General features: G+C 43.1%; 2 protein-coding genes across 9 annotated transcripts; both read left to right on the plus strand.

The window, feature by feature from the left end:
• The first annotated feature begins 8,125 nt into the window (after positions 1-8,125).
• On the plus strand, positions 8,126-20,745 carry SLC35G1 (solute carrier family 35 member G1). 3 transcript variants are annotated; one of them, XM_077350287.1, is made up of 5 exons: positions 8,126-8,357; positions 14,954-15,134; positions 16,634-16,648; positions 18,900-19,272; positions 19,528-20,745. In XM_077350287.1, the coding sequence occupies exons 1-5, from the start codon at positions 8,180-8,182 to the stop codon at positions 19,657-19,659; spliced, it is 879 nt and encodes a 292-aa protein (XP_077206402.1). In that variant the 5' UTR covers positions 8,126-8,179; the 3' UTR covers positions 19,660-20,745. The 3 variants fall into 3 exon arrangements, with proteins under 3 accessions (XP_077206402.1, XP_077206399.1, XP_077206401.1); XM_077350284.1 differs by having other exon boundaries at positions 18,900-20,745; XM_077350286.1 differs by lacking the exon at positions 16,634-16,648 and having other exon boundaries at positions 18,900-20,745.
• A 5,310-nt stretch (positions 20,746-26,055) lies between these two features.
• LOC143843734 (solute carrier family 35 member G1-like) lies at positions 26,056-52,564 on the plus strand. 6 transcript variants are annotated; one of them, XM_077350293.1, is made up of 4 exons: positions 26,062-26,593; positions 31,342-31,522; positions 34,495-34,867; positions 39,044-41,926. In XM_077350293.1, exons 1-4 carry the CDS (start codon positions 26,350-26,352, stop codon positions 39,233-39,235), a joined length of 990 nt encoding a protein of 329 aa, XP_077206408.1. In that variant the 5' UTR covers positions 26,062-26,349; the 3' UTR covers positions 39,236-41,926. The 6 variants fall into 6 exon arrangements, with proteins under 6 accessions (XP_077206407.1, XP_077206406.1, XP_077206408.1 ...); XM_077350292.1 differs by having other exon boundaries at positions 26,056-26,593; positions 34,633-41,926; XM_077350291.1 differs by having other exon boundaries at positions 26,060-26,593; positions 34,630-41,926.
• The last annotated feature ends 3,611 nt before the right edge of the window (positions 52,565-56,175 follow it).

The following is a 56,175-nucleotide window of genomic DNA, read 5'->3' on the forward strand; positions in this document are numbered from 1 at the left end:
AATATTATACTACCATGTAATATATATCCATATATCTAATAGTGAACTGGCTGATTTCTGCAAGGATGTTGAAAGCCAGACTGCCCAAAGCAAAGCCAGACGGCCCAAAGACAAGGTAGGGGTCTGACTCTACCTATTTGGGTGGAGTTGCTGACTCCATGTTGGGAAATATCTGAAGATTGTGGAGGTGGAGCCTGAGGGTTTGGGCAGCGGAGGGGCTCCAATGAGGCATAATACCACAGAGTCCACCTTCCAAAGTAGCCATTTTCTCCAGGTGAACTGATCTCAGTCACCTAGAGATCAACTGGAATACCATGAGAGCACCAGCTACCACCTGGATGTTGGGAACGCTATATTTTGGGGGAAATTCCCCTGTTGTGCAGAAACATAAGGCTTTATCCATTAACCAAAAGTCTCAATACCTGTTTAATTTGTAGATATGCTGTAGAAGGGCAGAATATGCCTCTAGTCTAAATGGTGAGAAAAGGGAGGAAATGAAGAGCTCACTGAAGCTCCTGGGAATTTAGAATCCGGGGGGGGGGGGATTTTTAGAGGTGAGTTTGGGATTTCCAGACATTTCCACTTCTCCTCTGATTCCTCGCAGGACCCCAGCCTAAAGCTTTCTGTTTCCCTGCCTAAGCAGTATGCTAACTAACTGTACACTACCTTGTTTAAAAATACTCTTTTATTTGTCCTCTTGGGCAGTCTTCCCAATGTGCATTGACTGATATCGAATGCCTGGATGTCCTATAGTCCAGATTTAAACAACCATGTCGTTTCCTTCCTGGCTTATCAAGGAAACAGCCACTGTGCGGGAAAACATGAAGAAGTGTTTTGTAAAGTTTTGCATTTTGGTTTAAAAAGTCAACCAGGGACACACATCAATGGGGACTTGAAGAATCTGCTGTTATTGGTCAAACTCAACTGTTGATCCAGACAAATCAACTTATCAGTTAAAGTGGAAGGTTGCAAGACTGGCTGATTTCCCTGGGGCGTTTCCAGAGGTCCCCTGTTTGTTTGTTTTAATAATCCTCGGTCTGACCACAATGGATTATATTCAGAGGTAAACGTCACTGACAATAAAATCAGATTCCAGTACAATGCAATCCTACACAGAGATCCATCTTTCTAAATTCGTTGACTTTGTGAGATTTAGAAAGGTCCTCTGTTTCAGGATTGCAAACTTAATATGTCAGACAACACAAAACGATGGCTTATTTTAGTTTGTGAAAGCAGGATTCAAATCACTCAGTTTGCCTCAACAAATAGTTTTCCTCAACAAATGTTGATTTATTTGCCCCCACTCTACACCCTGGGAGAGCACCACCAGAGAACAAGTAAGATTTAAATGAGGATATCTGCATCTCAGCATCATGCAAAACCATCATGGAGGCTACGGAAAGTGGCAGGATAAAAATCCCCAAAATATATATTTTTTAATGTAGTTAATCAAACAACTTCAGATCCTGTGTTGACTGTTCAAACTGTCAGCAGAGTGGCCTGCATCTGGAAAATTACACTGTGCAGTCATGCTCCTCCCCCCTCACCTGAGTGTGTCATCACAATTGCTTGGGTGGGTGAGGGCTCAGGCACAGGGAGAAACATGGTTGCGCTCTGCTGTCCAACCCAGCAGGCGGATAAGTCTGCATGGCCAATGGGGGTGTAGTCAGTGATATAGTGAGCTTAAAGGAGGGCCCACTTGGCGAACTCCTTCCTTGATCACCCACCGCTGGGAATGATCATTCATTGCGTCCACATCCCTTTCACCAGAGAGTAGATGGCCACTTCCTGCAATAACTTACAATCTGCCATGGCCATGCCACAGGAGGTCCACTCAAAACTGGAAAAAGAGTTTGCAGCTGGCAGGGTTATGCTCCCCTTCCCATGTCCTCCCATCCTGGGTCTACAGGTGTCCCCTTTGAGGGTGGTTCCCAAGAAAGTAAGGTGACCAGATTTCAGTATTGGTAAAGTGGGACACCATTGACCGGAAGGGTTCTTGATTAAAAATTTGGTCTATATGGAGCAACAAAAAGTTTCATAGAACTCAAAGAATGCAAAAATAGTATTATAATATATATTTTTTACTTTCAACGTAAGTACAATTTGCCAGGTGCCCCAGATGTCCCTCCAAAAGTGGGACAATCTGGTCACCTTACAAGAAAGTGCTGGAGGAGTTCCGCTTGATTCACCACTTGTCATACACCAAGGGCAATTCTGTGAACAATTTTATAGCTCCCAAACCTTGTGCTGTTAAGTATGTCTCCTTCGATCAGGCAGTGGAGCTGGTAAGCCCTGTGACCCAGGGGCCCTTATGGCAAAGTGTGACATCAGGTTGGCTTTTTGCTTGCTGCCAGTCCACACTGCCTGCTAGAGTTCAAGTTCGAGGGCTTGTGGTATGTTGACAAGGCCATGCCCATGGGCTGCTCAGTAGCTTGTACCACCTTTGAAAGCTTTAATTCCTTCCTTGAATGAGCAGTAAAAGACCAGGCAAGTAGCCTGTTCGTCACCCAATATCTAGATTTCCTTTTTGTGAGGCTGGCCACCTCCACGGCCTGTGTGGAGCTCTTTCAGGACCTGGCAGCCCAGCTGCAAGTCCTGCTGGCTCAGGAGAAGACAGAGGGTCCCGCTTCTTCCATCACCTACCTGGGTACTGAGATAGATTCAGGTATGGGATGCTTCTGCCTTCGCTCAAGCCAACTTTGGGCCCTGCAGTGCCGCATCAGCTTTATGTTGGCCAAGGGAAAGTGCACTTTGCGTGACATGCAGGTGCTGCTGGGTCACTACAAAGCGGTCATGCCTGGCTGGGCTTTTTGTAGTACACTTTATTGAGGTTTTGATTCTCTGGTTTATTCTGGAAAAGGGTGGAGCCCAACCTGCAACATGAATTGGCTTTTTATTGCCATTCTTCAGGCATTTATTTCATTTAAAAAATTCTGCCCCCACCTCTCAGTCAAATTTATTAATGCGGTTGCTCCTGAAAAATCTGAAATACAAACACAGTTAAAACACAATAAATTAGACAATTGAAATAAACCAGCAATTGTAATAAAACACAGCAGGCAAAATATCCAGTGTGATATTGTCAGTCTAGAGGTGACCAAACTGTGGTTCTCCAGATGTCCATGGACCACAATTAACATGAGCCCTGCCGTTTGGCCATCCCTGGTCTAGAAGCTGGGAGAGCCAGGTTCATATCCCCCCTGTGCCATGAAGCTTTCTGAGTGACTTTGTATCATCAAATCTCAACATGCCTACCTCACATAGTTGTTATGAGGGAAAAATGCAAAAATCTTTGAATGATGCGATTAAGATATGCCAGATAGATAACACTGAAACATCAAATTTTTGAGTGTGGTAAAGGTTTGTGCTGCTGTTGATTATCTCAAAGGAAGTAAGTTCAAGTCTATGACCTATAAGTGCTTTTCTCCAGGGGAGTTCAGCAGTATTAATGTCATGTACTCCACACCGATGTTGACAGTATATTTATAACAAGTTCACTGAGGACATACTAGAGAGTCCAATGATATGCTACTAGTGCATTATTTTGTTTCACATTTCATTTACCCGTCATAAGAAGTGAATGTACCTGATATTCCATAACATACTACCTCTGAACCTGTAATGGTTCCTTGAGCAATGTATTTAATCCCCTTTTAAAGCCATATAACCAGCATGGTGTAATGATCGGAGTGTTGAAATAGGAGCAGACAGATGAAGCAGACAGACAAATCACATCCCCATTCCGCCCTGGAAGCTTGCTGAAGGACCTTGGGCTGGCCATGCACACTCTACATCATGAGGTTGTTGTGAGGAGAAAATGGAGAAAATGGAGGAAACAGTGTAAGTTGCTTTGGGTCCCCACTGGAGAGAAAGACAGGGTATAAAATATATAAGTAAATAATCAACCTCAGCGGTATATAAATGTAAAATAAATAAATAAAACAATCCCCTGTGACAGAGAAAACCATATATTAAATATGCCCTGTATTAAGCAATTTCTGGTGTTATGAAACAAGGAGAACAAATTGATTCTATCCACTTTCTCTCTAAATTTTTTTAAATGGGCTTTGATACTAATGCAAATAATAAACAGATTAAGTAAGTAAATGTGAAAGCAACCAAGAGAAGATTCTAGAAAAAGTGCTAACTGGACTCCAATAAAAATTATTTTCAAGAAGTTTTCCACCCTTGTTTGTATTTATCAAGAATATACCAATATCAATTACATAACCTAATGTTGTGGGTAAGTAAAAAAGATAACCAGGTCACTAACACATTCTAAATGCTTGTTTTCTTTGTTTCTTTTTAACCAAATTAGTGATCTGGGTTGCCAAAAGAGGACTCAGGGCTGGAGTAGGGGCTAAGTGAATGTTGTTTTCCTCTGAATAAGAAGCTCACATCTGCTCCACTTATGTCTATATTAGTTAAGTATGCACCCATTACACAAGCTCCCATAAGCAGTTAAAAGTTTTAAAACATATACCCAGAGGAGTCTGGGAGACGCTAGAGACTTTTTAAAGGAGTGCCAACAAGTGGAACATTTTGGCAGCTATGCAGAAACATTCTGCAAACCAAGTAAAACAAGGGCTTTAGATGGATTTGGTTGCAAAAATCATCACAGACAAGCAAAGCCACAGAAAGAAATAAGCATAATTTAACTGAGAATTGTTCTCAGCTGTTTGGAAGTGTACTATAAAAAATGTTATTTTCAGGTTTGGATATACTGAACCTCAAAAATATTGGTATTTCTAAATATTCCCTAATCCCAGTACAGGTATGGTATTTATATTTGGTTAATATTTGGGAATGCCAATTTATTTTTACTCTGTTGTTAGTTGTGAAGCCATGTCTGACCCATCACGACCCCATGGACAATGAGCCTCCAGGTTCTATTATAGCTTTTTATCTATTATAGCTTAATGGTCTCCATAGGCTATAATGAAGAACGGTTCTAGGATGTCTGGATGCTTTTTGAGCTGCTGGTGCGTCTCCTCAAAAAACCCTAATCAAATTTGAAACACTTGGATCAGGGGGTCCTATTCTGTGGGGCCCCCAAAGGTGCCCCCATCCTCCATTGTTTCCCATGGAGGAAAATACATTTAAACTTTAAAGGGAACACAGTTACTTTAAAATGTAAGCCACCGCAGCATATGAAAGCATTAAAAGGACTCACAGTCCCTTTTAAATGCCTTCTTCAAACTAACTCTGAAGGCATTTACAGGGATAGAGAGGCCTTTAAATGCACTTCCAACTGCAGCTATCCAGTGGTCCCAAATCCCCCACCCCCCAAAATAACTTGGGTCATTTCAGTGGCCAAAAAGTATCAAAATTGGTATCCAGCTGAATTAATTCCTGAAAAATACTGATAAGCAGAGACAGTTTCCTCCTAACGTACAGGACAGGAACCAATAAAACAAAAACCAGTCACCTGACCATATGGTTGGGAGTCAACTCCAATAATTTCCTCACATCTGAATGGATCTATGATCAACCAATGTATACTCTCCAATGCATACTGATTGACCAATGTATACTGAAAGGGAAATGGATAGAATTTCCCTCTCCTCCCACATAGCTTCTGTGCTCCCCCACTTCTCAAGACAAGACTGACTCCTTTCTTCTTTCACGACCTATTCAACATTTAATACACATAGGGCCCATAGTACAGCATTTCCATGGGATTTCAATTACTACTGGAATAAACATTCCAGTTTAAACTAGGTCTAGATTTTCCTATGGTCTGTTTTGTTCAAAAATACAATGGTGATATAAGAAGAATGTACTTGAACCTTTTGACATGACAGATGTTTGGCAACGCTACAGGCAACCTGACCTGCAGGGGAAAGGATGCTTTGTCTAGCTTGGCAAAAGCAAGCATGGCCTGAAACTTATCAATGCTACTCAGACCAGCCTAGGATTAATAAACAGATACTTGTCTCCTAGAGTGCAGTATCTGTTGTCAACTATAGCAGTTTTAATAATTCTTTTACATAACCAGTTCATTAAAACATTATAAAGAAAATACAACGTATTTTTAATTGCCCCCCAAAATTAAACACACTCCAGACTCTGGCAAACAAAATGTAATCAACTGAGGAATAATTTGATAAAATAATACAAAGTTAATCAAAGGTCAGGAAGGAGTTGGACCATTAAAGGACAAAAACCTGAAAGGATTGCTGAAGAGGAATGAGGCTGTTGAAAGGAGAGCTCTCTCTCTTTCTTGGAGGATTATATTGTAACCCTTTATCTAACAGAATAGCTTCGTTTTATCATCAAGTCAAACTTAATTCATGGACTAAACTAAATTATAGTTTAGACTGACAGTATCCCTTAACCATAAAAATATTACATCTAGCTGAGAGTGAAAGTGCTGAAGCTTTTTCCAGATAAGAAGTGATGCTGTTTGGTAAAGGGGATTACATTGCCAGCATGACATGCAGTGAATGCTTATCTAAACGACTGAGTGGAACATAGTGTTCTGGTCGGCCTATACTAGTTAGGAAAAATATGTGAATGCAGCCCCTAACTGCATTTTTTTCAGTTGCATTTAGCAATGAAATCAGCTTCTGGAACTAGTTGACCTACCCATGCTGATCCATACGACAGTAACCTCAATATAGACTACAATAATGCACTGTATATGGGCTGCCCTTGAAGACTACTTGGAAACCTCAAATGGTTCAAAATGCAGCAGATCATCTTCTAAAAAGGAGAAATTGTTTTGTTTTCCTAACATTTATTTTAAAGGTACAGCATCAGCTATTCACCTCTCTATTATTCAATTTAAAGTACTAGTCTCCTTTAAAGGCTGCATATGTGACGGATTGCCTCTGCCCAGATGAACTCATGCAGCAGGGTCTTCTGGTTGTCCCTTATATTGTGCAGTGCAATCTGCTGATGCTTCTCACAGGCTTTGTTAGGGACTGTCCAGGTTTATGGTACCATTTGCCAGGCCTGTTAGGCAAGCTGCTACTTTCCTGGCTTTTATAAAATTCCGGAAGGTCAAAGAGAGCTTTGAAGGGCATTCATTCATTCATTCATTATTCCTTAGATTTTTAGACTGCCCTCCCAGCCGGCTAGCTCAGGGCGGTGTACAAGTTGTGGGTAAAATACAATAGTTAAATAAAAATGTGGATCTAAAATTAATTTAAATAGATAACAAATTCAAATTCAAGATTAAAATTAGAACCAACAATTTCTCCACAGAACGTATGTTCCCATTATCATGAATAAATCAGGCTGGTTAGGGGGGGGGGGCATTACAGATGGATACAATATATATATGGACAATAAAATGGAATAGAATAGGTGGAGGCATGAATGGGTAGTTGAGTAGGTGTTCATTTCAGGGTTTTGATATTTAGCTGGTTGAAAGAACAGGGTATGTTGTTTAGAGAGTGTTCCCTTTAATGACCTGCAACTCTTCCTATATGGCAAATTTCAGACTACAGTTTTCCCATCATACCCTAAGCTTGAAACATTGTTTTCTGTCCCAACCATTTTTATAATGAACACCAAACTTAAGAGTTCCAGAGAATTTGCAATCTTAACATAGTGTTTAGTCATATTTTGTTTGTTCTTAATACTTTATTTGAATTTTGTTTTTCAACCTCTTACAGTATCTTCCTCTCTTTGCCCCTTCATTTTCTCACGATTGCAGGTGGGGAACTGGGACGGAGTCTTTTGCCCGAGGCCGCCCTCTATACTGGTGACTTTTGAACTGGTGTCAGAAGCAAACATGAACAGGGTCCAATGCACACACATTGGGCAATGCATTTTCAATGTGCTATTGCGGCCGGATTTCCCTGTGCAGAATGGGCCCCGATCCCGTGTGCTCCAACAGGGCTTACTCGCAAGAAAATGTCCTTTGATTACCCATCCTAGCTTACTCATCTTAGTGACAACTTTGGCAGGACCCATCCAACGATCATAGTTCGTTGTGGTTCTCTCACCCTCAAACACGGCGGCGTCCCCCAGAGCGCACGGGAAAGCGGGGAGAGCCGCGCGCCTAATTGCAGATCGCTTGGGGAGCGCTTATGAAACGACTGCACGTGAACATGCCTTGAGAAACTCGCCCGGGCGGCGCCAGGGCCGGAGGGCCGCATGCGCAGGGAAGTCGGCGGCTCCACGCCGGCCGGGAGTTGCAAGCGAGGGAGCGGCGCGGGCGGGAGCGCTCATGGGGCAGCCTGAGAGCGGGGACGAGGCGGCCGCCGACCCCGCCAGGGCCGGGCAAGGCGTGTGGATTGAGGCGGCCCCGGAGCTCTGCGGCGGCGGCGAAGAAGAAGATGCCGGCCTGCCTGGCCACTGCTCCCACTGCCCCGGCGGAAGGGCGCCCGGGAGAGGCGGCATGGCCGGTGGGTGAGGACGGAAGGCAGGCAGGCAGGCAAGCAAGCGCGGGCTGCTCCCGGCCGGCTTCCTCCCTTTGCTCGGGGAGGAGTAGAGAGGGCTTAGTCCGGGGTGCTCCGGGTCATGCAAAAGGCAGGGGGAGCCCGCTCGGTCTCGCTCACCACAAATGCGCCTGATCTCGCTGGACTTCGAGGAAACCTTCGACTCCGCTTTAAATCCCCCCCCCCCCCCCTTGTTGCTTTAATATTGTTCCTTCTGCTCCTGCCATTCCCAGGCTTCGCTCTTTTATACAGTTTCAGGAGTCGACACATTCTTCCCTAGTCTTCCGTTGACAACTTGAAAAAGCTTACATGAGACGACGCTCACACGTGCCCGCCCCTTGGCTAGTTTTGAGCCTCTCGGATTTCAGTATGGCTTGACGCTGCGCGGCCAACAGAAAGCGGCCTAGTGCGGAGCTCCCCCTCCAGACACACACGGACCCCCGCACCCTTTCCATTTTTGCTGGAGGGCGAAATGGGGAATCGAAGGCCTTGCATGCCCCTTCCTTAGCCATTAAATCTGTCTTCCCGAGAGTTCAGCGTGGCATGCACAGCTCTTGCTCCAGTGTGTCAGAACCGCGGTGCGGAGTAGGTCGAGCCGGCTGAATGTGTGTGAAGGGTCACCCAGTGAGCTTCCTAACTGAGTGGGAATCTGAAGAGGCATCTCCCAAAACCCTCAGTGACCATATAGCAGTTCTAATCTAATTGTGGAAACCAGTAGCAAATGGGTTTAGGGGAGACTGTGTAATTGGGATGCACTTGGGAATTAAGGGAGGCCCACATAAGTAATCCTTCGGGTTTTAGAGAGGTTGTTTTTTGCCTAACCTGTGTTCAGCAGAAGTATTTCCAGTGCACATAATTCCTTGTCCTTACATTCTTTTGCATATGTGTGGTACTAGTTGTTTGAGCCAGTGTTACATATCAGGGTGCTATCAGGGTGGTTACACTGGAGCATTCTTTTTACTGTTTCTGTACATTACATGCGTGCCTTGTGCGTGCCTTTGAAGAGATTCCATAGTTGCTTCATGATTTAGTACCTAGCTTTCACTTAGGTGGTTGAATTGTGTCTGGGGTGTACTGTTTTATGGCCAGGTGGGGTTCAATCCCCCGCCCCAACAGAAGGGGGAAAAATCCCAGTATGTAGAAGCCTAGAATGGGAGAAGTCTAGTTCTGGAGGGGATTGCTTAGATATTACTGGATTTGAAGTGCAGCATCCCATTCACATGTCTACTCCATTCACATGTCTACTGTTGTAGTGAGAACAACAGCTGTTGTAGCCTCTGTTCCTCAGTGCTCAACCAGATTGAGCAAAGACCTAATTTACTATTTCAATAAAGGATATAGAGTGATCAATGCCTTTAGCTTGCTGGCATATACTCTCCTCTGTTTTCATATGGGAGAATGTTATGCCAGTCTCTCTATGGATTTGGAATGAAGGGGTTTGTGCATGAAGTGCTGTGAACTGGTTCATATTCAACATTTTGGGGAGTTTACTTTCCCAGGTCTGAAGTACTGTGTTTGGTTCAGAGCCTGAACAATTGCAAGCATATTGGGGGCGGAGGAAGTCTGGCACTGTAATACTCCAGGTGAAAACATTATATTTTTAAAAGTGCAATGTGAATTGGGATGATTGCTTGACGTTTGTTAGGTTTTTTTTGTTTACAAAAAGTATTTTTTTAATCTGTGGTATTTGAGTAGCAATTGTAATGTTTTGTTTTGGAATTTGGTACAAGGGCAGAAACACTAATCTGGGAATGGTGGTTGTGTAAAATGGCCTGTCCTACATAGAAAAGTCTCTTCTTGATCATGAATTCTATTTCCCTTTAGTCTTTGTTGCTCAAATGCAATGGTATGGGTCTCGAAACCTGAAGTCTGTGTCACCGGTTTGCTAAGGATGAGGATTGCTTAATATTTTCAGATGAATTGAGCTCTAAATAATGTACCTGCAGGGTGGCTGAAGAATAAATATTATTTCTCCACTGTATTACAATGTTAAGTTACCTGGATGTGGAAATTTCTCTATGGCTTTTGGAAGGTATGCTGCTTTTCTCTAACCGAGGAAGTCTCAGTGGCTTACATTCGCCTTCCCTTTCCTCTTCCCACAACAGACACCCTGTGAGGTGGGTGAGGCTGAGAGAGCCCTGATATCACTGCTCAGTGAGAACAGTTTTATCAGCGCCGTGGCGAGCCCAAGGTCACCCAGCTGGCTGCATGTGGGGGAGCGCAGAATCAAACCCAGATCACCAGATTAGAAGTCTGTACTCCTAACCACTACACCAAACTGAGCAACTACTCTAAGATTTATCTGGACATGGATGGTTAATAATGTACATACATTTATACTTTGCGTGTTTGCTGTAAGAAACACCAGTGTTTCCTGCAATGACTGCAATGAGTAGAGTTACCAGCCAATATTGTAATGCCCATGTATAGATCCATGGAGCAGCCTTATTTGGAATAGTTACAGTTCTAGTCACCTTATCCCAAAAAGCACACTGGAGAACTGCAGAGGTCGAGAGGTCATGCAAAATTTGTCTTTCTCTCCCAAAATACTAGAACTCGAGAGCACCCATTGAAGCTAATGGGCAGTAGTAGGTTCAGGATGGCCAAAAGGAAACACTACTTTACACAGAGAGTGGTTAATATGTGGGATTTTCTGCCAGAGGATGTAGTGACAGCCACAGGAATAAAAAGTGGCCCCTAGCCATGGTGACGGAGGGGAACCAGCACATTCAGAGGCACAAACTAGGAGGTAATATCAGAGGAAAGTCTCTATGTCCTGGTGTTGGCTATCCAGAGGAACTGGTTGGCCCCTGTGTGAGACCGGATGCTGAACTAGGTGGACCACTGGCCTGATCCAGCAGGGCTTTCATGTTCTTAAAGCACCAAGACTGAATGGTGTAGCACACAGTGACATCCAGAGTAGCTCCGCTGATTTTATCAGCATTGCTTTATCAATAGTCAATTTCTTTGTTTCTGTTTTCTGGTCAATTCCAATCTTAAGGGTACCATAATTTTTACGTCCTGTTTTCTGTACTTCCGTGCTTCACCCACTTTGTGAAAACAGCAATACTTACTTATAATATACACAGCATCTGAGAAGGTCGCAGTAAAGTGAAGCATGTAAACTTGGGAAAGAATCAATGCTATTTTCTCCAGAAAGGGGATTCTTCCATTAAGACCTGAAAGGTTAAAACCAGAACCTTAAAGCGAACCTGGAATTTGACTGCATTGCTATTTATTTGCTTAATTTTGATGCTGCCATTCTGCCTCAAAGAGGCCCCCAAGTATGATGAAATCATAAATTATGACTGGATAAACTATGACAAAGATTACTATCACAAAAACTGAAGTTAAAACCTGAATTCCAGCACATTTTGTGTTGTGAGAAACACTTGTCTAACTCCATTGTTTCCTTTAGCAATTGTTATGTGCTGGTCTGCCTTGTGAGAGAACCGAGGAAAGGTCATGTTATGAAAATTGTCTTTGGATTGAGACTGGGTGATTGCCTAGCAGTATTGCTTCATAACTATCCAATGATCTCTTCAGCAGCCAAGCTAAGCATTTGCAGTAACCGGCTCAAAAGGCATGAATGCGGGAAAACTACCCTTAATATTACTCAGATTAATTAACTTCTTGGCAACCTAATTTTTACCAGCATTCACTGATGACTATGAGGTGGAAACAATACCAGAAGATATTGTTTTTATCAATATTAATATCATGTATTTAAATAGTATAAATGAATTAATACATAATGATTTACATAGTATAATTTATTCTTTTTACTATTAAAGTTTGCTAATATAGCTGCTCAGTAGATCCTCATTTTATACTTTTTCCAATGATCTTACACGATTTTGCCCCTCGTGTTTTAGGACTGTTCCTTAGTGCAGGGATAGTCAACCTGTGGTCCTCCAGATGTCCATGGACTACAGCAAACGCTGGCAGGGGCTCATGGGAATTTAGTCCATGGACATCTGGAGGACCACAGGTTGACTACCCCTGCCTTAGTGTCTTAGTGCAAACAGTGACTTAGGAACTGTAGGAAACAGGGAGCTGATTCCATAGCTGCTGCCCAGAAGGCATGTTGGAAAAGCCAGCAGTGGGGGTAAGAAGTGAGGAACTAGCAATTTAGCAGTGGGGTTGTGAGTGGGTGGGCAGAAGCAATTGTGTCGGCGCTTGGTTCTAGTAACCCTTTCTTGCTCACCCAGGGAAATGTCAATCACCACTTTGGTATAGGGAGGCAAATTTCCTCCAGGTCAGACTGGCCAGGGATTCTGGTGTGTGTTTGTGTGGGGAGGTATCATCTGGGCATGGAATTGGGGTTACTGTAGTGGGCAAGTCATTGTGAATTTCCTGCATTTTGCAGGGGGGTTGGACTAGATGACCCTAGAGGAACCTTCCAACTCTATATTCTGTGATTAGATAAATAAAGTGAACCTAGAAAATACAAGAGAAAAATGTATTTGGGAAGAGGAATGGAAGACTAATTCAGGGAGAAAGATTGCTAAAGGAGGCTGATCAGTTAATAAGCTATTGACAGAACAACAGTGTGGGCTTAATAGGAGATTTGAGGGATAAGGTATAGTCAAAAGAGGGACAGCTTTAAAAGCATAAAACTCCAGGTAATATACAAACCATCATTAGAAACAGCCTTATTAAAATTTTCTAACAATAAGAGTATGTTTTTGTTTAATGTAGGACTGCTTTTTGGTTTTTTGCATTTATGTACTTTGACATAATGAGCCTCTTGTGGCGCAGAGTGGTAAGGCAGCGATATGCTGTCTGAAGCTGTCTGCCAATGAGGCTGGGAGTTCCATCCCAGCAGCCGGCTCAAGGTTGACTCAGCCTTCCATCCTTCCGAGGTCGGTAAAATGAGTACCCAGCTTGCTGGGGGGTAAACAGTAATGACTGGGGAAGGCACTGGCAAACCACCCCGTATTGAGTCTGCCATGAAAACGCTAGAGGGCGTCACCCGGTGCTTGCACAGGGGATACCTTTACCTTTACTTTGACATAATTGCTGTGTTTTAGTAAGATCCATGACTGATTCTTTGTAGCAAAGAATCTAAAACTAATCAATCTAAAGCTGCTTAGTGTGGCCAGTAGATTTCAGCACCTTCATATTGAGAATATACTGTGACTTGTAGATTGATTTTAATGTCAGATATCCTGGGAACAGTGGCGCCCTAGACATAAGTCTGGATTCTGCCACCTTGATTCGCAGTTCTTGAATGTTACCAAACACTGCTTCTCAGCTTTCTAGATGTGATTCCAAGCTAGCAAGCAGCTGATGACTCACTCAGTCATCTTAGATTATATACATTTTGGAGGAAAATACTTATTTTTGCATCATTATGATTGCCAGAGATTTATTGATCCAATGTGGACAGAGTAAGATGCATTAGAATAGATTCTGTTAATTGGTTTGTAGTATGTTAATGTAGTGAGTTACAATGCAAGCAGAGGGAATCTTGTCTGGGTTTGAGTCATAGTCATTCTGTGAAGGTGGACATCCTAATTTATGAGATTTTAATGTACTGTTAGGCCTACATGGGCTGTTCCTACACTGCAAGGATTATTCATTTTGCTTTCATTGTCACTGGAAATGCAAAGTCTGTGTATTCACTGTAGAGCTTCCACACATCAGCATGTCTTGAGAACATCAACATAGGAAATATAATTCCTGTCATGAAATAAACCCTGGTGTTGTTATATGGTCTCAGGTTGTTTTCAATTGAAGCTCTAGGGAGCTGTCTCCAGAATTATCGAGCTACCAGCATCTCTATTACAAAATAATATACAAATCAAGTCCTTGAGACACTAAAAAAAGACCTGGGATTAGGGGTGATGGTGGTAAATTGGCTATCAATCTACAACCAAGGCAACAGACAACCAGTTTCGTTTAATAATATTCAGTTTCCCCTAGTGACATCTTGGTTTGAAACATGGAATCTCTGCTCACCTATGAAACTTACATATTGGAGCATCAATATTACCGAGCCTAGTAATTTACAGTAAAACAATGGGGAGGGAGTTGCATTCCTAATATGATTGTCACAGACATCTCAGTCCAACAGTTATAGCATGTAAATTGTTCCATGAAAGCAAGGAATTCTATGTTATCGCCATTGTCCAGAATTTCTATATACATATTTGTTGAGTAGAACTCTAGGCTTCTTTTGTTGTGGTGAATTGAGCTTATAGTTTTCTGATTTTGGTAAACCATCAAGACAGTTCTTTGGTCTTCATAATGAAAGCAGGAGATTTACAAAACAACTGAATAGTATGGGTCCAAAGATGATATATATACCGCACGTCTAGATGTTCTTAGTGCTTCTGTAGTTTTTAAAAATAACCTCAGATGATACATTTTGGAAAGGAGCACCAGCTTGGTTACCCACAGTGTCATAATCAAAAATTGCTCTTAATATTTTCGGCTACAATAAATGTGTAGTATTTACATCCCCCCCAGGTAATTGTTCAAAATTTAGATAATACAGCTCACAAAATTACAGGTAAATTGTCAATTTCTAGTTTCAAATTCCAATTCTTCTCTTGCAGAAATAGACAAGGAAAAGACCTGTCCGGGACTTGGCTTGTTCTATACAATGCTGTCTGCTCTCTTCTTCTCAGTGGCTTCTTTGTTTCTGAAGATGATTGAAGATGTGCATTCAGTAGAAGCAAGTGCCTTTAGATGTGTTTTCCAAATGACGTTCATTCTTCCTGGTTTAATATACTACAAGTGAGTATTATGCCTTCTCTATGAGGAAAAGGCAGGGATAGTTTCCTTATAATGCAGTTAGATTGGGAGAGGTACATAGTACGGTAGTCAACATTTTCAAATAATGCTATTAGTTTGAAAACAAAGAAAAATATTTTCTATTGTTATCTTTTAAGATGTTTTAATTCCTGGTTTTAATGGATGTTTCTGTATCATCTTATGCTGGTCTATGACCATAATAAAACTGAAAACCAAGAACATACGATGGCTCTTGGAGACTTGTTACCCACAAGCAACTTATATAACATGATTGCATGGCAAGTCTTCTGCAGAAGGCAGGAAGTCTACTAGAATAAACAAGTAAATCAGATTGTTTTTTTAATGCTTTATATGAAGGTATTCAAGATGTTTTAAGGCTCAAAGATGTCATTGTGGGATGAAGATTAAAGCTTGTAATTATATACTAGGAGACAGTATATATAAAAGCCTATTAATCATTTGTAAGATCTGTAGTATAAAAGGTGGTCAACTAAGCAACTGGTATCTCCTGAGATAATGTGTGTTAACAACAGTATATGTGATAACAAACCTGATTACCTCCATTTCCCCACTGCCAGTCTGTTTATGCAGGGTTAAACTTTTTCTAAAAGTGCAAAGTGTCAAGATGGTCTATGAATTGAGGGTTTGGAAAAATAACAAGAAGCAATTGAGAGATAACTGCTGGGAGAAAGGGGCAGGCAATACAAACATAAGTGAAACAGATTGAACAGAATATTTCAAAGACCTGAAGGGATAAATGTCTGATTGTAGCTTCCAGAGGGAGTGTGGAGTGGCACAGAGCCCCAGATTTGTGTGCAGAAAGCAGCACAGAGCACCAGGTTTGTGTGCACAGAGTCCTTTATTTAATCCCTGACATCTCATATTTAAAAGGTCACTTAACAGAAGACTTGTGAAATTAGGAGAGCCACTGCCATGAGAGTAGACAGGACAGACCTTCATAGGCCAAAGGTCTGACTCAGCACAAAGTACTTTAATGTGTTTAGGTGGGGGATTTTTTTTTAGCAAGGAAAGCCTAGTTTAGCAGGAAGTAATAAAAGAGGCTTCATTTGGGAATATTTTAATGAAATCTCTCTACCCATGGACAAGACAGGCACATGTGCAAAATGAAAGCAGTGCAGCACAGAAATGAAAGGACTGGTTGCTTGAATGAAACAGCATGAAAAGTGTTTCTTCTCAGAATGAAGTTGATGGCAGGAATACATCTAAACCTTCAGGAACCTTTAGGTTAGTAAATTTGCTCCTTTCATAAAGACTACCTGGCTTACCTGGTGGATCAGTATTTGAGTTTTCATGTTTGAGCAAAACTGCACTTGTTACCAATCAGTTGTGTGATTATAAAATAATGTTTGAAATACACAGAACTTTCTATTACAGTTTTATTACTAAATTTGTACTGAGTTCCAGTGTATGGAATGTGTACTAAATGGTGGTAACTAACTGCATTAACTTCTTTTGTTTAGGAAGATCCAGTTTCGGTACGATTTTGAGGACTGTTCCCCTTCAACATCATCACTATCTGTAGTTTCAAATGTATATGCTAATGATTCTAGTCAAATGTATGTCACAGAAATACAGTATCATCTGTAAGAAAGAAAACACTCCATCATCCAGAAACATCCATAAATTAGTTCAAAGCAAGAATCAACAGACCACAGCAAGACATAACTAGTGAAGAAATTGCTCTCTGTTTATGCAATAGTCTTCATATGGTTGAAAATCCACACCTCATTGACAAAGTTCAATCATTATAGGCAATATATAAAGCCGCAATGTGCAAAATGCTTAGAGAGGAAACTTGTCAACTTGAGTCCACAACAATCCAATATCATTTTTTCAAACAATAGAAGAAAAAGATGTCCTCCCTACAGAAAAGAGTGATGCATCAGAAACGGTACCCTGAGAAGCTTGCTTACAAGAAGTAATAGTAAAAACTATAGCTACCTGTAGAACTGGTTCAAATGTCTTGTACAAATCTTTGTCATAGACAGTGCTGCATATGTACCTGGATTGAGTAAAAATCTAGAAGAAAGCTCCACGCTAATTATATGAACTTTTACAGCATTCCTGTGCTGCAACTTCCTGTCAGTGAATTCAGTTCTCCAGGAAGATATTTCTGCAACAAGTTTCCATCTGTAAATATTATTTATTTAGATTGTCCTGCACTTTCCAGACTTGCAGGACCCATACTGTCTGCTTGCGCCCCAAAATACAAACAGTTACTAGTAAGGGCTGGCCAAAGCCCATAGCCCAGGATGGACAAACCCCGTATCACTCCACCCTAACCTCATTCTGCAAGCCTCTATGATCCTCTCTACTATCGCTTATCTCTAGAGTATAATGATCAGCTCTGCAAGCAAAGGAGGGTGAACTCTGTGTCTTAGTACCATTTTAAGGCCCTCCTCCAAGCCTCCAGGAATATTGCCAACCCAGGCATAGCCAACCTCCAGGTGGGGTCTGGAGAGCTCATGGAATTACAGCTCATCTCCAGATTATAAAGATCAGCTTCCCAGACTAAAATGGCTGCTTTGAAGGGTGGACAGGGTTGTTGTGCAGAAGAAACATTTAAGGCCACCCTCCCATACAGGTGGTTGTGGAGATTAAACACTTGAGGCCTACTGCACAGGGTTGTTGTGCAGATGAAACGAGAAACAAAAGGATCCCTGCAACACTAATCTAATTTCATCTGCACAACAACCTTCCACGGTAGGCCTCAAACGTTCAGAGAGTGGTGAAGAGACATGCATGGCTTCGCTGCATCTGCCCTCCAGCAGTGAAGCTGGCCACAGCAGTATTCAATTTAGGAAAGTACAGAAACTGCTGACACGCACCAGAACTTTTTAGTAGCCATGGAGAAGGAGGCTTATGTTTGAAAAAAGGACATCTATCAGTTCTATTTTTATTGATCTTGTTATTCATGGAGAATAAATTGAAATTTTAAAAAAACTCACTGGCTGTATTCTCTACTGTCTCACATATGTGTTCAGGATTTAACTGGATTGAAACAGATCCAAACAGTCCACTTTTTAGGAATTTCTTAAATTGCTGAGATACCACTTTTTTCATAATCTTGCTCAAGGATGGTACATTAATAGAGACTAGACGGTAGTTATTCAACTCTCCTTGGTCCAGGGTGGATTTCTTTAGGAGCAGAGGTAGCACTGCCCACTTCAAGGTGGAGCAACCTCCCCCTCTTGTGAAGCATCCCCACTCAGCAAATTCAGCTAGATGGGGAAAGGGCTGTAGATCTTAAAACTTCCAAGGTCCTGTCCACATCCTCAGTTTGAACAAATTGAAAGATACCCTTCACAATTGGACAAATGGTCACCCTGGGAGTTCTGTCTCCAGTAGTGCAGAGTCCAAGTCAGAATGAATGCAATACATTTTGTCCAAACACTGTCAGAGTAGGCTGTAGAGCAGTCCACTTACTCCTGTAGGCCAGAAACCGGTCCCTGGCCACCAGAATCAGTTCAGCAAGTCTGCATGCTACAGGTGATATCTACCTGTGACCCTAAGTATCCTTTGAAAGCCAAGTGAGACTCAAAACTCCAAATGCTCATGCTGCTGAGTATCAGCAAAACCTGCCCAACAGTTCAGTTCTGTCATTCCAAAATAATCCTGGTTAGATTGACTGGCTGCAGTGAGCCAAAGTGTCCAGCTTCACTGCTAATTGATTATGAAATCTTCAAGCCATGAAACAAATATAATTATGTTTCTCTTTCATTTTAGGACAGGATTTCTGGGACCTAAAGGCAAGCGAGTCATTCTCTTATTCCGGGGATTACTTGGCTCTAGTGCAATGATTCTCCTCTACTATGCTTACCAAGTAATGCCTCTTGCTGATGCCACGGTCATTACTTTCAGCAGTCCAGTGTTCACATCACTGCTGGCCTGGATATTTCTGAAGGAGAAATACAGCCCTTGGGATCTCCTCTTCACCTTGTTTGCAATCACCGGAGTGGTGCTGATTGCACGGCCACCTTTCTTGTTTGGATCCAAAGTCGCAGGAATTGAAGGGAGCTACACAGATCATCTGAAAGGGACCATCGCAGCTTTGTCTAGTGCAATATTTGCAGCTGCAACGTTCGTTATATTAAGAAAGGTTGGGAAATCTGTGCACTATTTTTTGTCCATTTGGTATTATGCAGTAATTGGATTATTAGTCTGCATAATAGCACTTTTCATAATGGATGTATGGACTTTACCTCATTGTGGCAAGGATCGATTTCTCCTAATATTAATTGGACTTTTTGGGTTGGGTGGCCAGATATTTCTTACAAAAGGACTGCAAATAGAGAAAGCAGGCCCAGTTTCTATAATGAAAACCATGGATGTTGTATTTGCTTTTATCTTTCAGATTCTTTTCCTCAATCACTTACCCACTTGGTGGACTGTAGGGGGAGCCTTTTGTGTAGTAGCTAGTAGCTCTGGAACCGTTCTTCGGAAATGGAGGCAAAGTTTAAAAGAAGCTAAACAAACTGAAATCTAATGAAGTGGCTACTAATAGAGCAAAGCACTTTGATTGCACTAATTCTATCTGTGCCTTGTCCAGCAACTGCAGTAAGGTTTGTATGCCATAGACTTGCCTGGGTGCTCTTAGATCTCATCTTAGGAAAGATCCTCTACAAGCAGGAAAAGAACCACAAGTGATGTGTGCTTCATCAGTTGCTGTTTCTGTGTAATAAGCAGAACAGCCCATGCATGCTATATAATTTATTTTTATGTATTTATTTATTAGTTACATTTATATTCTACCTTCCTCCTTGGTAGGACTCAAGGTAGATTACATAAAACCCCATAAAATCCCCGATAATCCCCAATCTTTAAAACCACACACCTTCAGATGGCAGAGAAAAAAGCCTTCCACCCCTTCCACAGCCATCCCCTAAGGGTTCAATTACGGATATGGCAAAACCTGGACATTTGGGACATTACTCCAGGAACTCATCAATACAGGCAATGTTCCTGTTTCTGCCTGTTTCTGCCATGTCAGATGTGAGTACCGCCAGATATTTCCTGCCAGCAGGGACCTTCTTTTGTGCCGACTAATACTTTCACGGATATGGAGAAGGTGTAATTGGAATATCCAACAGTCAGGCCAGTTAGCACTGTTCTGAAGTATGCACTAGTAGAACTCAAAGTTTTTAAAATATAAAGGAAGCAGTTGGTACTTTATCCTATTTGATACTAGACTCAGTAGTACTGAGAGCTACCATATTCACCTGAAAGATTATGATAAATGGAAAATGACCCTCCCTCTTAGAAAAGATATATTCAGGTGGGTAGTTGTGTTGGTCTGAAGCAGCAGAATAAAATTTTGTTGGTCTTAAAGGTGCCACTGGACTCAAACTTTGTTCCCTGTTGAAATGATGATATGCAAAGCTTTGTATTCCACACCAGTGGTCCCCAACCTTTTTTCGGCTGGGGACCGGCAGGGCAACTGCCCCGCCCGCGCATCGCGCATGCGCGGCCAAAATCGTGCATGCGCAGCACTTGCGCGCATGCGCAGAAGTGCCGTGCATGCACAATTTTGGCCGCGCATGCGTGATGCGCGGCGCGGCCCTGATTCCCTCCCCCCCCCTCCCGCAGTAAGAAGCTTCCCTGGCCGCAGGCTTGTGGCCTGGGAAGTTTTTTACTGCGGGGGGGGGGGGGGGAGAGGGAACCGCGGCCCGGCGCCATGCCCTTCTCGGCCCGGCACCAGGCCCCGGACCGCAAGTTGGGGACCACTGTTCTACACTATTTTTCTTGGCATCACTTTCATGTTTTCAGGAAGCTCCAGTTTATCCCCAAATGCAAAAAATTGCATAATTTTTTAGTAGGTTTAGTTGCATCCATGCATAAATTCATAGACGTATCAGGCCTTGCCTTACTCAAGCAGGTGATTCCACCCAGCAAATGGAATCCTTCTGCAAATTCCACCATATGGGATGGTGAAGAAGCAGAAGAAGACTCCTACCCACATGAGTCTCAAGGTAAAGGTAAAGGTATCCCCTGTGTAAGTACCGAGTCATGTCTGACCCTTGGGGTGATGCCCTCTAGCGTTTTCATGGCAGACTCAATACGGGGTGGTTTGCCAGTGCCTTCCCAAGTCATTACCGTTTTACCCCCCAGCAAGCTGGGTACTCATTTTACCGACCTCGGAAGGATGGAAGGCTGAGTCAACCTTGAGCCGGCTGCTGGGATTGAACTCCCAGCCTCATGGGCAGAGCTTTCAGACTGCAGGTCTGCTGCCTTACCACTCTGCACCACAAGAGGCTCTTGAGTCTCAAAGCAACTTACAATTGCCTGCCCTTCCTCTCCCCACAACAGATACTCTGAAATGAAAGTTAAGGCAGATGCGCTTTTGTTTTGGCAGTAGAATTGTTTCATTAAGGTTTTTACCAGTGATTTTCACTAATGCCCTCTCAAGACCTCTTATATTGACTTAAGATGAAATGGAGGAAATATTTTCTGGTTAACATTTCAGCCCCATGCTTTATTTTTGTTCACTATTAATTTAGACTATCCAAAATAAATATATTCTTGAAGAATTTTTTAAAAATAGTAACTGAGATACATCCAAGAGGGTAGTCATGTTGGACTGAAGCAATAAAAATTTCATGGTCTTATAGGTGCCACTGGACTCAAACTTCGTTCTGAAATATATTCACTAATTCATAATATCCTGTAATTATCAGTTTTCATGGCTTATCTGTTTCATAAAAAGAGAAAGCGTTGTATAGCTCGACAAAGATTTATTTGTCTTAAAAGCTGGCTCACAATTCTGTCATTCTGGAAGCTGAATGTGGTGTCTGAAACCAACCAACTTTCAATATTTCAGCTTTGCAAGGAATAGTTGATTCTTAATGCATCATCTATCAACCCATCTCATTTGATATGCTATAATTGGCTTTGGTGAGGCCAGTGTGGTGTAATAGTTAACACTTATATTGGGATCTTGGAGAGCTTAACAGTGAGCAAACTTTGGAGTTCTCTAGAATAGGGGTAGTCAACCTGTGGTCCTCCAGATGTCCATGGACTACAATTCCCATGAGACCCTGCTAGCAAATGCTGGCAGGGGCTCATGTGAATTGTAGTCCATGGACATCTGGAGGACCACAGGTTGACTACCCCTGCTCTAGAACTCTTCAGCAGATTGAATGTTCCATGCACCCCCCCCCCTTTAATTTTAGTACTGAACATTCGGTCTGCTGAAGGGTTCTAGAGGACTCCAAAGTTTGCTCACAAATTCTTTTTAAAAAATCAGGGTTCAGGTTCAAGTGGGTAGCCGTGTTGTAATTGTGAGTTCAAGTTATAACTTTTATCAACAGGCTTGCTCTGTGGGATTTTTGTATATTTGAACTATGTTTATATTCATTTGTAGGACTTGACTTTTTATGCTGAAAAAATATTTTGAAAATATTTGTAGTAGACCCATACAGGTAAAGAAAGATCTGAAAGTAAAACCGTGAAATAAAATGGGAGGGGGGGCAGGGGGCAGTTCTTCACACTGAAGAGAGGCATAACCAATCACTACAACTTTCATCCTGCAGTTTCTCTATGTTATTGTTTTATGGCTCAAATAATCACTATAAGCCAACAAGGAGGGTCAAGGTTAAGTCCAATAATTATTCACTAACTTTGGGGGAAGGCATTCTTTATGAATGAGAATGGAGGGCAGTTCCTTAACAATGAGGCATTACTTGCCTGTAGAAATGTACTTTGTTGTACAGTTTCAATCTATTCGTCTTAACTAATTTAACGTCTCATTTATGTAATTTCTTTATAGGAAGCATTTTTATTGGTTATTAAATGCCCAGGTATTTATAAGAAGTATTTTTATCGGTCAGTAAATGCCCATACATTTTTTTACAAGTGTCCCATCAGCCTTCCCTGAAAGTGGGTGCGTTTCATCATTTTGAGATATATATTCAGGTACAAAGTATATCGATATACTGGAGAAATTACCCAAGGATGCCAGCACACACAAAAGCACTTTCTAAAGTTGAAAAATAACCCCTCCCCAAATAGTGTCATGAAAGCTGAGCCTGCATCTTATTCTGAGAACACTGACAGTCAAAGGCAAAAAAACAAAGCAAAAAAAGGGGGGAAGGGAGCTTGATCTTTTAAAACCTCAGTTAATAGGTATTTTGAGGGGAAGGTTGGGCTGGGTTGGTTGTTTAGTGGTGCAAACACTGACGCATAGCTGAAACTCAGGCCAAATCCTATCCTCACCCATGGGAATCCATTAGCATTCATTGTGTGCAGGTTACTCCCCAGCGTAGGTGTTTTCTGTGAGAATATAGGCCCCTGAGTTTGCAAAGTCACTAGAACAACAATTTCCTCATATGGCTCTTGGTCCAGCAGAGTTGTGGGCTATGAACCATGGCTTTGCTGGACAACGGGCCATGTGAGGAACTTGCTCTAGTATACTTGATAGTGTGAAGTGGAGGGTCACAACTGTTCCTCGTCACCAGTCTTAACCAGTCATTATGTCATAAGAAATTGAACTAGTAGGCTGTCCTAAGAGACTGCCCACTAGCCCACATCAGCCTTGGACTGCCAGGCAGTTGAGGCACCAACAAGGTACCTCTATCCAGTGACTGGTGCAGTCAGGCTGCTCCCTTTGCCCGCATGCATCTGCATACCTCTGCATGAGAAGAGGTATCCCATGTCCCAGTTGGGTGCTACTACTAAGCAAATGGCAGTGTTTAAGAGGTGGATACCACCCAGGAACCTTCCTGGTTGGCTCAGTGCTTTCTACCACATCTCCCTTTGAAAGGGGGAGTTGCACCCATTCCCCAGCTGACTTGACATGAGAGCCTTGACTGAAACAGCTGCCATGAGATTCACTGAATTGGGAGCCCCTTCCAACAACATGAGAGACTGCACTGACTTAGCTTGACTAATCCCCCCAACCCCACCTCCTAGCCACTGATCCGATTGTGATGGGGCTCTTTGAGAAGAACTCGGGAAAAAGAGATTGCAAGGGGAGAAAAGGAGCAAAGGAGATTTGATGCACTTTTTCTTTTCAGATCACTTACGAGAGTGCTGACTTGCACTAAAAGGATCGTTTTATGACCTGAGAACGTTGAGAGTGTTTCTGCTGCATACAACCTGCTAAGCACAGAGAAAAACAGTTGAATACAACAATTAGTCCACTCCCTTTGCACTCTCACATGAAGCCTTTGCAGAGCATTTTTTAACAGGTTTAAGACCTATAGGTCCCCTCCTATACAGAGCCAGCTTGGTGTAGTGGTTAGGAGTGCGGACTTCTAATCTGACATGCCAGGTTCAATTCTGCACTCCCCCACATGCAGCCAGCTGGGTGACCTTGGGCTCGCCACAGCACTGATAAGGCTGTTCTGACCGAGCAGTGATATCAGGGCTCTCTCAGCCTCACCCACCTCACAGGGTGTCTGTTGTGGGGAGAGGAAAGGGACAGTGATTGTAAGTCGCTTTGTAAGTCCTTCGGGTAGAGAAAAGCAGCATATAAGAACCAACTCTTCTTTTTCCTACCTCATGTTTATGTAGGAATCAAGATCAGGTCGCACCAAGGTGTACTTTCTAACCTGCCACAGGAAGTACAAAAGCAGCAGCATGAGGGTACCACAACCTACAAACCCCTTCCCTTGGCCTAGCCTTTTCAGGGTCTGAAGGAGACAGACTTTAGAGTGAATCTTGAGAGGAGGTAATAATACTGGCTTTAAAAGTATCTGGAGCTACTCAGAAGACTTTCAGGAAGTATCAGAAAATTGACCCAGAACTCAGGCTCCTTTCAAGCAGTTAAGTGCTGAGGCTCCAGACTGCCTGGAATCATATGTTGTTTTAAACTTCTGCAAATGACATGGGATTTAAATAAATGCCTTCATTCTGGGGGTCGTTATCTTGATATTGCAGTTGGGCAGGGCTGCCAATCCTGGCCGCTGGCAGGGGATGTGGGCATAGTGTTGCCAAATTTTTGTTGGGAAACTCCTGGAAATTTGTGGATGAAGCTTGAAGATAGGGATCTCGGTTGGGTACAATGCCATTGAGTCCACCCTCCATGGCATGCATTTTCCTCAGGGAAACTTATCTTGTCTGGAAATGAGGTACGATTCTGGGGAATCTCCAGGTCCTACCTGGAGACTGGCATCCCTACATGAGGCAGGCAATTGACAGTTGATTGCCTCAAATGGTCTAATTTGTAACAAGCTTGAACCTAGCTAGCTTATCAAATACTAATTTTAGCAGGAAGCAACGAGCCAAGCAAACAAAAGTTTTGGAAACATGTTCAAGCAATAAAAATCTGCTTACAGACTCCAGCTCTAAGGAAACCAGGCCCTAGCACTACCTGATGAGATTAGAGCCCTATGGGACCTTTGCCAGTTCTGCAGGGCATTCCAGGCAGAGCTGTTCCTCCGGTTCTATGGTTGAGGCTAGAAGAAACACCAGTAATATCAGAACTGCTGGCCTCACTGCCCACCCCCACCTGACTGAAAACTTGTGTTACAGCTTTGAATATCTCCCCAGCACCACCACCATGGAGAAAGCACAGCGGTCAATATCAACTATTAAATATTGCATTTATTATCACAAATCATAGAATTGTTTTAACTGCTATTTTATAAGTTTTACAGGGATTTGTATTAACCGAAATATTTAATCCACCCTGAGTATCCCAAGGCAGGGCAGAATATAAACCCAATAATAAACTAAAAGTCTCATGAAATCATGGGTTTCTTGGTCTTACTTTAGCGTTGTTTTGTTACAATAATGTATTTCTCTGGTATCTTTGTTTCAATCTGAACTTTGTATTGCACATTGCATATTTAATGTATTTGTTTTATACGGTTAACGTTTTATATTATTACGACGATCCATGGCCATGCTCGATAAACTCCACTCATACTGTTGCTTTAGGATTCGAATTTAGAACTGGATCCCATTTGAACACCACTGGGCGCAAGCGCATCATGTATTCCCTTCACAGGCGGCCTCCCTCAAGCACGGAGCCGCCTCATCTCCTTCCCCAAACACGCCGGGCAGACTAAAGAGCTGCCCTCCCGTCTGCCCGGGTGGGGCGCCTCAGGAGATTTTCTCCCGCCTCTCCGGGGGAGCGGGGCGGCGCCAGGGCCGGAGGGCCGCATGCGCAGGGAAGTCGCCGGCTCCACGCCGGCCGGGAGTTGCAAGCGAGGGAGCGGCGCGGGCGGGAGCGCTCATGGGGCAGCCTGAGAGCGGGGACGAGGCGGCCGCCGACCCCGCCAGGGCCGGGCAAGGCGTGTGGATTGAGGCGGCCCGGGAGCTCGGCGGCGGCGGCGGCGGCGGCGAAGAAGAAGATGCCGGCCTGACCGGCCACTCCCGGGCGCGCGAGAGGGAAGCGGCGGACGCTGCCCAGCCGGACGCCCGCTTGTGCCGCCGCCGGTGCTGCTGCTGCTCCCGCTGCCTCGGCGGAAGGGCGCCCGGTGGGTGAGGACGGCGGGTTGGCGAAGTCGGCTCCTTCCTGCCCCGCTCTCGTCTTTCCCTCCCCGAAGGGCACCTTCCTTGGCCCCGGGCAGGCGAAGGGCACGATGAGCGCCCGCCTGCAGGGGGAGCCCGGGAGGTCCAGCTCTCCTCAATGCCTGTCTGTCAGGGAACCTTAAGCCTGGTTCTCCTCAGTTTCCTTTTACCTCTCTTCTCTCTATTCCTGACACTCCTACTCCGAGCTCATATAGATACATATGCATGTGTGTTTGTGTATGTAGATATATATATATATGCGCACACGGACATTCTTTGTCTTAAGTTTACACCTTTAAAAAGCGACAGAAGGGACGCGCTCACTCGTGATTAGCCTGCCCTGATTAACCCTGAATCCCTCTCCACAGCTTAGAGCCCTTTAAGTCCTTTTTAACCTCTGCGGCCTGACGGTTGCTTAACATGGCGTATTACTCCTTAATAAATACATAAGTGGCTTTCCAACTGTGGGTCAGGATCCAGAAGTGGTTTGTAAGTGGCCAGGATGGAAGGCACCCATGGCCGCCTGAGCAGACCAGGTGGTTGTTTCAGTGGCCGCTACCATCACTGTTGGTTTTATTCTCTTTTCCCCACTGTCTTTTTGAAATTGCCTCCCTTTCCGCCTGCCACTGAACTTCCCCTGTATTTGTGTTTAAGGCAGCCTTCCATGACAGCCATTTTGTGGTGGTGATCATCCCCCTGCATTAGAATTTCAGGGTACTCAGAGGCTCAGAAAGGTTGGGGAGCCTTAGACTAAGGTCTGGGAGACCCATGTTGGAAGCCCCAGCCTTGCTATGTGAGCTTGGGCCTGTCACACTGTCTTGCAGGGTTGTTGTTAGGGTAAAATGAGGGTGAGGGAACAATGTAAACTGCTTGGGGTCCCCATTGTGAAGAAAGGCCATGTATACATGAAGTCAATAAGCAATAAACTCTCAGGGTACATAACCTGTGTGACAGAGATTTTTGAAGAAGTAACAAATACAGAATTGAACAAAAGTGTGTTCAAACATAACTTCTGTTATATTGCATCAGATCAACACAGCTACCCATCTGTATAGCTACCCATCTGAATCTTCTAAATACATAATTAGTTTTATATTATGGCTTTCTAGACCTAAGATGATAGCAAATGTTCGGTTAGCAAAAATCTTTTGTTCCAGAATAGAATTTGTGCATTCTCTTTTGTTTACTCTTAGAGCTATATAGATTTCTAAGGACTGAAGGACTTCTTATATGATTCTCCTCTCATATTGTCCCTGCAATAGCTCTATGAGGTAGATGTCTGCCCCATGAATTATTTGTAAGCAGCCGACCGAGGTCTCATCCCGTAATCTGTTATGCAAGTCTAGTTGTAATCTAATCATGCTCATGGGTTAAAAAAGCTAACTTGATTATATGGTAGCCTGTTATATATGAAATGGCCTTATGAATGTTATCTAATTATGTTGTCCTTGGAGTTTTAGGAGAATTACACAAACTTAACTTTTTGTTTGCTGCAGCAGTGCTTTCAGCAGACAATATTGTAGCATGTAAACTTAAGCCCACAGACAAATCTTGTTCTGTTACTAGATTATAAATATCTTCTTTATGGATTCAGACTAAACAGGTGATATTTGGAAAGCTGCTGTCCTGGAGATTAATCAGTTGCTAACTTTAGATGGATTTGGCTGTCATTAGTGAAGAGTTTGGGGCTAACTCAGCACCGGTCTTGCCAACAGAAAAACAAGTTGGCAGGAGCACTTTCTGTAGTCTTATCCAAAAATGGTCTTCCCTCCCAGTATCAGCTGGCTACATTCATGTATGCAGTTTATAACCTCTAGAGCAGGAGTAGTCAACCTGTGGTCCTCCAGATGTCCATGGACTACAATTCCCATGAGCCCCTGCCAGCTGGTAGGGGCTCATGGGAATTGTAGTCCATGGACATCTGGAGGACCACAGGTTGACTACCCTAGACTACCTGTAACATGTTCCAACTGGGATTGCCCTTGGGGATAGCTTGGAAACTTAATTGAATACAAATTCTGCTGACTTGGACTAATTATTGTGTTCCTATTATGACAATATTAATGTGGCTTCCTTGCCTGTCAGTTTGCTTCTAGACTCAGTTTAAAATGCTAGTGCTCTCCTTTAAAGAACCTTATGGCCTGGGATCCACTTATCAGTTTACTTAATGTTGACAGTAAAATCTTAAGATCACTGTTCGCAAACACATTAAATTATTGTACTGTGAAAGTTGAGCATTAATAATGCTGAGTATTTTTTGTTTTAATAACACTTTAGAAACAGAAATCACTTTCGAACAATAGTCCATTGTTCGTGCTAAAATCAAATGATGTGTTTTCTGTGTAGTATAAACATGGTTCTTGGAAGAGTCAGCCGTCCAATGTCAAACTGATGCTGAACATGCTTTTTGTTTGAAACGTTTTTTTGCCATATGGCAGAGTGGGGGTTGTTGAGTGGAGAAGTACTTGCATGGTTCTTTGGATCCTGGCCCACCTTGATGAGTTTGGCACTTTATTCCTGGGTAATTAACTGGGAAAGTATAGATGATCTGTTCTTGTTCTTCAGTCTGTGGATCAGAACAGCTTTGTGACTGCCACAGTCCATGTTACATCTTGTTATTTTCCATTTAAGATTAAAAATGCCAATTAGTGTGGGTATTATATAATGTGACTAGAATGAAGCAGTAACAAGAGATCAAAACCAATTTTAGTCTATTAAGAGTAAATGTCATGGAGCTCTGTTAAAAGCTGAACTACAAATTAGAAGGGAAAATGATTTTACTTCCAAGAACAGATTGGATTTAAAAACGTTATGTGCATATGCTTCAAGCTTTCAGATTGAACACCTTTTAAATACATTCTTATGTTTTCTGTGAAAATATGGGCCTTTAAATTTTGTTAATATATTTCTGAAAAAAACTCAGCTTTTAACAGTTAAGTTTGGGTATTCTTGGTAGTTGAAGAAGCTGGATAGGTACTGAAATCAATGTTTTTTAATTGGGATAGTAAGCTACTCATGACAGCTAACCTATATGTTTAGGTATCAGCGATGTAGGGTTTTCAGGAAAAATTTATATGCACATGTAAACAGACAATTTAAATAATGTTATCAGAAGAAGGCAAATATACCAGGTACAAGCCTCGACCGTGAACAAGCACTGTGGTTTATCCATGCTTCATATTCCATATTAATCCCATCTAACATGGTGAATTTACAGCACAACAGCCCTTTACACCGTATTTACCTTTGTGGGGTTGAACATTTCCAGCATTTTTTCTTTTGGAAAATTCTCAACCCCATATCACTGTTAAACATAGATATACTCCAATCAAGTGGTAGGAGATATGTATTAAAAGTCAGTTGGATGCAAGAACCATGCACTCTCTCTCTCTTTCTGTCCTATGTTGCTTTTCTCCATACCATGATAAATTATGATCTCTTGAGCCTGAAGGGAAGGAAAAGGTGCTTGAGGGACAGGGAGATGTCAGCAACTTGTGTTTCTTTCTGTCACTTCTTAAATGATAACCCCACTTTCACTTCAAAATATAACAGGAAAAGATAGCATTTGAAGATATGGTTCTGCTGACCCTTGATTTGGCCTTTACTCTTGACTGTAAATTATTGAAGGACACTTGTGTTACAGGAATGTACAGTGTGTGTGGCCTATACTTCTCAAATTTTGAGCATTAAAACTGCAGATAATCCATTAATTTCAGCACATTTTATATTGTGGGAAATATTGATATTTCCTTTGAGCTGTTGTTAATGTACTGATCACGCCCTGAGACAGTACAAAGAAAAAGGAATGTGACAAAAATAATTTTCAGATCTGTGCTGGGACTCAGTCTAGTCTAGGGGTGTTGAAACTATGGCCACAGTTTTGACACCCTTGGTAGTCAATCCCACTGTATATATCCAATAAATGACTATGGGATAAGCCAGGCAGGCCTGCCCTCGCATGGCAGCAGGGCACGTTTCTGCTGACGCAGGACGTCACGATCAGCCTGGCCCACTTTAGGGCCTCCGATGGCCTGCGCCTTTTTGTAACGCAGGCACCATCGGCGGCCATGCTGAGCCAATCCCGTGCATACAGGAAAGAGCCGGGTTTTCCAGGCCTGATTGCACCTCCGCCAACAGTGTCTCAGCAGGGACACACAATGCCCGGTTGGCTCCATGGTGCTTCGAGGTGCTGTGGAGCTGGGCATTTTTTTCATTCCCACAATGGTGGGATAGCGTTGTGAAACCCCGCCTCCCTGTCACCGCTGTTGCAGCAAGGTGCAGTGGAACTTTTCTGCCCCAGCTTGTGTGCACACGAAAAGCCAGGACAGACTGTGTCGAGTGGGGGAAATCTTCCCCCACCAGTACACACGAAGCAGCAGGGTATACTGCCCCATGGCCAGAAACTGCTGGCGGCAAGGCATGGTATCTGCCATGCATAGTTGGTCAATATATAATATCCAGTAATAAAGAGATTTAATGGGGAATATAATATCACTTAAAACATAATGGCCTCATGGTTACACAAGTCTTTTAACATCCTTTCAATCAATCAAAAATTGCTATTACTACTTTCAATCAGGCATCAAAGTAGAGTTTTTGTTTCTTTTCCTGCTCAGAGTTAATTGTTCAAGGCATGCATAAAGATATTTTACAGTCAAGAAACTACCAGTTTAACTACAGTTGCTAAGTGGAAATTGTAATCCTTTTGTTACAGAAATTAACTCCAAAACACCCTGTCCAGGACTTGGTCTGTTCTATACCGTGCTGTCCGCCTTCTTCTTCTCAGTGGCTTCTTTGTTTCTGAAGATGATTGAAGATGTGCATGCAGTAGAAGTCAGTGCCTTTAGATGTATTTTCCAAATGGTGTTTGTTCTTCCAGGTATAATATACTGCAAGTGAGTATTATGCCTTCTCTATGAGAAAAGGGTAAGAAAAATACACTATAGATTAGGGCAATTAGATTGTGTCAGGTAAATAGTGACGTTATGTTAAAGCAGTCAAAACATTAGTCATTCTCTGTGACATATGCCTTTTGCAGAACAAATTTAGAGTCCATTGGCACCTTTAAGACCAATAATGTTTTGCAGCAGACATGAAATAGTATCATGTCATATAAGCTGGTCCTGGAGAAGTGTGTCACTTTTGGAACTTGAGAGCGCCTTTGTGCAATTAAGAAGAAGACTTTTTTTATACCCTGCTTTTTACTAACCAAAGGATTCTCATAGTAGCTTACAATTGCCTGCCCTTGCTCTCCCTATGATGGATCCCCTGTGAAGTAGGTGAAGCTGAGAGAACTCTGAGAAAACTGTGACTGACCCAAGGTCAGCCAGCTGGCTACATATGAAGGAATGAAACCCCATTCTCCAGATCAGCGGCTACCACTCTTAACCATGACACCAAGCTGGCTCTCAAGATATCCCCAGATCCCTACAAGCCTGAAGGGCCATGCTGCAGTGGTAGAGCATTGGCTTGGCATGCAAAAGGTCCCAGGTTCAGTCTCTTATATCTCCAGTTAAAAGGACTAGGTTATAGGTGATCTGATGAACCTCACCCTGAGACTCTGGAAAGCCAGTCTGAGTACCAGCCTGAGTAAACAATATTGACCATGTTGGACCAAGATTCTGATTTCTGAATATTTGTATGTATTTGGGGCGTTATATTTAATTTTTCACACAAAACATGCTATATATATTACATAGCTTTTTTACTAAATACAAGTGTTCGGATGCCAGTCTTGTTAAAATCTAAATGTGAAGAAAATGTATTTAGAATCGGGATCTAAGAGTGGATTATAAACAGTACTGGGTGCTTAATATCAGCTGAAATGGCACCAAAGGAGGAGGGCATCCTTGACTGATGAATGATTTGTCCCCTGGAGACAGGTGGCAGAGACAAAACACTGCTTCCTTTGATCTCCATTGGCAGGCATTCTCCTTTGAGAGAGCTAGTGTGGTATAATGGTTAAGAGGGACAGACTCTAATCTGGAGAGCCAGGTTTGATTCCCCACTCTCCACATGCAGCCATGTGGGTCAGTCACAGTTCTCACAGAGCTCTCTCAGCCCCACGTACCCCCAAGGGCTCTACTTCACAATGACCTTTGAACAGACCTCCTTGTTTCCCTCATTTTCCTCACACCCAACAATCTACCATAGCTAAGACTGGGTGTACAAACCATAGACAGATCATAGAAGTGGTTGATTCCCAAGGCAGGAAGTTAAAATGCACTCTGGTGAAGGCTTTGACTCTGCAGAAATGTTTATTAGGGGCCAGATTCAGGAATAACCTGTGCATCAGGAAAGTGGTCAGGCTCTCGGTTGGGATCTTAATCTGCACTGCACTTGTCTCTGATCCTAAGGCTGAGGTGCTCCACTAACACAGGATAGCAGTTGATTTTCACACCAAACCACCAGCACAACTCAAGTGTCCCAAGGAGACCAACAGTTTCATGTCCAAATATGCTAGTCCTATCTGCTGTGTTTCTATGTCAGTTTCACGGTCACCTCTAGAATAGACGCAATTCACTCTACTCAGGGCTACCTCTGAAGGCATTTTAGAGATGCCTTTGTGCAGAATGCAGCTTCCTGATTGGAATATCTTGGTCTTCACAGGTACAGCCTATCTTATAGCAGCTGCATTAGCTGCCTATTGGTTTCCAGACAAATTCAGGATGCTAGTTTTGACCTTTAAAGCAGGGGTCATCAACCCCCGGTGGCGGCCCGGTGGCGGGCCGCCACCAGCCACGCCTGCCTTCCCCCGCCGGCAGCAAGAAGGAAGGGAAGAGGCAGGCGCAGCCGCCGGCATGGCGGTGACGCAAACATGCATGCGCGCTGTTGCAGTGCATGTGCGTTAGCGCCCCTAGTGGCGAAAACGCGCACGCGCAGTTGCCGCACATGTGCGTTAGCGCCACCTGGTGGCGAAAACACGCATGCGCGGCAATTGCACGTACGCGTTTTCGCAGCACCCGGGCCGTCGGCTCTTCCCTCACGGTCCCTGACCTGAGAAAGGTTGGGGACCGCTACTTTAAAGTCTGGAATCAGTAGTATCATATTCATTTGTTATGAGGGCTGGATCTGACATAAATGTAATTTTGTTAGGCTGGGCCATTTGTGCCATGGGGAACAAATCCTGATATATGTTGTTGCCATAGCAACCCAAAATTGGGCACCAGCATAGCCACCACAGCCAGAAAAAAGGTGGAGCTGGAAGAGAAGCCAAGGTTTCTGGGCGTTATTTCCCTTCCAGACCCCCCTCCCATTAATAATGTATTTTGTGTTTGTGTTAAACCCACCCCCCACCCCCAGATAACTTTAGGCAATGCAATAAAGTGACTAGATGGAGGAAGTGAGTTGACAATCCTTAGTTGAATGGCAGGTGGAAAAGGCTTAACTTCCCTTGCTGTTTTGTTTTTGTTTTTTATTTATTGCAGCCAGCAAGTAGTGAGGTTACTGCATATATAGAAAGGCTTTCCCAGAAGCCAAGTACAGCAAGAGAGCATGGGGATGGTCTCTAGGAGGCAAGGAGCCAACTCACCATGGTCCATTGAGTAGAAACATCTCATAGACTACCATATTTGCCGGCGTATAAGACGACTGGGCATATAAGACGATCCCCCAACATTTCCACTCAAAATATAGAGTTTGTTACATTACATTACAGTACTATGGGCCACTATGGGCAGCTATGTCTATCCCAACTGAAGTGCACCCGGCGACCCCCCCCCCCACTTGGAGGCATGTTTTTCAGGGGGGAAAAGTAGTCTTATACGCCAGCAAATACTGTAACTTGGGTTGGTGCAATAGCCTTTGATTTAAACTAGCCATTGTGTATCATGCCATCTGAATGCAGACACTGCCTCTGTCATTTTAGGACGGGATTTCTGGGACCCAAAAGCAAGCGAGTCTTTCTCTTCTTCCGAGGATTATTTGGCTCTAGTGCAATGATTCTCCTCTACTATGCTTTCCAAGTAATGCCTCTTGCTGATGCCACGGTCATTACTTTCAGCAGTCCAGTGTTCACATCACTGCTGGCCTGGATATTTCTGAAGGAGAAATACAGCCCTTGGGATCTCCTCTTCACCTTGTTTGCAATCACCGGAGTGGTGCTGATTGCACGGCCACCTTTCTTGTTTGGATCCAAAGTCGCAGGAATTGAAGGGAGCTACACAGATCATCTGAAAGGGACCATCGCAGCTTTGTCTAGTGCAATATGCACTTCTTCAACTTTCGTGATCCTAAGAAAGGTGGGCATATCTGTACACTATTTTTTGTCCATCTGGTATTATGCAGTAATTGGATTAATAGTTTGCATAATAGCACTTTTTGCAATGGATGTATGGACTTTACCTCATTGTGGCAAGGATCGATTTCTCCTAATATTAATGGGACTGTTTGGGTTGGGTGGCCAGATATTTCTTACAAAAGCATTGCAAATAGAGAAAGCAGGCCCAGTTTCTATAATGAAAACCATGGATGTTGTATTTGCTTTTATCTTTCAAATTATTTTCCTCAGTCACATACCCACTTGGTGGACTGTAGGGGGAGCCCTTTGCGTAGTAGCTAGTAGCTCTGGAACCGTTCTTCGGAAATGGAGGCAAAGTTCAAAAGAAGCTAAACAAACTGAAATTTAACCAGTTTGCTGCTATTCCATGACTCAAACACAGTTGAGTATTATGATTGTATTACTTATATTTTAAATAATTTGTGTATTTATCTCCTTCCTCAAAGGGAGGAGATATATTCCTTGTAATTAGATTTCCCCGTAGTCTTTCTGGTTTTGCACATGCAACTGGACCAAAAGAATCCAAAGAACCATGCAGAGCAGATACAACATACTGTCATAAGAAAAGCTGAAATCCAAAGGAGGTTCAAAGGGATTTTGTGAGTAATGTATGGTTAATAGGCATGGCTAAGGATCTGAGCCTACCTAGAGTTACACAGAAAGGGGGAAAGGAGGGCAAGAAACTAGCCAGCCTTTTGTCTCTGATTCTTAAACAATTCTGCAAAAAAAACCCCAAAAAGTGTGAATGGTAAAAAAATCTAATCTTTGGAGAGATCCATGCGTCCCGCTTAACTCACTGGAAATGGGTGAAAAAATACTAGTGACTTATGTGTCATCATATCTTACTACCATGGTGCCCCTTGAACAGTAAATGATTTTGGTATTGATTCAGGACTTATCTGTGCATGGGGTGATCCTGTGCCTGCTGTGGCAAGTGGTATTCCATGCCTTCCTTTGCAAGTAGTAGAAAGCCCCATTGGTACAAGCAGGGCTGAACCCTGCCCCCTTCATGCTTTAATCAAGTCATGTTTCCACTTCTACAGAGTAAGTATAACCAGTGTTGCCAACCCACAAGATGACAGTGCTATAGCCGTCAGCCTTAAAAGAAATTATATTGCAATAGAACAAAATAATTTTTTGTAATTTAAGGAAGCATTTTGTATAGGAGAGTCATACGTGCTTAATAAAGCCAAAGTTCACTTCAGTAATTTTAAAAGTACCCAGAATATTTTTACTTTTACTTTTCCATAAATTAATTCATATTTTCTCCCCCCGCCTTTTTCTTTTTAATTGGAACTTTAAAGAATAAATGTTTCTTTTAAAGTTATATAATATCAGCAACTTTGCTTTTCTAACCTCAGGGTGGGTAACACCACCATAAAATATACAAATTAATAAATTTTACATAATTATTAAGAGCCTCTTGTGGTCCAGAGTGGTAATGCAGCAACATGCTATCTGAAGCTCTGCCCATGAGGCTGGGAGTTCGATCCCAGCAGTCGGCTCAAGGTCGACTCAGCCTTCCATCCTTCCGAGGTCGGTAAAATGAGTACCCAGCTTGCTGGGGGGTAAACGGTAATGACTGGGGAAGGCACTGGCAAACCACCCCGTATTGAGTCTGCCATGAAAACGCTAGAGGGCATCACCCCAAGGGTCGGACATGACCCGGTGCTTGCACAGGGGATACCTTTACCTTTACATAATTATTATATACATTTAAGATTAAAATTATATTATTAAAAGCCACCAGCTAAATCATTACAGAGGGGGCCTAATTTATATTGGGTGGATTTATAATTTCTGAGTGTGGATTAATAGGCAAGGAGGCAGCAGAGAGGTTTACTAGTTGTATTAAAGGCATTATTCCTTTCCTTTTCATGTTTTTATAAAGCATATTTCTCAATGCATTTGTAGCGACACAAGGAAAAAACAAGTGGACTTTTTTTGTATTCAAGTAGAGAAAGCCAAAGTTTGTTACTTGTCTACTGCACTCCAGTGAAGAGAGCGGTTTACAAATTCAATTTAAATAAATATTGTTTTAAATAAAGGAAAACAGTGGCCACTTGTGTTCATGGCTGCTTCTGATCATTAGAGCAACTGCTACACTGTTGCTCAATAGTATTGCAAAAACATTTTTACTGTTTGCTTATTTAGCTGTTTACCAAAGGAAGCCTTCAGTTGTTGATCATACCACAAGGTTAGGTGTAGAGATGAGCAGTTTGGTCTTGGGGCTTGCAAGTGTTCTGGATGGGAGGCACCAGAAGCCACTCCCCTTGAAATCCAGGTAGTTAGCTGTAGTAATAAGTAATCCTGAGCCTTATGGGAGGCGGTATAAAAATACAATAAATAAAGAGGGAGGGAGGGAGGACCAGGTTGCTTGTATTTAAATCTGGGAGCACAGTTGTTGGTCCATAGAAACAAAACCAGCATACAGTTAAATCTAGTGAACAGGAATTTTGGACTGGGATGGGTTTTTCCGCTCATACTTGTGTGCCTTCACATGCAAACCTATCCTTGACACCACTGTGAACAGGTAATCTCTGAACAGGGTGCAGATTTTGTACTGTAGATGCATTCATTGTAAACGAGGGTGTGATGTAACACAAGAATGTCTGTATCTCAAAATCTCAAGTATATCTCAAAATCTCCAAGTAAATCTCAAAATATATACTTGGACAAGCCTCTAGGACTACTTGCCACATTTTGCACAAATAGCCTGTCTGTGGCACACAAAGACCAGCCATTCCTGGTGATCCTGTCGGGGCACAGGGAAGTATTGTGTGCAGTGCTAATGTAGTGTTCTCTGTGGCTTACTACTAGGTGAGAGATCTTTTTGCACCTTCCCATATACATTGCTGTGCTATCACAGCGACATAGGATTAGGGCATAGGTTTAAAAACATATTAATACACTTTCCTAATCTGGCACAGATCCTTAGGAAAGTTAGGGTTAGTAAAAAGTGTTTTTTCCCCCAAAACCAAAATAGGATTTTACCAATTACTGTAACTGATATTATCTCAGGTTTTCATTACATTAGAAGAAAAGGGGGAAAACATTTTCCATTTAACGGTTCAGTTTCACGCTCTACATTTGGTCAAAATAAGTGAATTTGATTTCTGGTGCCTTGTAATATTACTGTAGAAAAGCAGCTGAAATAACTGGAATATAGTCTCCATAGTATCCTGAAGAGTTTAAAGACCATGTAATTAAGAGATTTGCATTATTCAGTTTAAGTGAACAGGAACCAGAACTATAGATTGAAACCAGAGATATTACCAATAAACAATGTGCAAAGACTATTCCTGTAGTCAAATGAAATGAAACGCCTCTGTGGATGACTGATAACATTCTGAAAATTGCTAAAGACTGATGAGAAACAAAAGCAAAAGGTGACAGAAGTAGAAACAAAAATCTAAATGCAGCATTCCAGTGTTTGGCTCATACAGAAAAAGCGAACTATTATAATAATCAATGAAAGGAAAAAGAAGAGAACAGCAAAAAAGGAAGAACAAAGATCTATTCCACAAGATCCAAGAAATGAAGGGACCATTTAAAGCACAGTTAGGCGTAAAACACAGAAATACATTAATTGGATAGGATAAAATAAAAGATGGGAGCAGAACAAAGGATGGCAGATTCCTTCCAAGAAGAATCTTCTGAAGAAGAACCAGCAGTTCTAGAAATCAAGCAAAAGCTGCACTCAAAGCAATTGGGATAAACAAATCAACAGGTGTAGATGGGATATTAATAGAACTATTAGATGGGATATCAATAGAACTATTCTAAGCCACAGAAACAAAAGTCCATCAAAATCCTAACAATATGTCAACAAATTTGGAAAACCAAACAATAGCCCACAGACCTGAAATGTTTAATCTACATTCCAGTACCCCAAAATACAGCAACTATTTCTCATGCAAATAAAGTGATGCTTGAAGTCTGCTACCATATATAGAATAAGAAGTACCAGAAGTGCAAGCTGGTTTCAGAAAAGGAAGCAGCACTAGAAATCATGTTGCAGGTTTACATTGATAACTGGAGCATGTGAGAGGGTTTCAGGAGAAAAATCAACTTGTTTTTCACATATTACAGCAAAGCTGTAATGTGAATCTATGTGAATCTTTTATTTATTTATTAGATTTCTGTCCCACTGCTTACGGCCCAGCTGGCTTCTGGAGGCTCACAACCATTAATACAATACAATTCCAATAAAAACAATGCAAATAAAACATCTTTCTACGTTACTCTGCGTAAAACAGCATTGGGTACTTATACTAATAAATGCCTCTCAACTCTTCAGCATGAAAACCTAATGTTGGTTTTAAAATAAATGAGTGGACCACAGACACCTGACTGTTTTGATGGACAACCTATACTCTGGGCCAGAGGCTACTGTTAGCATACTGTATGCAGAAACAGAATACTTTCAGATTAGCAAAGGTACCAGACAATAATGTATTTTGCCCATCTCTTCAATCTATACACAGTGCATATGAGGAAAGATGGATTAGAGTTAGAGGATGGTGGAGTGAAAATTGGTGGAAGGAGCATTATATGAAATCACACTATATTACTGGCAGAAACTAGCCAAGACTTGAAATGACTCCTGTTGAAGGTTAAAGCATAAAGTGGCAAGGCAGGATTGCAGTTCAACATCAAGAACACAAAAGTAATGATTGCGGAAGAATTACATAAGTTTAAGGCTGACAATGACGAGTTTGAAATTCTTCAAGATATTCTATTCCTTAGCTCCATCATCCACCCAACAGCAAACTGCATCCCAAAAATCAGAAGGAGATTAAGTGTACGGGTGTGTTGCTGGTGACCAAGATCTACAGAAAAACAAGGAACATTTCCAAGGCAATATACTTGTGATAATGTATATATTGAATCTAGAAACAGTTATGATTGTTTCTTCTGGTATATAAAAGAAATTGTATTGGAATTCAATATATACATCATCACAAGTATATTGCCTTGGAAAGGTTCCTTGTTTTTCTGGTGCCCAAGATCTAGACCAGGGGTAGTCAAACTGCGGCCCTCCAGATGTCCATGGACTACAATCCCCAGAAGCCCCTGCCAGCGAATGCCCCTGATCTAGACAGTTGATGCTATAGTATTCCCTGTCACTATGTATTCCCCCACTATGTGGGGAGAGGAATGGGAAGGCGACTGTAAGCCGCTTTGAGCCTCCTTCGGGTAGGGAAAAGCGGCATATAAGAACCAACTCTTCTTCTTCTTCTTCTTCTATGTATGGGTGTGAAAGTTGGGACAATGACGAAAGTAGATTCACTTGACATGTAGTGAAGGAGGAATGTTTTACAGACACCATGGACTGCAAAAAAAAGTAAAAGAAAAAAAAAAGAAAAAAGTTTATTCTAGATGAAACCAAGCCTGAACTCTCCCTAGAAGCTAAAATGACTACCATGAGGCCACATGACTACCATGAGGATCACATAATGAGACTTATTGCAGGGGGAAATTACTTCTAGGAAAATTTGAAGGCAGTTGGAAAAGGGGAAGACCTGACATGAGAGGAATGGGATCAGACAAGGAACCACGGCCCTGGTTTGCAAGACCTGAGCAAGTGTTGTGCAGTGGTTAAGACTCAGACTAGTATCCGGAGACCCAGGTTCAAATCCCCATTTGTGCCTTAGAACCGCATGAGGTGACATTGGGCCAGTTACACAATCAGCCTATCCTACCTTACAAGTTTGTTGTGAGGATAAAAGGGAAGAGAAGAGAATGATGTAAGCTGCTTTGGATACCGGGTGAAGAGAAAGACAAGGTATAAATGAAATAAGACTGTAAAGAATACAACTTCTTGGAGGTCAATTCATAAGGTCACTATAAGTTAGAAGTAAGTTGATGGAACTTAACAAATATACAGTATCCTGTGATGTGGTGTAGTGCAGGGGTAGTCAACCTGTGGTCCTCCAGGTGTCCATGGACTACAATTCCCATGAGCCCCTGCCAGCGTTTGCTGGCAGGGACTCATGGGAATTGTAGTCCATGAACATCTGGAGGACCACAGGTTGACTACCCCTGGGGTAGTGGTTAAGAGCAGCAGATTTGATTCCACATTCCTCCACATGCAGCCATCTGGGTGACCTTGGGGTTGTTACAGCCTTGGTAGAGCTGTTCTGACAAAACAGTCCTGTTTGAACTCTCTCAGTCTCACCTGCCTCACAGGGTGTCTGTTGTGGGGAGAAGAAGAGAATGCGATTGTAAGCCGCTCTGAGATTCCTTTGGGCAGTGAAAAGTGGGATATAAAAACTAACTCTTTATCACCTTTCTGTGACCTAATAGTTACTTTTAACGAAAAGAATAAGGCATTATCATTTTGTATATTTGTGTAAATCTACAAAGCTTTGCAATGCAGTCTTAACTCAAACTTGTTGTACTTCACTTTTGGTTTAGCCCATTAGGCCTGCCAATGTGACATTCCATCCTCTGCATTTTAAGTAATGTTGGGTTTTGCTAGCCAAGCAGGCTATATCTGTTTACACCAAAGTACGTCCTGCTGATTTCAGAGGACTAACTCAGCCAAATGTGCACAGGCATTATTTTGGAAAAATAATTTTTTTCCAGTAGTTTTTAATTCCAAGTTAACACATTTATAATAAGGTTTAAACATTAATATTGAGTTATGTGTTGTTTACTACTTGTTTGTTTTGCTTTTTTGAAGAATGGCTTTTTCGGTCGTATTACTTCTATATAGGTGACTTGGGTGAACAGTATCTCTACACCATGTTAAGCAAACTGGCTAGTTCTGTGTGAGGAACCATTTAATAATAGACTCCATAAAATGCCAAGGTGTGAGGGGTTGGACTATCGTTAAGTTGTATTTTCACAAATTGTGCATTAAATCACATGTTTTTGTACTGATTTATTATATATTGTTAAGCTCTTTTTGCAGTTTTATAGAAGGTATCTTTTTGAAAATATACATTCTTGTATTTTGAAATGGTAATATTTTAATAAGATATTTATGAGTTCATGAATTCTAATAAAATGTGATATGGTGAAGTGTACATTTAATTTTATTATTAACATGAGCATTCTCAACAGCCAGTAAGTCTAATATTAATGAACAAATAAGTACAATCCAGCGGGTCACATGACTAAGGTTTCTCATTATGTGCACTTCTGGTTAATTTCAGTGAAATCCGATTTATTCATTTATATTTGCACGTTGACCACCACTCCCAGGTCTAGCTGGCTCGTAGTGGTTTACATAAAAATCTAAAAACCTCACATAAGAACAAGCCTGGAGAGAAGGCAACTAAGAGGTGATGTGATGACCATCTTCAAATACTTAAAGGGCTGTCATAGAAGATGGAACAGAGTTGTTTTCTGTTGCCCCAGAGGGTCGGACCAGAACCAACGGGTTGAAATTAATTCAAAAGAATTTTCGGCTAAACATCTGGAAGAAGTTCCTGACAGAGCGGTTCCTCAGTGATACAGGCTTCCTCGGGAGGTGGTGGGTTCTCCTTCTTTGGAAATTTTTAAGCAGAAGCTAGATAGTCACCTGACAGAAATGCAGATTTTATAAATTTAGACAGATGGTGATTGGGTGGCAGGAAGGGATGTGCCAGTGTTTGTCTCTTGTGGCCCTTCCTTGCATACCCATGGAATTGCTAATCGCCACTATGGGATGCTAGGTGAATTTCCTCCAGGCCAGGCTGGATTCTGGAGATTTTTGGTGGAGGGATCACTTAAGCATGAAATTTGGGTCACCATAGGAGGGCAGGTAGTTGTGAGTTCCTGCATTGTGCAGGGATTTGGACTAGATTACCCTGGAGGTCCCTTCCATGATTCTGTAGTGATACTTCGCATCTGTATAGCACTTTTTCTTCAAAGCATTTCCACCTACATTGTCAAAAGTTCTTCTTTCAGTTGTACAAGTTATATCACTAATATTTTGATGACTTGTCTAGGACTTTCACATCCTTGTCTAGGACTTTCACATCACAGTTGATATTTGGCATGCAGAGATTCCCATCTTGCCATGTCCTACCTAGGAAGATTCCAGCCCGTTCCTAGCAAAACATCATGGTCTAAAAATGCCAAATCATGACCACACAGCACAGAAAACCACCACAATCACTAATTTTTTTCTTTGCAGTCTCAGAAGGGTCTGAGATTGACAAAGAGTGCTTTACCTAAAGCCACCTAGTAAGTTGTGAACATCCTGATATTTTTAAGCACTGTACAACACTGTAGTACTGCCTTCAACATTCTTCAAAAAGTCTTTGTCTTTTAACTGCCACTCCACTACCACACAGAGGCCCGAATTACTTTGACAAGACTGCACTTGGAAGTTTGAAATCTGGTAGATCTGTTCCAGGATATTGCACTTATAATAAAGCTTAAGAAAAAGTTGAGTGGCCAGAACACATAACTGACTCCCAGAAGAAAACCAAGCATTAGATTTAGGACGGGGTGGGAGTATTGGTTCGCCTAGAGCAGAGAACTCGCTGGGAGGGAATGGATTTTGAATACATTCAGAGGACAGATCCGTCCGTGCCCATTCGCTGAGGGACTCCGACTTGTGCGCCCACTGGGCCGCTTTTCCCGGACACTTTGGAGAACTGCGCGGGCCATTGCCCTTAACCGGCTCGGCGCAGCCTCATTCCCTTCCCCAAAAGCGCCGGGCGGAGGGGAGAAACGGCGGCCGCGCTGCCCGGGACCCGGGCGAGCACTCGCGCACCCTCGTGGGAGCCGGGGCCGGCGCAGCTCGGAAGGATTAGTGCGCTCCGCTCCGCCCGTCGCGGGGCGGTGCCAGGGCCGGAGGGCAACATGCGCAAGGAAGTCTCCGGCTCCTCGCCGGCCGGCGTTGGGCAGCGAGCGGCCCGGGCGTTTCCATGCTGCAGCCTCGGAGCGGGGGCGAAGGTGCTGCGGACCCCGCCAGGGCCGGGCAAGAGGCGCGGAGCGAAGCGGCCCAGACCCTTAACGACGGCGAAGAAGGCGCCGGAGGCGGGACGCAGGAGGGTGAGCAGGAGGGGAAGCGCGGGCAGCTCCCCGCTCGGCGGTCGGTGCCTGTCCGGGGGGCTGACGATCGAGGCCGCCCCCTCCTGCCTGCCTCGCTCTCCTCTTTCCCTCCCCGAAGGGCACCTTCCTTGGCTTCGGGCAGGCTGGGCGCACCGGGGCATGCGAAGGGCAGGATGAGCGCCCGCCTGCCGGGGGGAAGGGGGGGGGGGCAGAAGTTTCGCTTGTCTGCTTGGCGCTGTCAGGAAACCGTCCGTCCCCTTTCCCCGCCGCTATTCATCCCAATTTATATAGTATTCTTTCTATATTTCTAGAAGCTTGTGCATTCTTCCTTTGTCCTAACTTTACAACTTGGAAAAGCTCAAAGGAGGCAGCGCTTGTTGATACTTCCTGGTTAAGCCCGGAGCGCAGGAAAGCCTAGGTGCAAAAGCACAGTGAAAGTGCATTATCCAGCGTGTGCAGAATGAGCCCCGGTTACTGTCTCCGCTCAGCACGTGATTGTGCAAGGAAAACAGGAAGCCAAAAACCTACCCCTTCGTTGCTTTTTAACCTCTCTGACCTCCAGCTTGCTTAACACGTGTTACTTCCGCTGTAAAGGGCTTTCATCCAACAGAAGGTGGGTTAGAGTGGATTTCTTCCACTCTTTTGTGTCATGCTGGCGGGTTAAACGGGGAGTCAAAGGGCTTCTGCTAATCCCATAAGTCTTGCGTGCTCTTTCCTTAACAATTAGGTCTGCTTTTACCTGTCTGCCTTCCAAAGTGCTCAGCACAGCATGCACAGTTCTGTCTCCAGTTTGCCAGAACACCCCTGCAGAGTAGGTCAGATGGACTGAATGTGTGTGAGTGGCCCAAGGTCTGAGTTTCCTAGCTGAGTGGGAATTTGAAAAGGGGTCCCCCAAGGTATGATTCCTTGCAGTAGCACCAATCCCATCACCCTGCACTATAAAGCAGTATCAAATGGTGTTATGAAAATTATCTATCATGATGTACCATTTTTGTGGTTAGTTTTTAGCCTTCCTGAGCCAAGAGGAAAACTGGAGGATGTAGATATGTAAATAGATAATATAAGACAGTGACAGAGGTGTCAGGAGGCAGTGGAGATGTATGTCAGGTGAAGCCTGGAAGTACGGAAAAACACTCCTCAGGGAATTAGTGTGTGTGTGTGTGGGGGGGGGTGAGAGCGAGAGCAAAGATGATGTAAAAGTGACTTGTTCAGAGAGAGAGTTCAGGTCATAAAGAAATGGACAGCCAAAACTAACCTTTTTAAAAAGGGTGTCTTGCCCCTCATGTATATAGTTTATTCTTTGTAACAAGGAATATTTGTTCATGAATCGAGCCCCTCAGTGTGTGTCAGCCCTTTTGAGAATGCTGAGTATCCTGCTATTTGCTTTCAGTGGCTGGTCTTGGAACTGAGAATACATACAAGTCTGTATTCTGCCACCTTGAGGTCACAGCTGTCAAACGGCATGAAAACGTTGATCCCTGGCTTTCCGGTTGTGATTCCAAATTACAGACAGGATTGCCATACCAAACTGCTGTTCTCATCCACAAGCCCCCACAAAATCTCAGTTTAGCTACAGGAAGTATGGCTCTTGCTTTCATTTTTAGTTAGAAAAAGTTGTGAGCGAACCTCACCTCCAAATGACTGCAGAGGACTTTTTCCCTGCTTCTGGGCTGCTAATTTACTGGTTCAGAGCCTTAACAGATCACAGGCTGAGAATTCGGCTTCTACTAGGCAACATTACCTCTCACACATCTGTGTTTGGGATTCATTTGTGGCTTCTTCTGGTGGCTGGGAATCTGTGCCTTCATGCCTGTAGAGATTTGTTCTTTTTAGATGGAAAGAATAAGCCATGCATCTATCAGGATAGATTCCTTGTTATAGTACAACTAATAATCAAGGCCGCTGCAGGGGAATGCAGCGGGCGCTAGGTCCTGACCTTAGTCGTCTGCGGCGGCGGCGGGCTGGTCGGCGGCGGCGGTGGGCTGGTCGGCGGTGGGCTGGTCGGCGGCGGCGAGCTTGTTTCGTTGGCGGCGGGCTGACGCGGCGAGAGGCGCGAAGCCCACCAGGCAGGGAACCCCCGGCAGCCGCGCTTCGCGCGACTGCCGGGGGCTCCCTCAGGTGGCTGCCTGACGCGGCGAGAGGCGCTTTGCGCCTCTCACTGCGTCAGCCCGCCAGGCAGGGAACCCCCTGCAGCTGCGCTTCGCGCGACTGCCAGGGGCTCCCTAGGTCGGCGGCCTGACGCGGTGAGAGGCGCTTTGCGCCTCTCGCCGCGTCAGGCCGGGAGGAACTGCGAGCCATGCTGCGCGCGGCTCGCAGTTCCTGGAGCTGGGAATCGGAGGGGCCAATCGGCAGGCGCTTCGCGCCTGCCGATTGGTCCCTCCGATTGTCTGTTGTGAGGAAGGGTCCAATCCGGACCCTTCCTCATCACAGACTAATCCCACCTCTACCCCCCTTACCGAATTATATAGTCCGTGGCGCCCGTGGCGCCATGGGCGGTTTAAAGAAGTCCGTGGCGCCCATGGCGCCACGGGCGGTTTAAAGATATTCCTGTGCAGATTCAGCTGCTTCCTTTTGTTCCTGACGTCCTCTCCTGGATGAAGTCTCTTCTGTTTTGTTTGGCATTCCCTTGGTGACCGTCCTCCTTCTTTATGTATTTTAACTGTTTTTTTTTAAATTGGTTTTAATGTTTTATTTAATGGTTTGCCATTTTAGGGAGGCCGAGTTGGAGTGAAGGTAGCATAAAAATGTTTAAATTTTAATTTAATTGCAAGTTCCTCTGGTCTAAGGCCATTCATGTCAGTGGCTTACTTTCAAGTAACTAATACGAGATGGTTCATTGTAAATTAATAGGAAATCCCACGATATAGAAATTATATTTGGTGAATTTCAGGTAATCCTTTATTCATTAGTTATGTATAATTTAGCATTTATACTGCCCCACCCCATAGTGGGCTGGGGGCAGTTTTCAACAGTAAGCAATAGAACATCACAGTGTTAAAAATTCAGTCAACACATTAAAACATTATAAAATCCAGTGCATTGCCTCTTTCTCACCACTTTTGCCAACCAGTGTGGCCCCATAAAAGAAGAAAGGGGAGAGAGTCATGGAGAGGAGGGTGGCTCATTTATTATTTTGGCCCCCGTGGCCTCAGCACATTTAGTGGAATTAGATGGCACAACTAATAGGTAAAGGTAAAGGTATCTTCTGCGCAAGCACTGAGTCATGTCTGACCCTTGGGGTGATGCCCTCCAGCGTTTTCATGGCAGACTCAATACACGGTGGTTTGCCAGTGCCTTCCCAAGTCATTACCGTTTACCCCCCAGCAAGCTGGGTACTCATTTTACCGACCTCGGAAAGATGGAAGGCTGAGTCAACCTTGAGCTGGGATTGAACTCCCAGGCTCATGGGCAGAGCTTCAGACAGCATTTCTGCTGCCTTACCACTCTGCACCACAAGAGGCTTTTGGCACAACTAATAGTGAGTGTTTAACTGCATTATTCCACTAATAGTGAACATTTAGCTTATAAAACCTTGAGTCTGATTCACTAACAGCTTTTGCGTAAGCACCTGTAAATACTATATACTTGAGGATGACACAATGAGGCAGTCATTCTCTGACCTCAGCAAGCCAGTACTTACGTGAGATTTTTCATGAATATATGATGAACAAGAGCAACACAGTAAGTAGCTTAGATCCTGCCTAAAACTTATGTTGTACAGAGGTGCGTACAGTTTTTGCTTATCCCCTCATCTCCTGATAGGCTTCCAACTCTGTCTCCAAGCCATTCATGGATGTCCCCTGTGCCCTTTGGGGGGCATCTCTGGCTGCAGCAGGAATGGGGAGGCAGGGAAGTCACACTCCATGGATGGAAATCTTTCCATCTGAAGAAATTTTATGGAAGAGTTCCCTTTAAGTCTCCCTAACCCCTGCCTGATCTTCACCATGGAATACTACCTACTGGGCGCCAAAGGATGTCACAGAGAAAAGTTCTTTGGTTCTTCTCATGACAACATGTGCATTTATTCCTGCCCTACCCCATCCCACCCCACCCCACCCACTCAGCAACTGACAGGCTAAAGGTTATATAGGAAATCTTGATCTGCAGTCTTATGTCTGCCTAGGAAAGTAGTTTTAGCTTAACCTCTGAGCATTTCCAGAATGCAAATTAAACATTAACCCTAAGTGTATTGCATTACATCCAACAGCAATGAATGTATAAAGTATTCAAAACCTGGGCCTGCATGTAAAGAAAAATACAACACAAGGATTGTTCATTCTAACTGGAAATTACAATTATTCTGTTTCAGGAACTGAAAAATGTGCCTGTCCAGGGCTTGGCCTGTTCTATGCATTGTTGTCCGCTTTCCTCTTCTCAGTGGTTTCTTTATTTCTGAAGACGATTGAAGATGTGCATTCAGTAGAAGCCAGTGCTTTAAGATGTATTTTCCAAATAACGTTTGTTCTTCCTGGACTAATATACTACAAGTGAGTATTATCTCTTCTGCATGAGGAAAGGGTAAAGATCATTACCATGTAGCGCATTTCAACTGGAACAGGTCAAAATCACAATGGTTTATCAATTTCATATAACACAATTGAGTTTAAAACAGCAGACTAGCATCAAGCTTTGTACCTTTTGCTTTACTTACAAACAAACAAAGCACAGATGAAGGCACAAAGTTACCCCTACAGGGCAACAGGTCCACCATCCACATCAGACCCCCCAGAGAGAAATCCAGCAGTTTCTAGATGCTTCAGTGAACTCCCCAACAACAGCTGCCTCTTTTCTCTGTCATGTCCCAAATTTGACACAAAGCCTCTTGATGCTTTTCCTTTAGCCTCCCACACTCTGTATGCAGGGATAGCCCAAGCAAGCCTGATTCTACCAAACCTTGAAAGCTAAGCAGGGTTGACCCTGGCTAGTATTTGGATGGGAGACCTCCAAGGGTCTGGGTGATAGTTGCTCCAAGGAACTCCAGGGGTCATGATGCAGAAGCAGGAATTGGCAAACCACCTCTCAGTGTGACTGAGATCCCGTGGCTACACTACACACACTATACAATCAATAAATAAATAGAATTAAACTGATGCAGGAGAAGTGTGACAGTCGGGAAATGAGAGCTGCCATGTACAGTATCCAACTGGGACAAACTGTTCATTTCAGAGAGAATTTTAAAATGCAGTTTGAGTAGGCAAGATGAGAGAGCTTAAGCCTTCCCACTTTTCTGGTGGGGTTTATTGTGTCAGTCAGATTTATTGTGCATAGCCAAAAGCCATAGCAAACATGGAAACAAGCAATCAGTCATCTCAAGAACCAAGAAAACAATACAGTTTCAAGATATAGTATGAAGTCACTATTATCAATTACAAAGAATTTAACCAAATCAAATAAAATCAAGTCTTGCAAATCTGTTCCTAATACTCATTGCAGCTAATGCAAATAAAGCTACACTATGAGTTATACAGGAGTCCAAATCTTACAATAGCAAACATAATATCTCAGACTCTCTGTACCTTTTGTACCTAACAAGAAACTTTCCCAGGAATTTGAATCTTGGCTCTGAATAAAGGGGGCAGTAGAGTATATAACGAATCATGTCTTCTCCACAAATGCAGGTTCTAGTTTCATCTGGAATCTGTCTATATCTACCTTTCAAGTAGGCCGTTGGCATAGTCTGTAAGCGTAGGGCAGTAAAAGCCTTTCTGTGCTTAGGGTTCCTGATATTTCTGAAGTATGCTGAACCATCAAAATGTCTTTTACTTTTCCTATGCCAAGGGAAAAGAGCCTCTTGTGGCGCAGAGTAGTAAGGCAGCAGAAATGCTGTCTGAAGCTGTCTGCCCATGAGGCTGGGAGTTCAATCCCAGCAGCCAGCTGAAGGTTGACTCAGCCTTCCGTCATTCCGAGGTCGGTAAAATGAGTACCCAGCTTGCTGGGGGGTAAATGGTAATGACTGGGGAAGGCACTGGTAAACCACCCCGTATTGAGTCTGCCATGAAAACGCTAGAGGGCATCACCCCAAGGGTCAGACATGACTCGGTGCTTGCACACCTTTACCTTTACCTAAAGATGCTTGCACACCTTTACCTTTAGGTCAAGGGGAAAAAATCAGTTTGATTTATGATTGCTCTGACTTATATGGTGTCTTGGCTAAAAATTCATTCACGGATGGCAATCCCTGGGACAGGAGATTCTAACTGGCCATCGGGTATGTCATGCTGTGGCAGAAGAGAGTTGAAAAGGTTGAGCTTATTGACCAGAAGTAAGCCTTGCTGGGAGGACAAACAGCTCAGGAAAATTTCATTGGCAAAGTATATCAGTTCAGAGAGAAAGTGATGATGCTTCTGCACACCTAACTGGGCAAAGCTCAGATTGGTTCATGCTGCTATCACCTCCTCACTGCAACTTGGAATACCTCTTAATGTAGTGGTTAGGAGCCAGCTTGGTGTAGTGGTTTGGAGTGGCAGCTTCTAATCTGGTGAGTCAGGTTTGATTCCCCACTCTTGCCCCACATGCAGCCAGCTGGGTGACCTTGGGCTCGCCACAGCACTGACCAAGCAGTAATATCAGGGCTCTCTCAGCCCCATCTGCCTCACAGGGTGGGGCTCTGTTGTGGGGAGAGGAAAGGCGATTGTAAGCCACTTTGAGACTCCTGGTAGAGAATAGTGGCATATAAAAACAACTCCTCTTCTATAGAGGCCTGAAGAATACCTTGTTGTTACATGCTGAACATGGCAGGATCACACCAATGGGTCCTGTAGGTCAGGGATAGTCAACCTGTGGTCCTCCAGATGTTCATGGAATTGTAGTCCATGAACATCTGGAGGACCACAGGTTGACTACCCCTGCTGTAGGTAACCTCATTAGTAAATGAGGCTGCTATTTCATCTGGAAAGTTCATGACACATTTTTATACCCCCTTTCAGCTTGAAATACCTTCTCTTTCTCTATTCCAGGACAGGATTCCTGGGGCCAAAAGACAAGTGGATTTTTCTTTTCTTTCGAGCATTTCTTGGCTCTTGTGCAATGATCCTCCTCTATTATGCATACCAAGTGATGCCCCTCGCTGATGCTACCGTGATTTCTTTCAGCAGTCCGGCTTTTACAACCCTGTTTGCCTGGATATTTCTAAAAGAGAAGTACAGTCCTTGGGACCTTTTTTTCACACTATTCACAATCACTGGAGTGGCGCTTATCGCAAGGCCGCCTTTTTTGTTCGGCTCCAAAGCCGAGGTCATTGAAGGAAACTACACGGATCATCTTAAAGGGACGGTAGCCGCTCTTGTAAGTGCAATATGCGCTTCTTCGGCTTTTGTTATAATAAGAAAGATAGGGAAATCCGTGCACTACTTTCTAACTATTTGGTATTATGCCATAGTTGGATTAATCATATGCGTCATAACCCTTTTTGTGATCGATGCGTGGAGTTTACCCTATTGTGGCCGAGACCGGTTTCTCTTAATATTAATCGGACTGTTTGGGTTCTGTGGTCAGATATGCCTCACAAAAGCTTTACAGATAGAGAAAGCAGGGCCTGTTGCTGTGATGAAAACCATGGCTGTAGTGTTTGCTTTTATTTTTCAGATTATTTTCCTCAATAATATGCCCACTTGGTGGTCCTTTGGGGGTGCTCTTTGCGTAGTAGCGAGCAGCACTGGAACCGTTATTAGGAAATGGAAACAAAGTGAAAAAACACAAACAGAGAGAATGAAATCTGACCCGGTGGCTATTGTTCCGCTGCTGAAATAGACCAGATGCACTGTTTATTTTAAACGATTTATCTGTAATATTCAAGTCTTTTCCAATAACTCTGTCAGCAAAATGTCTAGTTATTCTTATGCCTAGATTCAAAGAACCATGAAACTATGAAACTCAGGGAAGATCTGAACTTTGATAATAGTTCCCCATGCCACATAACATTCTGAAATTAATAGCATTTTATTTGCTGTTTGCGATTATGTGACTGTTGGTGATTATTAGGAATCTTCTGGTCAAAGAAAGGAAGATTTTAAAGAATCCACTGGTTATGCCTTAGAGCAGGGGTGGCCAAACTGTGGCTCTCCAGATGTCCATGGACTACGATTCCCATGAGCCCCTGCTAGCATAACCTGGGGTTCTTAGATCTCATCTTGGGAGGGATCTAGAAATCTCACTTCCATCTGCAAGTAGGAAAGGAAGCATTAATGGCTTGACACAGCCAGAAATTCCTGCTGAAGCCTGTGGATGTCCATCAACTCCTTCCACCGTCCTGCTGAAGCCAAAAAATACCCCATCTCCAGTGCTTGTTCTGAGGAACAGAGGACCCCCACCCCTGGGACAGCAGAAAAGGGCATCAGAAGTCTGCTGCAGAAGAGGGAAATTACCAAAACTTTCCCCCTGCCTTCCATCCCTGGAAATCTTCCTCTTCTGCTTGCAAATGCGCGGCTGGATCATGCTCAGTTTATAGTTTAATCAAGTAGAGTTTCCAATCTGTGACCAGACTACCCATGATGCAATGCGTTAAGTTCATACCAAGTAGTACTTGTAAAATGGTGCTGTATTTCAGCTGCACAGGCTTATATAAAATATAAAACAAGGTGGCATTTTATGCTATAGATTCATGCATACTATATAAAGTGAATATCTGCTTCAATAAAGCAAAGAAACCCCAGTCCTCAATATTGTACATTCCCTGTTGCAGAAATCATTTCATGTTTGTAGAATTCTAAATTTTTAAAGTTAATGTTTGCTTGCTGTTCTGATGACAATCATTTTTATATTTTGGTAAAGCAAATTTAACAATGTATTTATAGTAACATAAACATTTTTAATGAAGATTACTACTTCTTTGACCTATTGTCCCTGCAGAGGGGCAAGAAAAACCATAATGGATTTGCAGATTGTAAAATTAAAATACATCAACGGATGTGGTTTATTTTTTATATGGCTATGTCTTTTCTTGTCAGTCAGTCATGTCTTTTCAACAGGTTGTATGGCACTTGCTCCCTTCCCAGTACTATGCAAAATATTTTTATGCTTGCTTATTTAGCTGTCTAATGATGTTTTAATTGTTGGTTGCAGCAGTAATTTAGATTTATAGCCAAGCAGATTAATCCTAACGTTTGTAAGAGCTATGGATGGAATAGACCAGAAACATTTCCATTCTAATGTCACAATACATTGATAAAATAACACTGCTGTCTTTGCATCCAAGTATGCCACTGTACACTATTAGAGGGAGTGTATTTATTACTTTAAATCCAAGTATTGGGGATAATGGGTGAAGAATTAATTTATTGCCTTACTTTTTATTTTATTATTTATTTTATTCAATTTATAGTCTGCCTTCCTACTTGAATTCAAGGCGGACTTTTAGTCATAATCACAAAATGATAGAAAAGAGAAAAATCCTCCAGCCTCCCCACAACCATCAACAAAAGGGTTCATCAGGTGGAATAGCGTAGCCATTGATCTTAACAGATCTGACCTCAACCGAAGACCTGGCAGAAGAGATCCGCTTTACAAGCCCTGCAGAACTTTGACAGCTCTGTCAGTAGCTGTCAGTCCAGGAGAGTACTTATTTGGCTAGAGCAGCAAAAGCTGAGGATGGCTTAAATTAGTGGACTAGAACTCTGAATTTGTATGCGCTTACCCATTTACAGTAACGCTCAGTATAGTTTTGCAGGTGTAAAGAGTAAGTAAGAAGGTCTGAATCCTTGAAAACGTTATGCGGGTGTTCAACATTGTGAATGTACAAGTAATGCAAATGTACGCATGTCTCCACACATTTGGCCTCAAAAATATATGTGGGGATTAGAATTCAGATAGATCAGAGATTTTGATCGTTGAGATTGTTCTGTGAACATTGGTTGTACGTGTATTTACTGCTGTTCATTGTTTTATTCATAAAGACACTGTATCTGCCTACAGTCCATTCAGCTATACCACACAGGTGGTTTTATGGCTTAACTGGTATTTTTGCCCTGTTGCCTGTTCAGTGCAAACATTTGGCTGGGCCACTACTGTGTAGCTGAGATTGAATATGATAGACCCAATTGCAAATCTTCCTACTGTCCTAGGTAACTTTGGGCCAGGTGCACTCAGCCTAACCTACTATATAGGATGTAGATAAAGTGAGGAATGATGATATGGTATTCTGAGCTCCTTGGGAAAAGGGTGTAAAAATGTATGAGATAGCACAACCTTTGTCATGTGCTCACCCATACGTTGCCCCTTGTTTGGGGTCTTTATTGCCAATTTATTGCTCTTCTGTCTCTCCTGAAGCCTGTTGTGCATTAATATTTCCCCCACCACCACCACAAACATACACACACAAAGTAGGATGCTACTATAGTGTTTAATTTAGGTTTCACTGGTTTCATATAAAATGACAGGGTCAGAACAGGAATATCAGTAAATAAAAACAGATGAGCCATCTCACTTGCTTTGTTTGAGGCATGGGTAAATAACTGTTAATAAAATCTTGGCATAGTGGGATAACACACAGAAACATGAGCACTATGATAAGGGACACATGCCCAACTGAACATGAGCCTGGGGGTATTAATTTTTTAATGTGTTTTTTGTCTACAGACCAAACATGAATGCTGTCTTGACTGACAAGGTGCTGTTTTGTCAATACCAGTTTTGATGGTTTGCAGTAAGCCTCCAGAACATGATTTTTTTTTTTGCCCTAATTCAGGACAGATAGGGATCAAACACTGTGGCTGTTTTTCTGATTATATTTATATGATGATGTGGAGGTTGTTCGTGTGATTGTCCCAGTGGAACAGTGCACAGCCAACCAGTGAGTTTGCATCCAGGTGTCACTTATGAAAAGGCATCAGTTGTCAGAATTGGTACCTCCATATGTGACTGCTGTGCCCTAGAGCAGTTTCTAACCTTGTGAGCTGGATTTGATTCCCCTCCCCTACGCATACAGCCAGCTGGGTGACCTTGGGCTCACCACAGCACTGATAAAGCTGTTCTGACTGAGCAGTAATATCAGGGCTCTCTCAGCCTCACCCACCTCATAGGGTGTCTGTTGTGGGGAGAGGAAGGGAAGGTGATTGTAAGACGTTTTCAGACTCCTTCAGACAGTGAAAAGCAGGGTATAAAAAACAGTTCTTTGTTTCCGTTGTGGAGAGACTACTCCCATAGAGCCACAAAGGAAATGGGTTTTAGTGATGTCAGTGGCCATCTGAACTTCTGGGGAGCTCTTGTGTAACCTCATGGTTCTTCGGAATCATGGTTGGGAATCTCTGCCCTTGATGACTACACACCAAAATAGTCTGTTAATGTAGAGGTTTATCATCATGGTCTCTGTAGCACATATAGGTCACTGTGACAGGTTTCAAAACTCATCAGAGGGCAAAAATCTCTTCTCCCTCACTGGTTTTTCTGCCTAAAGATCACATGAGGAAGTATATATCAGTTTGCTTTGCCTGTATGAAAAGAGGAAATTTCAGAATTCACTTCCTTTAAAAAGAAAGAAAGAAAATATTGCAGAAAGGAAAATTGTTATTATTCCGTAATTTGAAGGGTTGTCCAAAATAATTTCCAAAGAGGATTCTGGCTTTGCTCAAGATGTCCAAATGACCCTGCAGCTGACACAACTTGATTGGCCTTCAGTCAGGACTTCCGTGCAAGTTGCTCTGATAAATTATTTGTGAAAGCAGAGAAATATACAGTTCCTAGGGCAATGCCTCAGCATGCTGCAGAGGGATCCTAGTTGTATTGCTCTCTGTGACCAAGCTCCTCAGGTATTCTTTACCAGCTAATCCTCTGGATGTTTCCCCGGGAGATTTCCAGACATCAATGGATCTTCAATCTTGACTAAGTCCAGTATCCAGCTCCAGATTTTCTCCACAGTTTGGACTAGTCAGAAGGAGATCATAGTAGAGCCTGTGTATTGTCAATATTACCTTTCATAAACCCAGCCATTTCAACAACAGCCCAGGATCTCAGTAATCTTGGAGATCAATTTTAATCTACATTACATTTGCATTTATTTAGATCCAGCCACCACCACCCCCCACAACACACCCACACACAGTTGCAACTCAAATCACATTGTTCTCCCGTGACCCATTTTCTCACAACAACACTGTAAGGCCGGCCAGGCTGAGAGGTCATGGTGAGCTTAAGGTCACCAAGGAAGCTTCCATAGTAGAAGTGGAAATTCAAGCATGGCTCTCCCAGCATCCTAGGTCAACACTGGGTCTCTTCTATCCCATGTCAGCTGCTCTCATTCTGGGAGATCTCCAGGCCACAACTGGAGGTTGGCAGTCCTAGCTG

This window comes from Paroedura picta, chromosome 8, assembly GCF_049243985.1.
Source record: "Paroedura picta isolate Pp20150507F chromosome 8, Ppicta_v3.0, whole genome shotgun sequence".
In the NCBI taxonomy this organism is placed as follows: Eukaryota; Metazoa; Chordata; class Lepidosauria; order Squamata; family Gekkonidae; genus Paroedura; species Paroedura picta.

Coding starts and splice junctions, on each gene's coding strand:
- LOC143843734 (XM_077350288.1), top strand. CDS start 26,350: ATGGGGCAGCCTGAGAGCGGGGACGAGGCGGCCGCCGACCCCGCCAGG. Junction 26,594..48,208: donor CCTCGGCGGAAGGGCGCCCG/GTGGGTGAGGAC, acceptor ATTCTGTTTCAG/GAACTGAAAAATGTGCCTGT. Junction 48,387..50,855: donor CCTGGACTAATATACTACAA/GTGAGTATTATC, acceptor TCTCTATTCCAG/GACAGGATTCCTGGGGCCAA.
- SLC35G1 (XM_077350284.1), top strand. CDS start 8,180: ATGGGGCAGCCTGAGAGCGGGGACGAGGCGGCCGCCGACCCCGCCAGG. Junction 8,358..14,953: donor CGGGAGAGGCGGCATGGCCG/GTGGGTGAGGAC, acceptor CTTCTCTTGCAG/AAATAGACAAGGAAAAGACC.